This window comes from Aulostomus chinensis, chromosome 3, assembly GCF_037954235.1.
Source record: "Aulostomus chinensis isolate RoL2024-O1b breed Wild chromosome 3, RoL_Achi_v1.0, whole genome shotgun sequence".
NCBI lineage: Eukaryota > Metazoa > Chordata > Actinopteri > Syngnathiformes > Aulostomidae > Aulostomus > Aulostomus chinensis.
The window spans coordinates 16058918-16131006 of record NC_141322.1 but is presented as its reverse complement, the minus strand read 5'-3'; the positions used below and the strand labels follow the sequence as shown (position 1 = coordinate 16131006).

The 72089-nt window shown below is 43.1% G+C and overlaps 4 protein-coding genes across 9 annotated transcripts in view; all 4 read right to left on the bottom strand.

Annotated features, from left to right (window-relative positions):
• mapkapk2a (MAPK activated protein kinase 2a) overlaps window positions 1-8173 on the bottom strand; it is a 21026-nt gene extending 12853 nt beyond the window's left edge. The window contains exon 1 of the mRNA XM_086198965.1: window positions 7398-8173. Coding sequence (XP_086055091.1) covers window positions 7398-7637 — 240 coding nt within the window. The 5' untranslated portion in view covers window positions 7638-8173. The remainder of the gene's footprint in view (window positions 1-7397) is intronic.
• A 16627-nt stretch (window positions 8174-24800) lies between these two features.
• dyrk3 (dual specificity tyrosine phosphorylation regulated kinase 3) lies at window positions 24801-35588 on the bottom strand. Its single transcript, XM_086198964.1, has 6 exons — window positions 34740-35588; window positions 32099-32208; window positions 28480-28685; window positions 28080-28374; window positions 27570-27986; window positions 24801-27478 (listed from the first exon to the last, which is right to left on the bottom strand). Exons 1-6 carry the CDS (start codon window positions 34780-34782, stop codon window positions 26747-26749), a joined length of 1803 nt encoding a protein of 600 aa, XP_086055090.1. The 5' UTR covers window positions 34783-35588; the 3' UTR covers window positions 24801-26746.
• A 723-nt stretch (window positions 35589-36311) lies between these two features.
• rassf5 (Ras association domain family member 5) lies at window positions 36312-67098 on the bottom strand. Of its 2 annotated transcripts, none has more exons than XM_086198962.1 (6): window positions 66173-67098; window positions 50692-50834; window positions 41780-41893; window positions 40006-40339; window positions 39805-39920; window positions 36312-39727 (listed from the first exon to the last, which is right to left on the bottom strand). In XM_086198962.1, the coding sequence occupies exons 1-6, from the start codon at window positions 66981-66983 to the stop codon at window positions 39584-39586; spliced, it is 1662 nt and encodes a 553-aa protein (XP_086055088.1). In that variant the 5' UTR covers window positions 66984-67098; the 3' UTR covers window positions 36312-39583. The 2 variants fall into 2 exon arrangements, with proteins under 2 accessions (XP_086055088.1, XP_086055089.1); XM_086198963.1 differs by having other exon boundaries at window positions 50692-50813.
• Window positions 67099-68148: 1050 nt separating this feature from the next.
• Window positions 68149-72089, bottom strand: part of ikbke (inhibitor of nuclear factor kappa B kinase subunit epsilon) — a 10546-nt gene continuing 6605 nt past the window's right edge. For 3 of the 5 annotated variants that reach the window (XM_086198956.1, XM_086198960.1, XM_086198961.1), the window contains exons 12-21: window positions 71901-72002; window positions 71678-71735; window positions 71039-71151; window positions 70887-70963; window positions 70766-70805; window positions 70580-70681; window positions 69428-69524; window positions 69131-69222; window positions 68986-69057; window positions 68150-68902 (exon numbers count right to left, since the gene is read on the bottom strand). In XM_086198956.1, the coding sequence (XP_086055082.1) occupies window positions 68839-68902; window positions 68986-69057; window positions 69131-69222; window positions 69428-69524; window positions 70580-70681; window positions 70766-70805; window positions 70887-70963; window positions 71039-71151; window positions 71678-71735; window positions 71901-72002 (817 nt within the window). In that variant the 3' untranslated portion in view covers window positions 68150-68838. Of the gene's footprint in view, window positions 68903-68985; window positions 69058-69130; window positions 69223-69427; window positions 69525-70579; window positions 70682-70765; window positions 70806-70886; window positions 70964-71038; window positions 71152-71677; window positions 71736-71900; window positions 72003-72089 lie in introns of all 5 variants that reach the window. The other 2 variants (XM_086198958.1, XM_086198959.1) reach the window with 2 other exon arrangements.

Here is a 72089-nt window from a genome sequence, read left to right as displayed (position 1 = left end):
AGGTGGGATAGGCTGGAGAAGCACCCAGTTTCCATCTGCCACATGTGAGCTAAGGCACAAGCCATGACTGATATGGTGCAAAACAATCACACTCAGACTGATAAGGGAGTAAAATTAAGTGGAGATTACAGGGGGTTAACGTGTCAAACACGACTCAATCATTAAAAGCCTCAAAATTGGACGAAAGGTTAAACAGCAGTCTACCAGAAGAAGTGTCTGTGCATATGTGTTGTTCATCAACTGCTCTTTGAAGAAGCAAACATGTTTGTGTGTCATCAGGACATAATATGCTTAAAGACATCTGCTCGGCCCCACAAGACCAGATATATCAACGCATGAACCGGATTACAAGCACAAGCAACAAACGTTCTTGCTTATTAAAAAAAAAAAAGGTTGGGACAATCCCTCCTTCTCCCAAGAGATGGTAATGGAGCCAGGCAACATGAAACTTGGATGATTATTGACATAGAGAATATTTTCTTTTTCATAACAAGTTTTCTGAAATGTTTTATAAAATGCAGTCCGTCACATTTGCCAGGCTCATACTGTTTACGTTATTGTCAAAGGTTTTTACAGTGGGGATGTTTTATATCTCTTTATAACACTATGAAAAAAAAAAAAACCTGTCAACAATCATAAAAATGTATTTCCACCATTCTTTTCCAGAATAAAATATGCAGCCCGGTTACTGGAGTATGGAGTGACATTTTGCAGTATCCGGCGTGAAAAAAAACATCTTATTGTGTATTTTGAACTTATTTAGCCACAGCTTTAAGGAAGCAATGATGCCCAAACCTTTAAACAGACCCGCTTATGACAGAACCTCTTACCTATCATCCATCTCAGTTAAAAAAGCATGTGACACATTTTTCTATTCCTCCCATCTTGTGTCATTTTCCCAAGTGCCCAGTGGTCGAGGAGGTTACGATTCACAGAACAGTGATTTCAGCCTGAAAGGTTTAATCCCAATCCTCAGGTCCAAAACAACAGCCGCTCACTTGCTGCCTCAGGACCTTCTTTGTTGAAGTTTAATTTGAAAGCGTATTTGTTTGACACGTTTGACAGAAAACAAATGCTTAGCATTGGCAAAATCCCCTTTGGAAAATATTTATCTTAGTGCTGTAAGCTTCTTAGTCATAATATGATATACTGCACTGCAATTTATCTCATCTGTGTGGGGAGCAGTAGCCACACACCCTTTCCTCCATATCTCAACTATACTTCCTTTTCTTTTCTTTTGGAGGATGTTTATCTAGAAGTATGCTGAATCAAAGAGATGGTAAACAGTCCAGAGCTGGTCAATTACATTTGTGGTACAGAGGATATTTTTAATGTGATAAGATACAGTGCAAGTGCAAAACCACTCAACTTTCAGAAACATTGAGAATCGATTCTTTCATGGTCTATTACTGAACAAAACGCTGTCTTACAAAACAAAAACAAAAAAATCACAGTCTCTGTTTACTTGGTCTCATGAGCCGTTCCTGACAAACGGGAAATGAAGCATAGGGGTGAAATTGTGCTGAGTAGCAGTAACAGTAAGGGGAAGGGATTTTTTTCGCCATTCATTCATTTCAAACAGTCTGTGTATAAATATTAGAAACAAGAAGAGTGTTGCTGGGGTTTTTTTACTCAATTTGTCACAGCACAATGAGATATGACTTAAAACATTGATTTATCAAGCAGCATCTATGCCAAGCCGAGTTTTCTGTCTGCTTACATTTATTATCTCTGAGACCAATGTTATGTTGACACAACAGCAATGATTATCACAGCAACAATATTTGTATAGTCTACAAAAACACCGCTAAAAAAACCTTTAAAAACACATATCAACAAACCACAACGCGCGAAGATAAATTAATTTTACACGGATAAGATTAATGCAGAATAAATTGTTCTAAAGTGATTAATCAGTGACTTTAATTAATAATTAAAGTGTGATTAAATGATTATTTAATAATTAACAAATAATTAGCGCAACCAACAATAAACACGATTTTTAGAGATGACCCTCAGAAGGGCAAAGTTAGACCACAGAAAAAAGTCAAGAATGCCAAGAAAGAACCTCTTCCTTCCTCTGTGCCTCCCTCCTATTCCTTCCTCTTGCCATCTCGTGACTGAAATATGGCCCTGCTCTTCCTCTAGCTGTGATCACCTTTAATCAGAGATGCAGACAGTGTGAATCTTGACTTCAGCAGCAGTATGATTTATGAATGGTGGAGTGTCACTGGATTCGAGGCACACCATTTCGGAAAAGTCTTGAGGCTTGTCTTCTACAAGAGGAAATTTCAAATGTCCACACCCAATGATTGAGAAAAAAATAAATCCTTCATTGGAACAACAGTTGCAGTTCCTCTTTTCTCAACCCATCCTTGACAGGTGTATTTGCTGAAACTCTTTCAACTCTTTCTGAATTTCAGGAAATGGAACTTAAACAATTCACAAATGTAGCCAAAATAATTCATACTTCTGACTACAAGTGTGTGACCCCCATATTCCATACGTCTGGGACAGAGCAAGGATTCAGGGTCACTCAAACTCCCTAACAAAGACTTTCTTTTTTATAGCATCTTGTGGGCTATCAGATTAACATGATGCTGAGATAAGCATGTGCATGGTGACAGCACAAAGCCAAAATCAAAAGAGCTCAGATACAACCATTCACCATAGCTACATGTAAACAAAAGGCAGAGCCTCCATCCTCGACACGAATGTGGATAGGGCACATATATTAAAACAAAAAAACAAAACTTTTTTGAAAGTTGTCTATTAATTCATTACTGACCAAGGGTACATTTCCTTCAAGGATGATGAAGTGGAGAAATCTGACTATGGAGCTACTGTCTACATGACAAGACAAAACAACAAGAACTTCCTATCTCGTTGAACAATTGACTAAAATATGAATCAAGTCCATCAAGGCACATAAGAGCTTAAAAAGTGAGTATGAATCCATAATACAATATCAATTGAAAGATCCAGATGAGACCACACTGAAAACAAGTAAAGTGCAAGTAAACCCAGAATCTGTAGAACACGGATAGATAGATAGATAGATACAACCACATTGTGCAGCAGCAAGACACTAATAGAAATAGTTACATCATCTACGATATTATAGGATTCAAGCCCACATCCTATTATGTGACTGACCACATGGTTGATCATCTATTTCTTAAGCTTAGTGACCATTTACTAAAATTTAAACTGAGGTGACATACAACAGGGCTAAATATTTTTATGAAACCTTTCCAACAAACTGACAGCTTTTATTCATGCAGAGTCGTGACATTATGAAAATAACTTCAAGAGTGATTTGAAGCTTTAGTATTTGATAGTGAGGGCAAAAAACACTGTTCAAAGAAAAAGCTGATGTGCATAAGAGTGGCAAGAGCTCATGAATGCCCTTCAGTACAAGCTTTGACATGACTAACTACCTGTAATCAATATTTTGTTTTTGTCCTTCACATAATAAATCAGAGACTCAATGAATAAATTTCAGGAAAATATGCTGATTGCTGGGTCAGAAATAACAAAGAGCAACACAGGGTACTAAAGAGCAGATGAAACAGTCATTCTGGTATCAGACATGAGCCAAGTCAAGACAGGTCGGGGAGACACAGCGGAATGGACAAACAGATTATAGCTTGGAATGCAGGATTTCTACTTACAAGAATGTGTTCTTCAGGTCAAAAATATATTTGAGCAATGTATTTTTTTTTTTAATAACTGGTGGTAGTTTTCACATGAAAGTAAAACAAATATGCTCACTGATGAAACAATGCCACAAAGTAATCCTCCACATATCTGAGTGATCACACTGTGTGATTAAAAACAAAATAATACAGTAAGACAAGGACAACAATGAGGGGATTTGAACCATCATTTTTTTACACTCCCAAAATGTAAACTTTGCCTCATCTATTTTTGGTTCTATGATCTTGAAAAAGAACTGTTATAAGATATCTTCCCTAATATAATTGTGTTAGATATTAAATGTAACTAATTACTCTATGCAGAGCAGCTGTAAAGTTAACAAGAGCAAGGTCAAAATGCACACTCATCAACATAAAAGTGAAACAAATATAAAATACCAGTAAATAATGTCCCTGACTTTGGAACAGAGTGAAGTTTAGAAACAACGAAGGAGACAGAAATCGAAAAGCATCGATCCTCCTCCTGTCAGTCACTCACAGTCTGCAGGTGTCATCTCTCTCTGGAGCTGGGTGATATCTCCCAAAATGTCATGTAGGGATATCCCAATTGATCAGCTACCAATTATTATCTTTTCATTGAAGGTGCGTGATCAGCAGAGCAGAAATGAATGCTTTTAGTCACCATCTAATCCCTGACAGGCCAACTAAACCAGCTGCTACATCAAAGCACAGAAATGACAAGTGACAGCCGAGTGCAGACAGTACTGCCAATAAACAACAGTATTTGTTTTTCTGAAAGTGTCTGTAAAAACGTTTATTAAGGGAAAAATCACAATGCATGGCAGCTACTTCTGTTCTGTTAACTTGATTCCAATTTCATATTTCACAGAGATTTTGATTGTGCAGAAAGTGATAATAAAACCTCCTGGAAAAATAATTTCAATGAAACAGGACTACAATGTTACATAGGGCTTCAATTCAAGCTGCACTTTTTGAAAATTAGAACTACAGAAATGCCTTAGTGATGAAGATTTTCCACATATTTCTGCTTAATTCCCTCACATCATCTCCACGAGTTTATGGAACGCTTATTAGCATTGCTGCTTCTGGCACAAGTATTTAGATCATTGGGGTGGGCTCTAGAAGTCAAAATCAATATTGAGTACTTTATTCACTCTAGTATTCTTATCATACCTTTCAGACCTTCCAACCCTAACTTATTCTATTAATCCCTATTAGTGTCACAATCACAGTGGGGTTGTGTTATTGCATTTCTACTTCTGAGTTGTACTCGAGCTGATGATGAGCTCTAATCAGCTGATTCTCTCTCTGCCTCAACCTTTCTGCTCAGCTGTCCTTCATTTGTGTTTGGTTTCATGTACACAGCAGAAAACCAAGAATCTTGAAAAAATATATCAGTGAAGGCAAAACATGGAGGGAGAAGGGAATAGCTTCTTTTCAGCTGGCTGAAGCACCATCAGAAAACACTTTCATGCTATTTCTTGTTTTACGTCTTACCATTTCATACAGCCAGGGGCAGATTCCAAGTCGCTCTGGTTCACCCAGTTTAAGATTTAATCGCACTGTCTCCAAAAATAGTGGGCAATGAGATGACATGGTGGACTCCTGCCAAATTTCTGAAAGTTCAGTCAATATATGTGATTTTTTTTAAATGACCTATTTTGTGTGATTTAAGGCATTGATGTTACAACTTTGCATGTGTTCCAGAATCCAGTTTGTAGTGCTCATAGAAATTAGACAAATGGTAAGAAAAAAGTCTGTAGCATGAACACAACTTTTTGCTAACAATCCCATAATGCACCACAGTGATTTTTAAATCGATAAAATGGGTGGTAGACGGCGACGCCACGAAAATACATTAACAGCACAAAGTCAATTTTTGGCCTACTACTGTGTCTAGTTAAAATGAGAGAATGATTTCAGAGGCAACACATAACTAAATTATTAAATGATATTATACTTAATGTAAACATCTTCACCCATTTAAAACTTTCTACAGACCGGACAGTGTCTAACACAGCTCAATGTACAGCAGAGTCTTTGATGGGTGCAACGATTTGAAATAGAAAAGAATGTAGCTTAATACTATTAAGACATGGCTTGACAAGATATAAACACGTGGCTTAACAAGATATAAACACATGGCTCAACAACAAATTAACACAGCATGACACCAAACAGTTTTAAGTTAAAGTGTGTGTTGAATTTCTCTTTGAACTGCCACACAGGATGCTTCCAGGTTGTGATTCACTTTGGAAAAGTTGCACAACAGATTTATAGGCAAACGTCACACTTTTACCACAACAGTTATGATGAAAAAAAAACACAATTAAGCTTCAAGCAACACATGACTTCACCGTACCACCTTTAAGCAGACAGCTGTTGTGACATTGTCTTATTAGTCATTGACCCTCCAAAAAATTCTCTCTCATGATAGCTCCCTATACACCAGTTGCACCTCAAGTATTTTACAATTATATCTGACAACATAGTTTTAAATCCATTGCTCAGAAACAATACAATCAACTCATATTTGCTTATCACAGGTTTGTCATATAGTGGTGGCTGATGGATGTGGAAGACATGAAAAAACAGTAGCAGTGTGTAAATGCAGAAAAGAGTTTGGATTGATTGAGAAACTTTGCATGTTAAGGACTACTGCTCAAAACAGTGCTTGTATATTTGTTGAAAAGAAGTCCTCTGTCTTTATCACAGCTGAATTGTGAAACCAACAGTAACAGATCAAGGGATGGGAATTGATACGATTTAATCACTATCAATGTCAATCCATTCCACTTCAGTCAATTCATTGTCCATTCCTGATCAACTTCCAGTGGGGGAAAAATACAGGCTGACACATGTTTACATTGGTATATAGGAGTACGAAAACAGGGTATAAAAACTAAAAAGAAAAGTTATGCTTGTCTCCCAACATGTTGAAATAAATTATTATTTTTCTTTCTTTCCTTTATACAGCATTGAAAAATCATTATATCACTTTCCTGCAAGGCACAGCTGTCAGAAACATGCTGACATTGATGTAGGGAAATGAAGAGCTTAACTGCATAAGTCATATTTAATGGTGTCATTGCTCTAACAATTCTAGCTCTAGATTCTCCCTTCATATCCAGAACTCCATCACATATAGAAATGACAAATCTCAAAAACAGAACAAATAAATCTTTCTGCATTTAAAAACTATTCGGTTCATTCACATCTGAGTAGGGCCAAACCGGAAAGGAAATTTGAAGTCCAAAATAAGCCAAAAATGATGATAACCCACAAATAAAAATGAAACAGATCAGTTTTTAATCACCTCCCATTTCTATTTTTCAACAGGTCCCTTGAGTTTGAAAGTGGCACTTTAAAATTTGAAGTCCACTTTCCTTATTACAGGACAAGTAATGCAAGGAGTAATAAGATATCACATCAGCTGATATCACCCACAATTTATAAATAATGACCAGAAGAAATATTACCAATTATCAATAATGGCCAGCGGCTTAATCGGTCCAGCCCTACATCTCAGACAGCGTGTGTAGCCTGAGATGAAATGGTTTTGATGTCTCTGCATCTGCTGATAGTGGTTACAGATCTACACACTCAAAGCTGAAGGGGATCCACTAGATATCAAGTGTAGTTTCATTTCAGGGACGTTAGTTAAAGATAGAGTACAGCCCCAATTTCTATCCCCTTAAAAAAAAGATTATAACCTACCTTTAGCGCATATTTATCTCCAGTCTTCTTCTGGAAGATTTCGAGCACCTTGCCATTGATGCCTAGTCCCAACACCTGACTGGTCACCTTGTAGTCGTCTGTAATGGCGCTCTTCTTGATCTGTAAGGTGGGTCTGGTGTGGAAGGGGAGAAACTGACCCGTGGGGTTCTGCTGCCCGGCGGTATTCTGCTGCTCTGTCGGGTTAGTAAACAGCGGCTGGTTTTGTGCGTTGGATAGCATGCTGTTGCTGTGGGCTTAGAGATGAACAACAGCCACCTCTAACAATGCTCCTCTGCCAGATCACACTCTTCCTGGGTTAGCTGGGCTAACTGGCCTTTGACAAACTGCTCACAGTGTCGCAACCAGGCCCGGGGAATAACCGACAGAACCGTTAGCCTTCTTCCGACGTTACAGGTTAACAAAGCCACTTGGTTAGCCGATAAAACGCCGAATTAGCTAGCTGTTAGCATGCCAGCTATCCTATTCTTGACCTGTGACTTTCAGCTAACAAGTCAGCTATCGGTTAGCTCCATCTCCGGTGGGGTCCGCTGGCCACCGGTTCCTTACAGAGCGCTTCAGGAACTTCTCTAAAACATACCCTAGAAAGGTTTAAAGTGTGAGTTTTTAAATTACTAACACAAATTCTCTCGACGGACGTCAGAACGGCGACAAAAACATTTAACGAAAGACAAACAACAGGGGAGAACTCCGATGGCAGTAGCACGCCAAACACTTCACTTTCCGACAGACACCCAGCCAGAGCAGGTTTTACTGCTGACGTCATCGTCGGGGTTTTTCGGCGCTTAAAGGAGAAGTGAGACGGTTCAAACGGTTGGATTTACAACACACACACACATACACACTCCTGGGGTCGTGAACACATTTGAATTCTCCTTTAGGCGATCATGTTCCGGTCGGTCCGGTTGTATTGAAGTTTTTGTTTTTCTCCAACGCCTGGAGTGGGTTTCCGTTGGCATTTACATTAACATCGCTCTTCGGGGTTATCAATCCACGGCCACACAACCAACTCGACTGCGTGTTTCTGACTGCAGCCACTGCTATGATAGTTAAAGCGAAAGATTAAAATAGGTAGAGATCTCTGAGCAAACCTAAGGGACACTCCAAGGTTGGGAAGTTGGAGAAGTGTACTTTCACAAAGGTTTTCGCTCTTTCTAAATGTGGCCACAGACATTTCTGTAATTTCTTTTATAAATTTGTTGCTGTTTCGGGGTTTTTACTGATGCACTTTTCCATCAGAAATGATTCCACCCTCTCACCATCGCCTACTTAAAAATTCTGTAAGATGTTATTAATGTAGGTTTTCTGAAAATTGTTGTAACCAACATTAGTGTCTAAAAGCTGTTTATCCGCACTGAAAAATAAAACACTATGGCCTAGTTTCAAAACCATTTCTTTAATTGATTTTTCAAGTTTTAAGTTTGAAAATTGATATTTAAAGAGGTTAAGTACCTTCACAAATGATTTTTAACATCTAACCTCTCCTGTTGAATGTTCAACCTTCATTTTCGTTTGTCTAAGTGTTTAATGTGCAAATATATAAAACTGATATTAAAAGTAATTTAATAAATGTGAAGAGGCTTCTGTTCTATCAAGAGAATGTTTGCCCGACAGAATATAAACAAAACCCAAATTTCTAAGTAAAAAAAAAAAAAAAATACAATTTACAGTTATTTGTATAGCACTTTTAATCCAACACAATAAATCCAATCAGTTACATGTAGAAATTTACCACGTACACTCACACCCACACAAGAAAAGGAGACAAACACAACAAATAGAAAAGAGGAAAAACAGAGATGAGTGGTGGCAAAGAAAAAAGAGACATACTTCGATTTTGAGAGAAATTCCCGAGCTTTTTCAGTTAAACGTAAAATGAGCGAAACATGCTTTTCAGTCTCTTGAATATCTTGATAATAGTAGAGTCAATTTATATATCGTCATAAATGTTATTACTAAATACCAGCAGTTACTCCAAACACAGTGTTGTACCCTTTAATTAGAACATAATCCTTGATATTTCCTGTCCTCAGATGTGTCAGGTTTATAGGGGAATAAGATTTAAATCAATCTGTCGTGTTTCAGGGTTCTGAGCGCTGTGTCTTTCGAGGTGGAGACGGGGGGGGGGGGGTCTACAGCATAAAAACTGACAGAACCAAAGAAATTCATGCTTGCTTTTATTTTCTAACCCAGTCTAAAATTACAAATCATATAAATGCTACTTTTGAAAATTCACAGTGTTTTCATGTTGTTGTTGTTTTCAGGAGCTAAATATGAATACTTTATAAAGTTTTTTTTATACAAATGATAACACCATTGAGAAATTTCAGCTCCTGGCCAATTTCAGTTCAGTTGTTAATATCAGCACACATCATATTTAATACGTCCCAACTCACTATTGTATGGACTGACTCAATGGCTATCATGAAGTAAAAGCAGTACCGGTAATCACCACTAGATGGTAGACCAGTCTAATTTTTAATCAGACTCTTGCCTTGAATGATCAGCAACCCACAACTGAAGAGTTTTAAATCTACGTGGTATGTAAAAGCTACATCATTTATGACGGATCGTTTGATGCTAAACTGCCAGCTAACGCTTCACATGCAATAAAAACCACCGGTGCTACTCAAGAAGCTCTGCAGCCGCAGAAGTCATAACACAAGTTTCTACCTCCATACATTTCACTGTTACATAAGAAAAACAACAACAGATGTCCTTAGACACATTTTTTTGAAAATTTGTGAAATAGTGCATAGTTCTGAACCTAGAGCAACACGCACACACACACACATACACACACGACTATTTGTGAAGTCTGAAATTGGAAACTGTTAGCTGAGCTTTCACAGCTTTGTGCTGATGAATTAACACATGCTACAGAGTAACTTTGCGTAGCTGCAAGCGGGCGTACTTATAGCTGCTCCCCAGACATTCGGGACGCCCTGACCGTCAGTGTGTTCTCCCTAGGGAAAATGTCCTGGCTTCAGCCTTTTATTCAGAGAATGCTCATTTCGCAGGAGCTGTAGATACAACATTCCTGTCTGTAACTGATGGGTCAGCCACCAGCGTCCTACTGTTTGTTCTGGTGAACAAGGATCAGGAATGCTTGGCCCATGCAAAGAGCTGGAGAATTTGGCATGCTGTCTTTTTTCTCCTCTCCTTCCTAGAACATTCCCTCGGCACTCTCTCCTGTTTCACAGCACTCCTTTTAACTTCCTGACAGGAAGGAAATCTCAGGGGCAGGAGGTGCATCTCCCTCCATCTTCCCTCTCCACCCTCTGTTCTTCATTAGTGTGTGAAAGTCAGAGTCCGTTTGGATCAGTTATTTCAGGCTGGCTAGAACCCATCTTTCTCAGAATAATCCTCCATCGCTGCCTGGGGCTGAAACCCTAGCCGGTTCTTGATATAGACCCATGGTCAGCATTGGCTCTGATATAGGATTCTAGCACCTGAACACTTGCAAGCCTCCTGCCCAACATGGGACCTGTTGAACCTGCTCACCCCATGGACACACGCACTCACACACAGACAGACCGACAGACAGACAGAGACACACACACACACACACACAAACACCCGTCTGATCCCCTCTTTTGAGCTCTTACTCTCACTTTTCTCTTTGTGTCCAAGTCTCTCTCTAATTGCTATGTAGAGCACCGAGAACCCATATTTACATGTGATCTCATTTTGCCCGGCTTCATCTTAATCCCTCAGCTACTGAAAAGTATTTGTTTACACATGGCCCGTCTTAACCTTAGGCGAGACTCAGATGAAAGTAGGGCTAGAAGTCAGTCAGTCAGTCTGCCTGTTTATGTGTTGGTTTATTTATGTCGTGATCTGCTGTTGGCCTGGTTCACTTCAATCATGCCAAAAAAAAAAAGAACTGAGGACTGGAGAAGTGGTTTCGATGATCGGGTTTTTTTGGAGACGAATGCACAGATCCTAAGGGCAGCGGCTGACCAAGCTGCATCTCGCTCATCTTTACACACAAAGTCATAACCCCCAACCCCCCACACCCTGCGACAAGTCACAGATGTTATCAGCAGCCAAGGCACTGCAGTCTTGTGAGACTGTGTGAAAACACTTCTAATCTCGGCTCTCCAGACTTGCACCAGTGCCCGCAGGACAGCGATCCTTCTGTGTTTGTATGTCGATATGCTGCTGGAGTCTTTGGAATATATTTTATTAATATATCTCATTTATATTTTAGTAACTTCAGCAGTGGTCAATTCACATTATTCGCATGGAACACCTTCCCACTCGTGCATTCCATGTAAAAGCCTTGACCTTATACTCTCACCTCTTTCCCTCGCTCTCTCTCTCCCACCCACGCAAACACACACACACACAAGTACCTGCACACGCCAAACAAACAAACCTGAAATGACACGCTGCATACACAGGTCACCTTTAACAGAAGAACCATAGAAATCTGCACATGCATCCACACAATGGAGACCATGTATGGTTTGTCATCCATGAAATGAGCGGCCTCCTCTCCAGCCCTGCAGGGAGCATGTGACTGCCACTGGAATCCCCCTCTCATCTATGAACAGAGGCTGGAACACAGAGATGCCTGCAGATGAGAGGATCCTACTGACACAAGTACAAAATACTTCATGATAAGTGAAGTTCATGCGTATTTTCCAAGTATTCTTTAGACTGAGCTTCAATTAACTAGAAGTGCACTTGTAAGAGTACTTCATCTCTTGGGTCTAAATTATCCCACTGTAAATTTATTAAAGAATACTTTTAAGAATACTTTAAGTATAAAAGAAGAAAATGAGTGCACAACAACTACGTTAACATCTTACATTCAAGTACTTAACGAGGGAATTTATAGTTAAGTTGATGTAACCAACAACACTAGACTACTTTTAACCGTACAAAAGTATACTTAAAGAATACTTAAAGTGTAAAAGATATAAACTTTGACTAAATTACTAGTTTCCATGTTAGTTGTTATAATACAAAGGTTACTGCTATTTAGACACTTCTTATCCACCTTTTCAATTATGAAAACACACTTTGATGCGTAATGTAAGTACGCTTGTAGATACTGTTTTTATATCTTCAGGTGTAAGAGTAGTAAAAACAAAAAACAAAAAAAAAAACTTGTCCACATCTGTGATTTATTTTGTTCTGCAAAACTCCATCCATTCATCCATCCATCCATCCATCCATCCATCCACCCATCCATCCATCCATCCATCCATCCATCCATCCATCCATTTTCTTCCGCTTATCCTGTTAAGGGTCGTGAGGGGGCCGGAGCCTATCCCAGCAGCTTTCAGGCGAGAGGCGGAGTCCAGTAAACCATATTTACTGTTTACTTGTAAAATCTGTGAAGGATCAATTAAAAGTATATACAATCGCTATATAATACATAAACTTTCCGTATAAGGTACGAGGTTCTTAAGTATATTTCAATCAAAACACCAAGCACTCGTCAGATTTTTAAGTATGCTTGTATGTATGGATTTTTGAAGGATCTCTGTTCATTTCTTTGAGAGTGAAGTGAAAGTATGATTTTCAGATTAAAAGATTAAGGATTAAGGTAGTCTGTTCTAAACTGACCCAGGTCCTGTGAAACTGAGGATGTTTCCTGTGAGCAAAAGGAGAAATAAAACTATAGATGAATATCAGGATGTGAAAAGAAAAATTAAAACCTTCGTCGAAACTTGAAGCACAGCCACTAAAAGTTTATTACCCAATTCTTTTTCTTTTGAGGTCAGTGGAACAAAAACTTGTTCGCTCATGAGTGAGCAGTTGTCACGTTTTGGTCACACGAACATTCCTGTTGCCCCCCCCCCCCCCCCCCCCATCCACTCACCCACCCATAAACAAGAAGGCATTTTATAATAGGGCACAATTATTTAGCCTACTTCTGTGGCCAGCTCATCTTCTGCCCTACTCAGCTGTAAAGAATGCCCTAATTTCATTTCCATCTTTCCAACAAACAACCACAAACACACACGCACACATTACACAAAATCCCACACACTTGTCTTTTTCATTCACACACTTTGCTCTTGTTTGTTTCTCACATTTGTACACACAGGTCTGATTCTGCTGACCAAAGAGCAGGAGGATGCTCCAGTTCTCCTGCACAGAGACTCTCTGAACTTCTATCAGCAAGTTGGCACGGCTTTCCTCACAGACACAGCAACGTCACACTGCTGTTTGTCTTCATGATTCACTCCGGGCCACTGAACCAGTCCTGGTGGAGAAGGCACGCTCCCTCTGGATACGTCTGTTTAGAAACCAACATCAGTCAGGAGGCCGCTGTGATGGCCTAGAATACCAATGGGTCTTACAAAGTTACACGATGAGCGTGACGCTCATATCTGGGCCTGCGTGGATAACATGCTTTATTCATTTCACCCTCTCATGTTTATTGAAGAGAAATCAATCGCATTTAATGGCATCTTCTCTTTCTCCTCTAGTCCAGCCTGTCATGGCTCATCTCATTAAAATGATTTTCCTTTTTTTCCTTTCCATCCATCCATCCATCCATTTTCTATACTGCTTATCTGTTAAGGGTCGGGGGGGGGGGGGGGGGGGGGCTAGAGCCTATCCAGCACCAGTCCGTCACAGGGTCATCAGGAGCATTTAGGGTTCAGTATCTAGCTCAAGGACACTTGGACATGGTCACCAGGGGAAGTGAGGATCGAACCAGTGACCCTTTGGTTGCTGGACGGCCACTCCACCTCTGAACCATGCCGCCCCCGTCTTTTGTCCTTTTTACCCCCCAAGTGTTAAAACGAAGAAAAAAACATGAACAGTTTACAGTATATTTATGGGGCTGAAAAATATTGGGAACATCCCTTTATACAACTAAGTTAAACAATGCCAGAGATTAAAAGATTCAAAATGAGCATCGAAATTAATCAACAAAAAGAGTCACTAAAAACATTATAATCCCCATGAAGGCGGGTTAGACAGGACTAGTTGATTTTTATTTATTATGGATGACGTTTAAATGGAATGATGAGCGCCCTCAGTGTTCTCCAGGTATTGGTTTCAGCGATCCTTTCTGGTCTTGTCTGTCTCTCTCTCTCTCTCCACAGGGAGGCCCTTGTAATCCAATAATCCATCTTAATCCAAACTGAGATTAAGTGAGGTGAAAGAGCCACTTTGTGCATGCGATTATCCTCGTTTTAAATCACGTACAGTGTATGTTTGGGTTGTAAGCATGCATGCACGTATGTATGTATCCTGTTATTTTTGTGTGCACATGAATGCTTGTGCACGTGTGTGTTTTTTTAAGGGGGGGAGGGAGGAGGTGGTGTTATTGTGCTCCCTCCTAATGAGCAGCTGTTCATGCATCCTCCTCTTGGTTCTTCATCCCTTCCCCTCTGTCCTGTGCATTAGAGGTCAGTGTGGTGCTCTTTAATCCTACCAGTCTGATCCCCATCACGTTTCACCTCCTACTCTACTGCCCCACTGCCCCGACATTTCTACTCATCCGGCTTCACCCCCAGACCCCCTCGGTTTTCTGGCCCGCTGTGACACCTGTAACACAGCCCTACCTGTCATACCTGTGACGCTACATCCTGACAGCCTGTACACTTATTTCACCTCGTCTAATCTCTTGTCATTAGACTGTCAGCTCAGACGGGACACTACCAGGCAACTTAATCATCATGCTGCCGAGGCTCATCAGTCATCACAAAGCTGAGTGAAATCCGCTATGAATTACAATTGGACCGGCGGTCATGTGTTCCTAGAGTCCCATGCAGTTGCAATCCTCCACTCCTCACTATTTTTAAACTGCCCAGCTGGCACTACCACCCCGTCACTCCTCCCCCCGCCACCGCAGATGCACACACCCACATAGATGTGTGTGCATGTGCAGGACTGGTATGATGCGCCTCTGCCTCCACTATGCCCTTGTATGGCTGTATGACCCACAGACCAGCATGCCCTACTGGTGTGGATTTCCATTCCCGGAGCCCACTCCTTAGACATATATTCCCCTCAGTCAATATCATGTCCCATTATGCCCACTAGCTGTCCTACTCATGACATACTGTATATATACTGATTTTCCACATGGATTTCCAGAGCACACACACCTGCTTATCTATGAAGCATGAACTCGGGCCATTTTCATATAAGGGACAGAAATAGAATCATCACGGACCATCAGCATCTACTACCTATACAGTATGTAGACTATAATGCACTGCCTGCCTCACGTTTCCAGTGTACATTTCACCGACTGACAGGATCAGTAACGTTAAGCCCTGAACTCTTGAACTTGAGACTTAATGTATGCAGGGAACATGGGGGATGGACTACCACTGTTCAGTCCAGCAGGCCTCACAGTGATTTGTTGCCTCCGCTGCTGAGGAGGTTCTGTTTTCACTGCGGTTTGTTTGTCTGTCTGTCTTAAAGCAGGCAACGATTCTTCATGAAATTTGGTGGAGGAGTTGGAGCACGGAACACGGACGAGCCCAGACCGAGGAGCAGATCCAGGAATTTGATTCTCTTATCTAACTTTACAGCACATGATTTTCACATGTGACAGCACACATTCCCATATGTTAACACATGTTGCAACATGTGGTAACATGTTTCCCGCATGTGGTCACATGCATCCACATGGAAAACATGGGGAAAATATTTATTTTCTGCCAGGGGAGGGCTTTTTATCAACATTTTCATTAATTTCTTTGGAAATATAAAATAGAACTTTATGAAAAAAAATAGGCACATTTGTACTGATACGTTTTTTTTTTTAACTTTAGGCTATACAGATTATGCAAATAACAACAACAACAACAACAACATCTCCAATTCCTTCTTATATCTTTCGATACATTTCATAATCAAAGAAAAACAAAAAAAAACACAAACTACAGCAACAAAGCAAATATCCAACAATGTATATATATATATATATATATATATATATATATATATATATATATATATATATATATATATATATATGTTTTTTGACATCCATGATGACCATGTATCCATGTAAATAATTAAAAAATGTTTGTGGCGATTTCTATTCATATTTGGGACACACAGTGGATTTGAGTCGGCAATTGACTTTGGCAGAGGTCTGCTCTCTCTCTTGCAGTTTTATAAGTGTCTAAACTGTCTTGACTGGAATCTGCTGCCCAGGAATTTGTGGGAAGCTTAAAAATATAGTGGAACCAAACTAAAATAAAATGTCCCCTTTAAATGCATCTATTATTATTTTAACACTTCCCAAACATCATTCCCTGTAATCCACTCAGCAGTTCTCTGATGCTTTACTAAGTAGCCAGTTTCAACAGCAGTAATCACAACCTAATGTAGCAGAGAGATTCAGCCAACAGTAAAACACGGAACAGAATTCCTGCATTATTGATGGGCTGTGTTCAAACATTTCCTCAATTTATTTGTGGACGTGTGATCTCGCTCCAGAAAGACAAAGCGCGAGACACAGAAAAAATGTGATCATCATTTTGGCTTTCCTCTTCCTCCCCTCAGTAGGTCAGTGTGTTTACTGTCAGAAGCAGACGGAAACTGGCTCCCAGTGTTCCATGCCATGGAAAAAGCTCTTAGGATAACAATTCAACAAGCAGCTGCTACAAAGGAGAGAGAGATGGAGGAGAGAAAGAGGACACATCGGAGAGAATGAGGCCAAAGGGGCAGCGCCCCCCCCCCCAACACACGCACACAAATATAGAAATAAATGCGGTTTGTAGATATCTAGTGTAGCCTGTCCAACAATAGTTGCCATATATAATGTGGCGTTTAACACAAAGAGAATATTTCAATGAGGCTCTTGTCTGTTGCAACAAAGTAAAGCAGTGTATTGTCTGCAAACTGCATTAACTGTAATCAGGCATGAATGTACTGGCTGCAAAAGCACAGACAACCCGTCTACGGCAAACTAGCTTGTTGACCAGCAGCAGCACAAGATGTTACTCACACAGAATTGTTTGCTGACATAACAGCTTTTATTAAATTTCATACTTGGAAAGCAGTTTCAGAAAAAGTACAAATAAGATGGAGCATGTGACAGAAAGTGATGAGTCGCTGTTGACTCTTGAGCATCAGCTGATGCAAATATAGAAGCACAGTCTTTATGCCTTGAGTGGGAGGGGGGCATAAAAGGAGGGGAAGCCTTGGATGAATTTATGGGCCCTTAACTGACAGGGGCCTTCAAAAAATAGCATGTTATTCCAACCTAATTTATGCATTCTGATGAGCTTGCACTCTTCATATACAGTACCGCCATAAACTTACATGGTCAGTTCAAGACATTCAAGACAGTCTTTTTGTTTTTGCTTTACAAATAAAATATTTGATTTTCAGGGGCGGCATGGCTCGGGGGCGGCGTGGCTCGGAGGCAGCATGGCTTGGAGGTAGCATGGCCGTCTAGTTACCAAAGGGTCGCTGGTTCGATCCTCACTTCCCCCGGTGACCGTGTCCAAGTGTCCTTGAGCAAGATACTGAACCCCTAATTGCTCCAGATGGCCTCCTGGCGACCCATCCAGGGTGAACCCCGCCTCTCAACCAATGTCCGCTGGGATAGGCTCCAGACCCATACCCCCCGCCCCCACCCCGTGACCCTTAACGGATAAGCAGTATAGAAAATGGATGGATGGATATTTTATATTGACCTAAACCTATAAAAACCTGAAAGCTGTAATGATTTGAGACAAGAGGGGGAAAAATCCAGTAGAGTTTAGAGTCCAGGTTCACACCAGCAGATGAGTCTCTCCCAAACTACAGAAATTCCCTGCTGAAGATTCTTCTGTCTTCCAGGTGAAACCTGAAACCAACCATAAATATCCCATTTACCCAGCAACAGAAAGGTTGTGACAACAGTGCCCTGACATTAGGACCCTTAATAGACAACAGGAGACTACAGACACATTAAAGATAATCTCCCATTGTGTTAGTGAAATATATACTAGCAGCATAACAGTATAGCAACCCATCCCATCGGTAGGTAGACTGTCGGGTGTCACTCAGTTCATCACATCCAACTTTTAAATGTATGAGAGGCAGAAGTACACAAAAAAGAAGTGTGATAATCAGATGTGTCTTCAAGGAGGGTAATTTGGAGCTGTTCAGTTTAATGACTTCTTATTATGATGATGCACATAAAATATGCTCCCTTTTACCAGAGGTTGAAGCAGAGATGTATAATATAAATGCACATCCAGGTCTGGAAACGGAAGCGTGTTCACTCTCTTTATCTGGCTTTGCAGAATAGGGGTTGGACCATAATGATCCAATGGTGGAGAAAAAAGATATAAATCACCTGTCACATAAACAAGAACTCAGCTATATGGTTATAATAAAAATACTGGAAAAATAAAACAACAGACGTCCATTTTCTTATTTCATTTTGATCATGGATGATTTTTTTAAACAGTTAAAGGCACATAATAATCTTTAACCCATTATATTTTCACTTTCTATGAACAAAACACGAACGGGCAGAAGAAAACTTATATTTCCTGACTTTTTCGAAATTATAATATCGTCACCTTCTTAAAATAATTGCCTGAATCTTTTTTTACCTTCTTTTTTTTTTTTAAACCTAAATCAGCTCCTTATGATGTTTTGTCTGGAAAATTTCTTATTTCAATTTCTTATTTTACACAATTGATGAAGAACAGAGTGTGTGAAATGATCTCTATGGAGCTTTTGAGTCGGGATATCGGAAAATCTTTACACTGATATTCCCTCGGAGCTTATTGTCAATGTTGCTATGCAGACCTGCTACCTTGGCGCTATTAGAAGCCTGGAAAGGCAAAACCGTAAAAACACATAGCTTGCACACACAAACGCACATCTAAGGAAACAGACAGACAAGTGGACAGGGGATGAGTCATCCACTATTCTAGACTCAACTGTGACCCAGCCAGGTCATGTAAACAAGGCATGGAAACTGAAATCCTAAATATGGCGGCTGCATATGTAGGCAGCAGATACAGTAACTGTAGAGAGCAAAGAGAATGAATTAAAGGTCCCCATAAACATGTGCATATGTGCACACCATTTGTAACCTACATCCTATGTGGAATGTAGTTTGGTGGGTTGGGAGGGCAGGAACCCCACCTCTCCCAACGATCTGCATCTGTTCAGCTTGTATGGACTTGTGCATTTACACTTGTGACCGGTGAGAGCTCAGCTGTGAGTGTGTCATTGTGTGCATGAGGCTGCAGTCTGCACTGGTGCATGTGGGGGCAAGTGTCCCTTTGTTTGTGTGTGTATTTGTGTGCTGGTGCAATGATGGGTTGGGGTGGGGGGCAAATGTGGCATTCGCCTTCTGCTTCCATTGCCTGGTTCATACCTCAGCTGTCCCAATGGTCCGAAGCCAGAAAACACACATAGCTCTGGAGTGTGTCTGCACTCTGTGACCCAGGATTGTGTGTGTTTGTAGTGAGTGCAACTGCACTGTCCGTTCCAACGTCGGCGCAAAAAAGGCTTGTGTGAATGGAGGAGAGAAGTACAGAGGAGCCTGCGTTGGTCCGGTGCGGAGTGGTGAGTGACTGATCGAAGCCTCTGTCCAGACAACACGGTATGACAATCACGACAGTCCTCGCCATGACATCAAACAAATCACATGAGCATTATTTTAAAACATACGAACGTGAACAAACAGAACTCTTGGAACAATCATTCAAAACAGCCAACACACCAGATGATCACGGGTCAAGCAGTTCTGCTATCCCAGAGAGGCTCTTTGCAACATGAAGTAAAGTGACACTTAAAAACAGTCACAGTAATGATGAACATTTATGTTCTCAAAGTTTTTGGTTACATTTTAAAGAAGCCTGCAAGATAGCAAAAAAAAAAAAAAAAAAAAGAAGGAAAAATACCAGTACACAGTATAAATACCCTGACTTACATATGGAGGAGGCAGAAAGGATTATTTTCAAAATACTGTATTACAGTTGTACGCCACTGGAGTGTAAACCTGTTACTCTGACCTTTTGACCTTTGACCACCAAACTCTTTTCACCTCATCCTTTGTACCAAATGTGAAGAAAATTCCTCAAGGCATTCCAGAGATATCCCAGTGATAAAATGGGACAAATTTCACGTTCATGTGAAGTCACAGTGACCTTGACCTTTGACCACCAATATCTTGTTAGTTCATCCCGAGTCCCGGTGGATATTTGGGTAAATTAAAAAAAAATAAAATAAAAAAAACAACCCTCAAGACATTCCAAAGCATGAACAAAAAGGAGACAGATAGAATGACAGACAGATCTGAATCAGTTACTACAGTCCGGTTGACATAGAAATAATCGGAGAATCCCCCATGGATGACAGATTATCCCATATACAGCACCTAGCACCTAGCACCTAGCACCTAGCCCCCAGGGCTACCATGTCCTTGAAATGTAACTTCAAGCTAAACTTTAGATCAGACTAGATCTAGATCTAGTCTGAGTTTAAGGCCCTGTGACGTAATGTCTTCTCACATTCCAAGAGGGAATGGAACAGATTTATGTCACATTGTTCAATTCACTGCTGTCTTTCTCCAGGGGAGGTTTCCTGAAGGTCAACTGTACCCAAGTCTGACCTCACAGATGCTGGGAGCTCTTGATCAGTGTTTGACTGCGTGCTGAGGAGCCAGTTTCAAGCACCTGTTGTGAAGCTTCTATATAGAGACTCTGTACAGGAGAAGGTCCCATCGCCAGTTTCCAGCCTCCATGATGCCATATATGACTTTCCTGCATTACGTCAGCTGCTTTTTTTCCCTGCAAAGACTTTTACAACATACACAGTTTTGAAACATCTTTTGTAATGTGATTGACAGTGTGTGTGTGCGTGTGTGTGTTTCCGCAGAATGTCCCACAAACAAATTGGAAGATTTTTGAGAAAATGTCATGAAAAGATGGATGATATGACCAGGAACAAGTTATTGGAGGCAATCTGGATCAAATTGTAGATCCTCCATTAATTAGTTTTTCTAGGTCAGGATATAACTATCGCAGTATTTGTCTGAACGAATTTCAAATTCTTTGGGTTCATATGAAATGGTTTAATCATCTTGGATGATTTTTATCAAGAAAATTTATGTGTGATACAATAATTCTGTTTCTAAATACGTGATCATATTTTGATGAAATCCTTTGAGGCCATATATTCTGATTTCATGCGTTCATGAGGACCTATTTTTGGCACTTTGAGAAGAAATATTACGATCATCCTACAATTATACTATGTTCGTATTTCATGTTGCCGTCATCAAAAGTAAGTTACCTCTTGCTTCTACTTCTCTACATCCATTATTAATAGCTGGGTTGTCATGATGAAGAGACCACAGGAGGCAAAGTGTCGACTGACGGTTTATGTTTTGGAAAATTTGAAATCCATTTTTACCCGATCAGCTGTTCATCATGTTGTTACCTAATTGCTGCTGTCTTTATGCTGGTGTTTCCCCCCTGTAGCAGATGCAGACATCATCAAGATAACAGCAAAACTTTGAGCTGTGGACAGGAAGTTTACAATGCACCTATTAAAACCACTTTGATGCAGGTCGAATCAGCTGTGTGTGTATGTATGTGTGTGTGTGTGTGTGTGTGTGTGTATGTGTGTGTGTGTGTATGTGTGTGTGTATGTGTGTGTGTGTGTGTGTGTGTGTGCGTGCACGCACGCGCCATCATGCTCAGAGCTTCGGTCAGTGTGCCAAAGAGGCAGAGGAGCTTTAGGACATATGGTCAGAAGGTGACTGGGTTGGTAATGGGATTGATCTAATCTGCTTTTACATGAATAAGTAGAGACAGAGAGACAGAATCAATTTAGATGTCAAAAGAAAATAATAGCCCTCATGTTGCTAATTCGATTTTGAGAGGAACCAAAGAAATGGAACAAAAGGACGAGGAGGAGGTAGTTTATAAAGAGAGAACCAGGTGACATCAGCCCACAGATCTAATGTGTTACAGAGCAGATTCCAGTATGCACACAGAGAGAACTCATGTTCGCTTGTTATTCAGTATGGTCTCATTTATAGGAACGTGTTAATAAGGACAACTGACTTGCAATTTACTGCAAATGTTAACCAGGCCCAGACCGGTGGAAGATGCCTATGTGTGACATTACCATGATGTTTCTTTGATTCTCTTGAAGCCAGGTGGCATCAAACACCTGGTTCAGATTTCCTTGTCACCACTCAGCAGCAGGCCCCGCCTCCCCGGTCCTCTGCTCTTGGTAATGTTGTTGGACAGGTTTCTCCTCCTCTTACCTACCTGACTTTTTCCTCCCTCTGGGCACTAGCTTGCTTGTTGTAAACGCTGATGAATCATCCCTGTTATGCACTGGCTACCGTCATTATCACCACGGAGTCATCTTCTAGTTGCGTTCTTTTCTTCAGAGCATTTCTGGTGATGTTCCCACAGCTGCGCATCTGTTCTGTTACCCGTACAGATTAGACATGGGACAGACTGTTATGGAGGACAGGAGGAAAACAGAAGAGCGCTTCGAAAGTACAGACGTCAAACACAGTCCATTTTGATGTTTCCTCGGAAACTGATGAAAATATCCAGACTTAAGAGTCACTACATTAAGAATTTATTTGTAATGAACTTACTGAGTCCAACTCCATCCATCATCATCTTCCGCTTATTCCTACACATTAAGGGTCGCGGGGGGGCTGGGGCCTATCCCAGCGTCAACGGGCGAGAGGCGGGGTTCACCCTGGACAGGTCGCCAGTCCATCACAGGGCCAACACATAGAGACAGACAACCATTCACAGTCACATTCATACCTACAGTCAATTTAGAGTATCAATCAGCCTCGTCCCCAATTGCATGTCTTTGGACTGTGGGAGGAAGCCGGAGTACCAGAGAGAACCCACACAGACACGGGGAGAACATGCAGACTCCACACAGAAAGATCCCGTGCCCGAGCCGGGACTCGAACCCGGAACCTTCTTGCTGTGAGGCCACAGTGCTGACCACTGCACCACCGTGCAGCCCTGAGTCCAACTCATTCCTAAAATTCATACACGATGAAACAGCCATAGTGCCTTGGTCATCATATGCGCCTTTTGATGGTGGGGACATGGACACCTGGAAGGACTCCGCACAGACGAGGATAACATGCAAAATCTGGGACTTCACCCCCTGTTTTTTTTTTGGCTGTGAAGCAGTGGTGCTAAACACTGAATCACTAACACGAGTTCAAATAGAAGTCCAGGAATAGCAGTCGAGGAGCAGTCCAAGTAGCTGATCTGATTCTGCTCCGACTGCACTTCGAGGTTGCCACGGTGACGCTAACTGCTAAGTTTCTAATGAAGAACTGAGCTGAGAAATACCTCCTGAACTCATTAATTAAAGGCAGTTACTGTGTTGCACACTGACATTCATGGTTTGCGGTATGGAAATAGTGAGTTAAAAATATCCTTTTTTTTTTTAGTTTCCCTCCTCTCAGCAGGAGTCTATGGGACAGTTGGAAATCCACCCTGTCACTCGAAGCAAACCGGGTCTTTTGGCTGGTAAAGACCTCTGTTAGAAGACATATTTATCCACGTTCTGGCTAAACGACGTGTGAAGAGAGAAGACTGTGGCTGCAAGTTCAAAAGACATTTTCGACATCAGTTCAACACCTCCCACTCTTGCCTCTGAGAATTCCTAAAAGTCTTCTTTTGCAACTTTAATAAAGCCAAATAATCTTCTGCCCTTTGATTTATGTTCTTGCATAATCCCAACAGACAGATTTATGAAACCAAACATGACATCCATCTTATATTAGTGAGGTGCAGACGAAACTAGTGTTAAAGGAAAAAGATCAAACAGGCCGGTGCAGGAAGTTCACCTCGGTGTCTGGCGGTGACATAACTACAAATCCAACAGGCTCGTTCCACACGTCAGTGCTGCAGCTATAAATGAACTACTGTACCAGGTATTATTGCTTGCTGATTAACGCTATTGTCGTCTACACTGGTATGACAACTCAGGCAACATAATCCCAGCCATCAGAGACGGATTAGACGTGTTATTAGCTAATATACCATAGTGTGACATCCCCGGATGATTGTTACTGGTGTCTTTCTACGGAGTGTCTCGACACATCATGTGATCAGAATGACTGCGTCGCACATTGACACTCTTTGTGGGGTTTAGTCGGTAGGTTTTCATGACTTTCATTGAAGCTCATGATGACGAGGCAGTGTCTGTGTCACGGGCTGGTGACTCATCAGTGCTGCGGCTGAATCCGTAACCTAATCGCCGTCTGAAATCCAATTCACTTTATAGCGGCCATCTGGAGACATACATTGTTTCATAACACACGCCCCAGTGTCAAATGGCAGAAACAACACCGGTTACCGCTGGTTACAAGAGGCCAAGGTCACACGAGAAACCATCATCTGAATTTATTGTCTCATTATCTCAGCAGATCTCTGCAAAATTCAGCGAGGAGTTCTACTATAATGCAAATTCAAATGAAGAGAAACGACCCAAGAGCAGCACGTTTCAGTTCATAATCATTTATTTTCTTTAGAAAAAGAAACTATCACAACTTCATTTGGTTACTGTACAGTTTCTCTTCTCATAGTCACTCGGTCTGATAACAGATTGTGATTTCATGCTGGAACACCAAACCTCCTCCTACTAAACACACACGAGTACAACATGACAGTACACAACTTTCTCTTTTCCCACTTCAGCATTTGACAACCTCTGATATTCTGACGTGAATACCAATAGAAACCACTTCTATAAAATAAAAAAAGGAGACAAGAGTAGAAATCCCTGACAGTTTCACTTAGAAAACAAAAGGGACGAGAGAGAAAAAGAACTCTTTGAGCCGTGTGGTCCATACAACATGCACCTGACTTTTTGTGTTTTGTGTGTGTGTGTATGTGTGCGTGTTTGGACAGCACCATGATTCACTATAAATGTGAGTTTAATAGGTTCCCTGCCCTACATGACACAGTGAGAGTAGGGATGGTGGTGGTGGTGGTGGAGGGGGGGGGGGGGGGTGAGAGAGAATCTAGGTCACATTGTGGAACATGCAGACCCCCTTTGCGGACACACTCTCTCTTGCTCTCAGCGGACTGAACTGCATGCATGTTCATCCGCCGTCGGGACTGGAAGTGGAGCAGAGTGGATAGAAGATTAAGGGATGTATCAAGTATGTCTCCCTGAGAAACTTTTTTCTTTTTTCGGTACCATAAACACCCATCTTTGTCACTGGCCTGTACTGTCAATTCTTCTATACGTCCCCAACAGAAGAAAAAGAAAGATCTTAGCTCATACTGAACATACAGCCCTTCATGTTGCCTCACCATCTTTCTCACCTTGCGCTGGTCTTCCTCACTGCTAGCAGTCACAGCAGCTACTTCTGACTTCCCTGGCATTCACCCCTCCTATATCTTTCTCTCATATACACAGATATGAACAGGACGCGGCAGTCTCACACGAAGCAGTTGGTGGAGTGTGGTGATGACACCTTCGTGAGAAGTGGAGCTACTGCCCCCCCCCCCCACCCCAACCCTCACTCTTTCCCTCACATGGGGGGGGGGGCTATACTGTCTCCATGTGTCCTACAGTAGCACCACGAAGCTAAAGAACACATGCCAATGTCACATATTGAGCTGACATGCAAGCACCGGGAAAAGGAAGAAAAATGAGGGAAGGAGGTCAAGACTTATTGCTAAATTAAAAAAAGAATGCTTTCTTAACTGTTCACTATGTAATGCCAGTCCCTCGTTACTTGTGTGAAAGCCTTTTTGTTGTGTAAATGTCAGTGTGTGTGTGTGTGTGTGCGAGAACTAGAGCATGATTCTTTTACTACGAAATGGCGGCTGAACAGATCTTAGCTAGCTAACCTGATAATCTCTGTAGCCCTTTTCACTCGGGCGAACGCCGCCCCGGGAAGGGGGGGGGGGTGTCCTCTTGAGTGTTAAGAAAGAGTATGAAGTGTGAGGCAAGTGACAGTGCAGGTGTGCTTGAGTGTTTCACTAAAATAAAACACTCACGTGAGAACAAACGCCGGTTCAAAACATTAGCTCGTTGACAAAGCTAGCTGTTCGCTCACACAAGGAGGATTTATAACAAAGCAGTATCTAAAATCAAACCGTGGCTGTTTATAGAAATCCCACAGCCGCTCCAGGAAATTATCTGTATAAAAACTTTAGAGTTTCTCTTGTAATGTCTCTCTCTCTCTCTCTCCAGCTAATATTAAAAACCAGGAACTGGGGTGTCGACACCTCTCAGTAGAAAACAAATAAAAGAACAACCAAACAAAAGTTTTAAAACCTAAACTCCACCTTCTGCTGGACTCTGCCTCCTCCTGAGGAGTGCAGAGGAAGTGGAGCGAGAGAGGAGATTACAGGGACTCTCTCTCTCTATGAGACCAGTTTGGGTAGGACCGTGCGGAGAGGTATGGCCTCCCCTGAATCTCCCATCATGTTGCTCCTCAGTTTGTTGTTGGCAGCTGTAGTGCCCAGGCCCGGCCCCCCTTTGGCCAGGATAGAGGGGAAAGAGGTGCTGTGGTGCTCGGGGAGCCGTTTCACTGTGGCCCCTTGGCTCCTCTCTGCTCCAGGTAGTGGTTTAGGCAGCCGACGATACAGCCAGGGGTGTCTGAGGGCCTGACCAGGGGTTAGGCGAGATGAGGGGTCCCAGTCCAAACACTTCTTTATGAAGTCAGTAAAGGTGGGGTCCTCGCAGCCCTTGAGAGCAGCGCTCCACTCTTTGCTAGCTGGAGGGCCTCTCATCTTGCCGCGTCGGGAACGTGACCCTGTCAGCACAGTGGCCCCCGTGGGTAGAGTATTGGCTCCACAGTAGCGAGGGTGGCCCTTGGAGTTGATGAAGTTTTTTGCCCTTTTGGCTTGTTCCAGAATCTTCTGTGGAGGCATGCCCAGCAGCTCCATGACACAGGCCAGCTGGTCCCCCTCGTCCTCTCCGGGGAACAGAGGGTAGCCAGTCAGCAACTCGGCCAGAATGCAGCCAAAACTCCACATATCGATAGGAAGGCCATAACGCGAGCCGAGGATCACCTCTGGCGCTCGATAGAAACGAGACTGGATGTAGGTGTACACCCTCTGGTGCTCAAAACAGCTGGAGCCAAAGTCAATCACCTGGTGGAGGGACAGAAGAAGCATGTGAGTGAACGAGTGCATCAGATATACAACACCTCACAAACTGGCATAAGAGTGCAGGACGTCCTACCTTGATGCCGCTGCGCCCCTGCTGTTTGAGCAGGATATTCTCAGGCTTGAGGTCACAGTGGATGATTCTGTGCCTGCTCAGGGCCTCGAGGCACTGCAGAATGGAGTGAGCAAACTTGCGGACCAGTGGCAAGCTGAAGCCCTGGAACTTGTTGCGCTTGATGAGCTCGTACAGGTTCATGCTCAGCAGCTCAAAGGTCATGCATATGTGGTTGCGAAAAGTGAAATTCTCTAGCATGTGAACAACATTCATGGTGCCGTTGCGATCCTGTTTGCGCAAGTGCTCCAGGATGCGGATCTCCTCCTGCGCCTGCCGGTGGAAACGCTTCTCGTTGCGGACCATCTTAAGAGCCAGGTGCTGCTGCAGTTTGTGGTCGTACACCTTTGCCACCTGGCCGAAGCTACCTTTACCAATGATCTGAAGAGGCCAAGTGAGGGGGAGAATTAGGTTACCAAAAATTTCACCGCAGTTTTAATGCCACGACTTTGGGCACAAGTAAATGTGACTCACCTTCAGAAACTCATAGCGGTACGCCAGGTGGTCATGGGGGACATGGATGTAACCGCCTTGCTCATCGTCGTAGCCACAATTGTTGTTCCCTCCAGCAACGGCAGGCCTCTTCTTGGCGTTGGGTCCCACAAAGTACACATCTGAGTAGGAGTGGATCTCCGTCTGCTCCAGGGTGGTCAGCTGAGACCGGTACAGTCTCATAGCCTGGTCCGGAGTGAGGGGGCCACACAGCTTCCCACTGTTCCCAGCTCCATGTGTGCCAGAGGATTCAGTGGAGCCTTTACTGGATTCAGTGCTACGGCGGACAAGATGGTGATGAGCAATGCCGTACCATGTGCAAGCCTTTAGCGACGTGATAAATATGTGACAAAAGTTTCTGGCATCTGTGCAGAGTTCTCACCTTTCTCCACTTTGCTCCTTGGACAAGCTGGAGGTTGGGGCAGGCTTGCTGGATGTCTGACCAGTGGTCCCGCCGTTCTGAGTGGTTGCTGTTGTTATGGCGTTGATCTTCCGATTGTTGGTGGAGTCTTCATAGAGGTACTTGACTTTCAGCTGGCCACCTCGCACAGTCACCTGATCCCTCATTACACCCTTGTTACTGACAACCTGTGAGAGGAGGTGGCAGGTAGAGGGGGACAAATGGGAAGAGTATTAGAAAACCCAGTTAGCGCACACTCTGATGTTGCTCCAGTCCAACAAGAGAGCATGAATACTAGACTTTCCTCATATTTTTCTATACTCAGACTGTAGTTTTCTACAGACTGCCAATAAGAATTAATTGTAGTTCAGAAAATTCCTGATCTGAGAGGCTATGTATGTATGTGTGTGTGTGTGTATATATATATATATATAAAAAACATATGCTATGGAGCCTACATGTTACATAGATGTCGCTCGTATCCATATCACGACATCCAGTAGAAAATGTGGCCAAATTTATGTCAACTCTAGAAATTCTAACAGCTCAAGATGGATTGTTCTATCATCATAACTAACATCACCAGCTAAATTCAGAGCCACATGATCTGTTTGTGTACGAGTGAACCAGCAAAACTGGAACCAAATCCAGTCTGGTAAGGAACTGAGCAGCAGCCCAGACGCCAACCACCATAAAAGCTATCCAACAATCCACTCCCTGCTTGCCTATCTGCCGGCAGGTGGGTATCGAGTAAAAAAGGCATGTTTGGCAAAAAAGGTTTTCTGGGGGGGAAAAAAAATAAAGCTTTTCTGGATTTGTAAATTCCAGCAAGAGTCTTGGATACGTCCAGGGCTGCTAATAGTAGCTTAACGTTGTAACTAATAATCCAAAACTGAATTACACAACATTTCACATTTATTTACACCCAAAGAGGCCAAAACAATGTTCGTATCCAACAGTGCAACAGGATTTGCTAGCTAGAAAGCTCTTACGCCTGGCTCTCCTCCTCACTCTCTGGCTCTTACCACCAGAGAGAACCACAAGATTACGGAGCCAAAGGGAAATGACAGTCATTACGGCTCACGAACTCTGTTAATGTGACGCACTTTGACAGACTCAAATGAACTTGAGTTTTCTGTATACTGACAAAGTGGAGAGGTACATTGGCTGTCTGGTGTTCTCTCACATGAGGAATTTGTGTTTGTAAGAGACGTTTAAACCATCTGAGTGAGGAGAAAGACAATTTTCAATGCCGGAAATCTGTGGAGAATTTCAGCTTCAGCCTGTACGCTTAGCAGAGCAGATCTGTGCCAGAAACAAGCCGGCTGATGACGACAACACGACCAGGAAACATACATCTAAGAAACAGGTGATGACATACGTGTGTTGAAAGCTCCTAAAGACAAACAACAAGAAAAAAAGAGACTTGATCTTGCATTCCAGTCATGACAAAAGCCAAACCAGGTGTCCTTGCATCTAACTATACTGGGTAGTCTGAACTAGTTCCAACAGCCTGACAGCTGAGCCAGTCTCATACCACTGCTGTCTGAAAACTGTACTATAAACACAGTCATCGATTGACCCCCTCACACACACACACACACACACACACACACACACACACACACACACTCTCTAATGCTGACATAAAAAAAAAAAAATCAAAACCTTTCTACATGTTGAACAGACTGTGATGGATTATAGATTGACCGGGTCGGGGGTGTGATGTTTTCAAATAACAACAACAACAAAAAAAAACATTGTAAAAAGTGATCAGAATTGGAAGGAGTGCTCTTTAACTGTGGTGGTGCTGAGGGTGGGGAGATCACGGTGTGCAAATATAAATGGTGCAACAGATGGAGAAGAGCTAATCTCTTAGAAACACCTAAGCATGCTTTTCCTCTCTCTTGAGCCCAGACACACAGCATACGTGAAAACCCAGTCACTCACACACACACACACACACACACACACACACTGACAAATCACACTCATTCAAGCTGAGTTACAAAAATCACAAAATTGATGTGGCCTAGAGCAGCGCTGTCCCCTTTCTCGCTCATTATAGTTGTATTATGACCCAGAACTAAAGCACCACTACAATGAATTAGTTTGCCTTTCCTTCATACAAAAGATCAGGAATGACTGATGGCTTTACTAGCTCACCAGAGCATGAGGCACTTCTGAACACAACCGCCCACTCAACTGGAGCGAGCTGCTGTCAGATACATTCAACCGAGGAGGACATTTACCTCCGCGAGTGCTACAGCGAGCGTGATGGAACGGACAAAGGCAGATGAACAGGACAGGAGTAGGAAACTTGGTGGAACCTCTGCGAGAGCCCACTGAGGGAAGATTAAATGACGCAGAAGAGGGGGGACAATGTTGGTGATTTTGTTTGTGGGTCACATTTTCAAGCCCAATAAGTCTTTACATTTTACATGGAAGCAGCCTTTTCTCCTCGACTGGTGTTGAAGGCTGTAGAGAATCAGTGTGTGTGTGTGTGTGTGTGTGTGTGTGCATGTGTTTCAGTCATAAAGGCCATTCAGGGAAACAACCACAGCAGAAAAGTGCTCAACAAGGGCCAAAACTAAAATCTGTTCACTATGACAGAATGAATGCAAACCCCTGCTAGGACATCATTTACCTGACGTATCCTGCTACTACACAGCGACTACAAATGTCATAAAGCAAACAAACAAAAACGAAACTTTCAATATTCAACACCAGATATTTAATACAAACGTGAACTGCGATGTTTGGAGCTCCACTGGGAAACAAAAAGCTATGATTGTGGCAATACTATGTAGTACAACTACAACATACAATACTATTCAAGTCAGAACACTGCATAGTGAAGTTTCTCCTGGGGCGAGGGCTCGCCAATTATTACAGTACAAAAACACACCTTTCATACTTAATTCACTGTTTGGGGTAATGTAGGATTACAGGCTCTGCAGAAAACAAAAACATATCCCCCCGATTGTCCTCAGCTGCTCTGCATAAACTCTCAGGGATCTGCAGGGTTTCCTGAGGACTCTCAGAATAACGTCACAGCCTCTTGGGGGGGGGGGGGGGGCAATTGTTCCTGATGGTCAGATAGCTTTGCTTGTTGAAGATGGCTACTGGGAAACAGCTAGCTTTGCTGGAGGTGCCTGACACAGGACAGAGTGTCTGACTGATATTTTACATAGCTAAAAAAAAATTGACTTTAAACAACAGCAACCTCATCTCAAAAATGGGTCAGGAGGTGAGAGAAGTCATGTATCAGACAGCTACTTGTCTAATACTAATCTATCCTTTACAACAGCGTGGTGAAAGAAAATCTATGTACCCGGAGGCACGGAATCAATAGCAGTCACATGTTCGTGTGATTGACTGGTATAAAAACTTGACAGCATTATGCAAGTTGAAGATAAGAGATAAGCTCCCCCCCCCCCCCCCCCCCCCCAAGGAGTGCAAATGAGATGAACAGGAACAGAGATGGGTGGGGAATGTCTCTCTGAGGAACAGGATGTCTGGAGACAGACAGGAAATAGGGCTTTGCTTGCTTTGTGTCACATACATACATATGTATGTGTGTGTGTGTTTGAATACTTACTGTGTGCTTGGGCATGGGGGGCAGCCCAGATGGACTGTTTGTATCCGTTTCGTCTTTAAGGATGTGGTCTGTCCTCATGTAAGAGTCATACAGACCATCACTGTGGCGTGCTGAGAGGACAGAGAGACACCACTACATTAGTGTGACGATGCAGAACCCTCAAATCTACAAAACAGTCTGAGGATAAAAGCCCGAACAGAGGACACATCCGCAGAATGCAATCTAATCTTGGCCAGGCAGACAGAATCTCTTATTTGTGGAAACCAGTCAAAGTCCCATTGATTCGTTTGTCAATCTATCCTGTATGTCCGACATCTGACTTGACAAAAGCTACTGATGTGTTAAGACCCAGCAGACCCGGGGAGGATGGTCCTCTACAGTGCCAAATCATGCTTGCCCACCTTAACTGTGCAAAGGTCATTAATAACAGATTCAGCCATCGGATCTATTGTGTCCAACACATTGTACCCAAGGCCAGGGCTCCAACCTGACCAGCTTAGACGGGGCTTAGGGTTCCAGATTGCTAGCACTGCAAGTGGTATTATTGGCCTAATGGGGAGAACAGATGCCTCAGTGACGACAGCATCTTTCCGTCTACCCATCTGTCTTTTCAGGCCTTGTCATGACCTGCTCCCAGGGTCTGACGCTAGCCACAAAAAAGCTACACTGTGGCCACCTTATCTTCCATGTAGGTGGCCCCCTTTGCAAACATTACAGCGGCATTCACATCAGGATTCCTTTGCACAATTACCTCCAAAATTGTTCAAAAACTGTCAATAGTGCAGTGTTAGCACAACAAGGGTACCTGTTGATGCCCAAACACCAAGATATCAGAGCGATGGAAGTGCTGGTTAGCAACACTTACTCAATCAGCTAACATGATAACAGAAGAGCCAGAGCCGCAGCCTACAAAATAACAACACTGGTTTGTGTTTGCTTGCCATCAAATCATGGAAACGATATCTTCAGGTAACTTTTTGTAAGACGTAGAGAAGTAGCGGGCCACATCTGTGGCGCGTCAGCTCAACTCCTTACTATTACGTAACCCGATGCACCCCTGGTAATGTAATGAATGTAAAGTTAAGTGATTCTAGATCTTTAATATCACATCTTAACAAAATCCAAATCAGTGTTTAGTCTGGGCTTAGAATTAGGCCAACAAATTAAGAAGCTAGGTGGCCCAGGCTTCAATATAGAAGATCATCTATTCCTGGCTCATCTTAGATGTGCTTAGAAACAGAGCTATTATTTGGGACTGGCGCCTTCATTCAGGGACACTGCACACTCGCCTCAGCGGTATTGATCCAAACACTTCATGTTAAGTGATACACAGAATGAGAGCAGCATTTGGGAGCGATGCAGAACGCTGGTTACTCAAATGACGAACCCCATCAGTCAGCTGTTCACCTCGACAGTTGGTAAGCACACACACACACACGCTTTAGTAAGACCAAGCTGCCCGGATGCACATCGAATCAATTTGTCCCAAATGAGGCTGTAAGGACGAGGCATTTTATTGCCGTTGTGTGTGAATAGCTCATTATCACAAACGCACGAGTGTGACAGGCTCAGTGTTCTGTCTGTCTGGACCCTGAGAGCGTTGTAACCATGTGCAGGTGCGTCACAGCCCATGTCCCTAGTCAACAGAGCAGCTCTGGGACAGATTAGAGCTACTGCCTGGATACAGACGCATTAGACCTGCACAGCACAGCAAACAGGGGCATTAGGGCTCTACACACAATGTTAGACAAGCACCGACCCCAGGAGCCCAGCACCAAATCACCGCGCAGGGGCTCAGCACTTTCTGCACGGGGTGAGAGCAGCCACGGTCCTAACCTCTATGTAACCAAACATCCAGCCAACTATGTATACCTGGCATTCAGCCCTCCACGCTGTCCTCTGCATAGCAAAGGGTAAGGAACAAGGTTCAAACAAACACACATACTGCAGCTCATGTGTCGTAAAACGTGTGTGGTGGTGGCGGTGGTGGTGGTGGGGGGGCCACAAGTTTCAGCGTTCCTCCTCCTCCTCCTCCTGGTACTCTTAAAAATGTATCCTTGCAGGGAAGGAAATCTTAAATGTACACTGCAAGGTACATTTGGGAGGTCCATCAGCGATCGGTAATGAAATGGTGATGATCCAGCTCACATGCAAACCTCTAGAACAAGGAGGGATCCAAACACAGAGGAGGGGAGCATAAAACAATAACATGGTTCAAACTCCAAAACAGCTGTAACAAATCAGCTGTGGCAGATAAGATATGAGAGTCTGATGGAACAATAAACGCTTCCAAGGAAGACACAAACACACGAGCGTGATTCCTGACCTGTTTCCAAAACACAACTTTCATGATGGAGTCAGGAGGGGTGTGAAACGACCCCTGCATTGTGACTTGTGTTACAACCCCTGTCCACACCAGGACACTGCGTGACATTTAAGCCTGGAGCCAAGAAAATAAATCGTCAATCAATCAAAGCCATTTTGAGCCCAAGATATTTCTGTAAATGCCTGAAGTTTCTCGAGGATGAATCAAACACCGTGACGTGACAGGCAGCTTGTATCGCTTTAAGCTCGGCTACACAAACATGTGAAAACAAAACAGCATTTAGAGACATTTTGTTCAATACTGTGTGATAGTTACCTGTTGCTATTGGGCCCTCTGGTTTTCTGCTTATTATCATCATGGCTGCAATCAATGTGTGATGCCAGCATCCGAAAGAAAAAATTCCGGGATAAAAACAGTGAAAAACAAAGATTCTAACTAGTGTCACATCGCCAACGTAGCCACTAGCATTCGAGCAACTTTGCCGTGATCTTAGCTTCCAGTTAGCTTCGATTTAAGGTTTCAAATGCACTAAACTCGACCTATTCTCCCCTTGGGGTTTGATAACTTCCTTCTTGATTGTAATCCTTGTTTTACTGAAATTTGTCTGTTCGGTGTGCTGGCTAACATTAGCCTTGGGAAAACCTGAGCAGGCGGTGGGGGTCGCTTCCCTCAACTAGCTAGCCAGCCAGCTAGCCACCAAACACTGGTCCGCCCGAGAACCGTTCCCTGTGTTAAAGATAGTCCAAATATTACAGCTTGGTGGTCTGACCCGTGTGCCCCTCGCCTTTCTCTGTCGGTACAGTGAGTCGATCGAGAGCACCATTCCCGTGATTATTCCCGGTTAGCTGATTTTGTAGTTAGCAAACAGCGATGCTACCACTCGTTGAACCCCCCGGATTCCCCCCTCCTTCGGGACAGCTTGGCTTGTCTTCAGGGATGGCTAGCCAGAGCGGGCTAGCTAGCTCTTCTCTTGTCCCATGTTAACGGCAGACATCGACCGAGGGATCCCCTTCGTAGAAACCCGTCACCTGTAGTCAGCGCAACAAAGCAGCAGTGTTTAATCCGTCCTCTCTCCTGGAAGAGTATCTTATTCGACGCAGCTGTGTGTTGTTGCTATGGGCGTCTTCGCTAGCCTGGGAGTCAGCAGCAGGCAAACAGAGGGCGGGACCGGGGCGGGGCTAGGCTCAACCCCGGGAGAAGCAGAAGAGCGCCCCGCAGTGTCCAACCGGAGCAACTAGCAGACGGTGGGGATTGGCATGGATGGATAAGTTACTAAACAAATTGAATACATTATAGTTGGATAGCCGAAAAACGTAGAAAAGTTATATTATATATTAGTAAAAGAAAAAAATATTAGCTTTGACTCTTTTTAAGATTAGCTTTTATTTGTATGTGCAGATTAGCTCTTCTTAGTTACTCTCATATTGACTGTTTTGAAGCTGTAAGAATTCCATTTATTCGACAAATTTTAATATTTGCTGTAGTTTTCATGTGACAAATACAGATACAGGGAAAAATTGTCCAGCAGTTACTGCTGATTTCCAACGCCTGTACAGAGAAGCCCCTTCAAAATACAACCAAAGCAAAACAAAACACAAGTGCACATCAAACATGCTCACTAACAACAGACCAAATACACTTGCTGTCTTAAATCTTTACCACTAAAAAACCCTCACTGGTTCTCTATTTTCTGATGGGAAATGTGATCCTTTTTTTCTGTGACAGCGCATGGAATATGCTAATATATTTGCTTGGGGTCTTCCAGAGGCACAGGCAAATCTAAGCTATCAGGGTGATGAATGAAGGACATAATCTGCAGAATAACCGATGGCGAAAATATTTGCGAGGTGGAGCAAAGCGTGACTGCTCCTCAGCACACGGTGCCTTTGGTCATGCACTTAGTATACCCTTTCAAGAAAGCTGAACTGTGGGGTGAAACTGGAGCTCTATGCCAGGCTGAATATAGTTAGGAGGGAGCAGGGTGGAGGACGGGCAGACAGTGAGTTCAGGCCGCCATGAGAAGGGGGACAAGCTAAATTCAGACAGTGATACATGCTGGGCAGAGGGTGATGCTAAACATAGCCCTTTCTCAGAGGTGAGAAGAGGGGGACTGTCTATATTTGCTGCCATAAATAAGCTCACTGATACAGTTTCAGGCAGTCCTCTGGCCATCAGCCCACCCTGAAGGCCAACTCGGCCATGTTGATTATTCTTAGGTGGTGGTGTATAGAGAGAGTAGGGTGACAATAGCTATTAATTTAATCTGCTGATTGCACTTTCATCCTAGAGGGGCTCGAGGTGTAAGTGTAAGGATCGAGAACTTCTCTGAGCTTATATAGTGAATTTATAAGCACTCAAAGAGATGGGGCCAGGTGCAAAACCACCCTGATGTTTCCTTGCAGGGTTTGGGGTGGGGGTGGGTTTGTTTTTTGGCTGTATTTGGTCTAACACCCTGTGACAGACACTGACACCTGTTGTCGTGGTGGTGGTGGTGGTGGGGTAACAACTTAATTTGCCCAACATTTAAATTAAGATTCAGCCCCAAAAAACAACCTTTGCTACTGATGTCTGAGAGTCTCAGCAGAATTTACCCGCATCCCACTGTGACAAATGAATGTTTCAAATTCACACAGAAATACACGCATCTGCATGAGGCTCCCGTACTGTTTGTGTGGTATCGCCACCTGCTGGCGTTTTGTAAGTAATACAAGTTGGTTCAAAGAGGAAAATAAGTTCACTCTGTTAAAGAATGCTCACATCTATATGTCTGCACAGTAACATGAATAAATAAATAATAGCTAAATCCTAGCACCTTTGCGCTAATTCCCATTCTTATTTATTTGGTTGCATCTAATCACACAGAGAATTAAAACCAGTTCACTTTCTCCTTCATTTTGGTAACTCATAAATCATGATAAAACAAAGACACAAGTCCTATAACTCAAAAGTATTGATTTGTAGGGATTTTCTTCTTCAAAGATAATGTCTACTTTGCAACTTTCAGTCAGCCTCTGTATGAAAAATATTTCCGACCCATAGATGAAGTGTGTTGAAGTGTGGAGCTGTCGATCTATTCACAGGGAGCCATGATGTCAACTCTGAAATATGAGACGTCTTCAAATGAAGAGAGTGACATGACCTCAAGCGGTGGTTCATCATAAAGCTGTGTAGGAGCCACTCACACATTAGATGTGTTTCCATAAAGGGATAACCTTTTATTTATTTTGTCAATTTTCATATTCTGTACAGTTCTACTGATATATTTATACACACTTCTTCAAATAAAAGTTGCAAAAAAAGCATTAAGTCTCAACATCCTTGACACGTGGATGGTTTGAACCATGAAATAAAATAAATAACACACACAGGCACGCACGCACACAAACACACACACACACACACACAAGGGGATAGGAATGATGAATGAGTGTTAAGAAGGAAAAAAAAAAAACACCCCAAAAAACGAATTTGTACACATGCATAAGCACTCATACACACACACACACACACACACACACGCACTCCTGTGTGCACAAACATATTGGCTGGGGCACATGACACAAAAGGCACTGCCAGCAGGAACAGCTTAGGCTTTGGGTGGTGACGTAAAAAGCAAGACTGAGAAAAATGTGCTCATGGACAAGTGGCCTCATTTATGGATATTTCTGCAGAAAAAAATTGGGAAAATGTGCGTGAAATGGTTTCGGTCTTCTTGATGATGGCATTTATTCAATGATGCGTGTTTGCCAAATATAATCCAAGCAAATTAATTTGTAATGTTACACGTGCACTCAAATATACTGAATAAGTGAGGTCAAATGAGGGTGCGCTAATGACACACTTGCTGTTAAAACACTATTCACATTATCCTCACTGCCCTACCTAGATGAGCACACACACCAACCCACACACACACCAACCAGAATGATTGATACCAAAAGAATATTTTTTATCATAAAAAGTTAAACCATGTCAAACCTTTTTTCCAGTGTCTACATAATACATATGCATTGCAAACACATCATTAATACATCACAACCATCATAATGAATTTCATATATTTCTTTTCGGTTGTTTTCCGGTGGAGGGTTAGGGAGAAACCGGCGTCCTGCACCTCTATATTGGTTTCATTTTTCACATACATCACCTTTAACTTGATGACTGTCTAATATCAGTTCTCTTTAATAGATCTGTCCTTCTAAGCTTTGGTGTAAAAAAAACCCTCAAATGCAACCTCATAACAGTGTCTTTAAAAAGTCAGGAAATGTGTGGAAGGATTCATACAGGCGGAGTTCTCATGCATGGCCGGTTACTTTAAGAGGGAATGAAATCATAGTTATGTGAAAGAGAGCTGGGGGGGGGGGGGGTGTTGCTGGGTCTGACTCCCTCGTTGCATCGAAGTAGGAATAACAATTAGTGATAAAACAGATGAGTTTTGACAAAGTTGGTATACAATGGAAGAGGATTCTCTTTCCCTTCGTTAGGTTATTTCTTTGTTTCCTGAGAAAAATCAGGGAATGGATAGTGCTGTTTTAGCCTTGCAGTCGTCTTCTGTTCCAACGTCCGACTTCAGATACAGTCTTCTGATGTTGGACAGACCCTAAACCCCTCCCCCACAAATCCACAGCTTATATTCCTGCAATTAAAAAAAACCTTTCTGTACATCAGATGTTTCTATAGGAAATAAGACAAACACTGGTAGTCCTTTCATTCCCAAGGAGATGCTGCAAAAGTAACCATGTGTTCTGTTTCCTGTGTGTGCATGTGTGTGTGGTGGTGGTGGGGGGGGGCTGACAGAGACTCATGCATAAGTAACACTTGCAGTAGCAGCAGCAGCAGTAGCAGAAGAAGAGATAATCATTAAAAACACTGTAGATTCATTTTCAGTCTCAAACCAGAGTTACGGATCATTCGGACACACCTGCTTCTCTCCTCAGGGAGTGGACGTACGCATTTAGGAGTGGTGGGGGTGGGGGTGGGGGTTTGAATGCATCCTGAGAAAGGGTGTGTGTATGTTTGTGTATGTTGAGGGTGGAGACAAGTTCAGCTCCGGCTCCAGTCTATGAATAGATCATAGGTCTTGGGGGGGGGGGGGGGGGGTCAGTGTTCAAAGGGTCTGTGTCTTCCTGGGTTGAGTTTCTAAGGTAACAGGTGAGGGGTCAAGGGTCATGTTTTTGTAGAGCTTGCTGTAGTTTCTTTCTGTACGCAGAGTATTTATTCTCCACTGCTCGTACACGATCTGCCTCCTCCTTTTCCAGGATGACCAGGAAGTTTTGTAGCTCAGGGACAGAGAATGCGTGCCACTGTTGAAGAAACAAGATATCGTTACAAACTTTCTCTAAGAGTCCTTCAAGAACCGTAAGTCGGTGCGCTTCCTCACCTCCACCTCTCCAGTCTCGTTTTCTTTAAGGACAAAGCTGAGCTGCTCTGGGTCAGGGCCTGCGATCAGTCTCAGAAGGAGAGGACGCTCGCACAGAGGAAGCTTCTGGAATAGATCTGACAGAGAGAAATAAAACATGTACTCAGATTTATTGTGCTAAACTGACGTCATCATGTTAATGAGGCGGTGATTAGGCCTCACCTTGTCCATCACGGTGCGTCTGCCTGTATAAAGCGAATTTCTGAGGATTGTCCAGCACCATGAACTTCTTCAGCAGGCCCTGGATGACCTCGCCGGTTGTAGTCCAAGAGCTAATGTGGACCTGCTTCACACAGTCACACGGCAAGTAGAACGATGTTCTTTTCTCACTCTGCCCAAAGTCCGTCCCCTCCTGGGCCTCTGACAGTGCTTGAGTTTGGCTGCCTAATTGCTTGAACACTACCTCAGTGCTGGACACCTCCAGAGAAGGCACCGTGACTGGCCGGCTGAGCCTCAGGTGGACCTTAATGAAGCCTGTGTAGGATCCATCTGAAGCCTGGAACGGAGCAGATAAAACATTCATAAGGAGGGGGAAAGAACTGCGTAGACTCAAGACCAGAGGGTAAAAGTGAAGTGTTTGAAATGTCATAAAGTTGATTTGCTGTCATGATATATAATAAGACTTAAACACATCTTTAAATTAAAAATGATCTTCATCCAGCAGTTTTCTTAGTCCCGACCAACTGGCCGGCGTGATTTCACAACAGAGATGCATTAGCTCCCTTCCTTTGCGTTGTTCCTTCACATCATCAGCCATGACTGAAATAACCACTCTGATCACCATATGATCCCTCATATTAGCAAGAGGAAGTTAAGATATTGAAAGTGATGTAAAAAGTGATTCACTGTTAGCCTGCTAAGCTTCACTGCTGACTTCTGAGACTGTGTCTTCATGACTGCCACCTCCAACTCATATCTGGATTGTCACGATGCCGGAAAAAAATTACATCACGATGGCAACTTGTTTGACGTGTGAATTGATGCTTTGTCAGTTCAGTCTGTGAATTAAACATCAGATCGCTTTTAAAATGATTGTTTTCTGAATGAAGTGTGGATCTGATCGTCTACAGTTCAACACGGTCCGACGGCAGTCTGTGTTAAATCAGTCTGTCTACATTGTCACGGGTTAAATGCAGTGAATTGGAGAGGGTAGATCGGGACTTTCTCTGCTGATGTCATGAGCTGGAAAAAGTCTGGGACTACAGATTTAACACAGAAACTAGAAACAGCCTGAGAGTTTCAACACAAATCTGTCAACTTGTACCCCCGATGTTCTCTAATTACAACAATGACTTGGCAGAGACTGTGCTGATGGACTGGTGGCCTCACTGTAATGACAAGATGTTAGTGCACCCTGCCAAGAAGTAGTCTCACACACATGCCACAACTAGTATTTGGACCGATTAATCTATTGTGACAATGGACCATATTAATTAGCACGTTTCCTTCCTGTGGATTCATATTTAGTTAGAAAGAAGCATCAACTCTCAAATCGAACTTATAGCAAGTTTTAATGTTTGAGGATTTTCTATGTCATCATAGGACCATTCACTGTATCCACAAAAAAAGCATATTCAAAATTTGTGTTTTTCTATTTGATATCACAATTTACGCAGCTTGCAGCTTTTAGCCTAGCATGTAGCTGTTGCTTGTGGCTGTTCGGATTAGCAGTATCTGAATGATTCCACAAGGACAATGAAGCTCCTGTTTGTCAGTTTTGGCCGAACAACATCTAACCATGCATTCTGTAAATGTTGTATATGTGGACACGATAAGAAGAGGATCAAAGGTTATTAGTGAAGTGAAATCTAATTGAAACCATGCTCCATTTATCACTTTGAAACATACTTCTGTATCAGTCCCAACTCCATTCGCTGTCTATTTGAAAAACAATGAGTGGTTTGACATAAAACTGCAGCCATCAATGTTAACTCACCAGACTCATGCCTTTCTTGGAGATTTGAGAGTTATACTCATCTATCCTGGTCCGCACCTCTTCCTCTGAGAGGTCTTTAGTCCCTTGTGACTCCTCCTCCTTTGCCTCCTTCGTCTGGATGTCAGAGACAAAGACAGAGTATTAGTCTTAAGCACATTTACACTTCGCTTGCTTTGCACAAACAGAGCCACTCTCTCACGAACATCCCTTCTGCATTCTATCATTTCTTTTAATTATGACAACCCCTCCTTCTCCTGCCCTCCATTTTTATCAGCCTCAGCAAGAAAAGCTGCAGCTGGGACGGCAGCTGATGGGGACACTTCACTATCCTGGTCGGCAGGGTTGCACCAGCTCTTCTGCTCGGTACGGGTACAGGAATTATTGTGAATGGAGCAAACTACACATTCAGCAACACTGGAGGAAGCAATGAAAGAAGTGGGAGCGGAAGGAGAATCAAGGGGGGGGGTAGGCAGAAAACGAAGCGAGTAAGGGGTAAGGAGTGATGAAAGAGCGGCTGCTGAGCCAGCCTTAGCAACACAGAGTTTGACTAGGTTATTTATAGTACAGTGGGTTGCATCCTCCCTATCTCACAATACAATTTCTTTTCCCTCTCTTGTTCATTGGCAGTTTGTGGGGCAGGGAGAGAGAGAGAGAGCAATAGAGATGAAGAGCAGTAATCATTCCTGAAGGGAAGTCCTCTGGTCGTGTGATGGTGTCACTCTCATTCAATACTACAGCTGTGTGTGTGTGTGTGTGTGTGTGTGCGAGAGAGAGAGAGAGAGAGAGAGAGAGAGAGCAATAGAGATGAAGAGTAGGAATCATTCCTGAAGGAAAGTCCTCTGGTTGTGTGATGGTGTCACTCTCATTCAATACTACAGCTGTGTGTGTGTGTGTGTGTGTGTCTTTTTGTGTGTTTTATATACTTTTGTAAATGTAAGTAATATAATATAGTCTGATATATTTGGCCTGGTATTTCTATTATTTTTCATTTATTTAGTGATGTATTTTTACATCTGGAGGGCCAATTGGATCCTCATGCCGTAACAAATTTGGCCTGTGTGCCCCACGTTGGACAACCCTGCCCCGGACCATCCGCATGGTGAGGTTGTTGTTGATCAGATGAACAGGTGTTAGCTGAGTAACAGATGTTCAAACAGACCAGACACTTCTTGCTGTATAGATAGATGATCTCACTGACATTCTGAAACACCATCTAGGTGTCTGTCACCATCACCGACATCGTCCAATCACAAGGCTTTGTCTGACTACATCTCAGAGTAGCATTAACGTCCCCCTAGTGACTCGGAGACAGAGCGAGTGGCCTTAATTCGTGGCATCCAAGCTCTGGCCCCCAAGTTGCCGCAAAAAATAACTTTTATGAGATTGTCACAACTCGACGTGTGTGACCTCGCTGACAAGCTGCAACATGAAATGCACTGTTACCTTGAATAACATTCAAGACATGATGGATTCTCTCTCTTTGAACGTGGCTGGAAACATTTGGGATCAAATGCACATCTCAGTATATGTTCGATAACTTTAAATCCTGGAGAGGACAGGCCTTGTTTATCATCCAACTGCAGGTGGGCATCTAAGTTGGCTGTTCGAACCGCTTTGTAATGAGTGTATACACACACAAGTATGAGACTTGGACAGTTCTGCCTCTGCTGCTTATGTAACAGAGCAGAACAATCAGGGGTTAAGAAAAGTCAGAGCGTTATGGAGGATTTGACATGTAAATAATTCCAGGCAGACAAAGGCAACCGAAATGAAAAGAACCTTGCAGGAATTCCTGCGTTTGTATGAGTTTCTAAATGTATCAGAGCCAGCGCCTCGCCCCCCTCTCTGCATACCAGTGAGAGTGGTCAGCGAACAATAGAGCTGGACAATAGATGAGTTTCTGTGAGTTCCACAAAGTCCTGGGATGCTGACCTTGCTGGACCAGGTCATGGAGGACCAGCAGGACAAAATCTGTGATTCCAGGAAAATGAGCATGTTTTACAGACCGAAACATTCTGTTAAAAATGTGATGAAAATATGAGATGCAAATCATTCCAAGTAGGGCTGCCTAATTAATCAAAGTTCAATTGAAAATGTAATAGAAATTCTAGATTTGTCAAAGCCTAAATATGTGTCAAAATACTGTTTCAAACTCATTAATGTGGCACCGGATCTCCACATCAAATTCTACAGACTTAAAAAAACATCTATGTAGGATATAGATCTGTGGAAAAATCACACTGTTATGATTTTAATGGCTCTTTTTTTGGTGAAAATTAGAATAACAATGTAATAATTAACAATCCCTTTATTATTGGACCTTAAATCATATTATCATTCAAAATAACTGCAATTATTTCTCAATTGTTCATATTCATATTCACGTCATGAATATTAATTTGCACATTATGCACAATCCTAACCCTGAAAATACAGTTGTCTAAGCAGATGTCTGTCTGAGTCCCTCACATCAAACTCTTGTGTTTTGCTCTCACAGGTTCTCAGAATTCTTGCTCTAACTGTCCATCTTCACTCAATATCTGGAGCAAACATTGCCCCTGGAGACACAGGTGATGCAAAATATGTTGACTGAGTTGACAATGAGTCACGATAATATATTCGACTCTATAATGACATGTTCCCACCAAATGTCCGGTCATGTCCCCAGCAGTGATGACATCACAGGCTGTGTCATCCTGTTGTGATTCAGATGCTGAAGACGTAAGACGGCTTAAATGTGTAAGATATCTAGGACTGTTACGTAAGGGGACACATGTGTATACTGATACATGCAGATCACACCCACGTTAACACAGCAATGCCAACACACACACAGACACACGCACACACAGACACACACACACACACATCTCAGGGCGACATGAGCAAGTGCTGATGTTCTCACTCTGATGAGATCAGACAGGAGAGGTCATATGACTGCTTGAAATGTCGCTATAAAACAGTCAGTATTAACCCAGGCCTCTGTGTGTGTGTGTGTGTGTGTGTGTGTGTGTGTGTCTGTGTGCGTGCGTGTGTCTGTGTGTCTGTGTGCGTGCGTGCACATGTAAGTGGATATCACACAAACTCACTCTTGACTTTGTCAGTCAAACCTGGTTGTGCGAGTGTGATCAGGATCTTCAGGTAACACTAGACTCTGGGATCCCTTACAACAGGCCAGTAAGACTGACGACGTGAGCAGTTATCCAACGATGCAAAGCAAGACACCTACACACACACACACACACACACACACACACACACACACACACACACACAAATACCTTCACTGGGCCAAGTTTCGATTGGAAATCACGATCGAGAACATGATTCTATTGCAACAGCAAACAGGAAACAGAAAAACACACACAGAAACACATATAAACAAGCAATACTGCTCTTGTAAAATAAAACACTGTGATGTAGAAATAGTTGGACTGCTCCTGTACACCCTCTGATCTGATCAGATTGGTTGTGTAATTCTATGTGACCATAGTCTGTAGTAGCTTGTTTGTTTGGCAGTAACAGGAAAGATGGGTTGCTTCATTTTTCCTCATTGTTGTTTATGAAGAAGCAACAACAAACAATGGGCTGAGCAATTGCTTTGAACTGTGTATGGATCGATGACATGTCTCGTGTTACAATATGGTGCGTTCATGGTCCAGTGCAAACTATGGACGGAATCTGGGTCTGCACCATCATTGCAAGCTGTGGATAATGTCTGTATCAGTACCTGATTCAGATACTCTTCATTGCATATCCCATCGCTATTACTTTTAATATAATTGTCCATATCCCAGAAAACAAACACAGCCTATCTTAATGAAAGTAGAGGGTTCATGTGAGGTATCGTTTAAATTTTCAATAGCTTGGTTTCAATGCCAGTTACTGAACAATACTTTATTTGTTACCGTTAATTCATTTTAACAAAATAAAAATGACTTTACATACCACCATGTTGTTGTTCATCCAATTTCATCATTTGTGGTTCATCATACATTTGTTCTGAACTTTACTTGTAATCTAAGAACTGTTCTATGAAAAAGGAAATGTTCATAATCTAACTTCTTTAAAAGAATAGAGGTGTGAGTTGCAAAAAATTACCAGTACAGTATACCAAATTTACAAAACAGAAAATACTTTTACATCCAAGACAGTCACTGTGTCAGATGTGAATGTGCAGGAGGTGATCCCTGCAACGGCCGGCCCACAGATATATGTGAAAAGGAATTTCATAGTCATGATGAACACCAATAGCAGTGTAACTCATTCATTTTTACCGCATCAAAACACAGACCAAAGAGAAATGCACGTAACGGCTGCTCTACAAACACACACACACACACACACACACACACACACACACACACACACACACACACACACACACACACACACGAAAAGACATTAAAGCTGGCTGGCTTATCTGGAGCAAAAGGCTCAGCTCTGGAAATAATTCATAATGAAAGGAGGATCTGAACTCCCCTTTCACTAGTTAGGTGAATGTAAACGTCTCCCAGTGTGTATCAGTGTGGGTCTACCGGAGTCAGTGGAGGCAAGTCACACAGTGACACACTTATTGAATACCTTATATGCTTCTATTTTAAAAGTATTCAGCGGACACCATCTTTGCATATCTCCTTTTCGTATTCAAAGCCAGCGTCTAACAGGGAGCCTGCAGTGCTCCAGCCTGCAAAGCTGTTTTCCCTTCCTGATACATTTTCACCTCCAACTATCTTCCTACGGCTGCCAGAGGCATCAGGCTATATCAGCTGGGAGCCTCTGCACTGGCAGCCCACATGCACCCCCCCCCCCCCACACACACACACACACACACCAAACAGCAACCCTAGCTTCACATGTTGACACACAGCTGGTCAATTATTCAGAGATTCTTCAAATCAGACACCACAGCCTGGACAAGGTCGGCCAGAAAAATGGCTGAGCATGTTTGTACAAATATAAATGTAGTTTCAGAAATTACAACTCTATGTGCTTCAGCTCTATCTGTCATACTCTCACTCTTCTGAGTCTATCCGTTTAGCTACAACTCAATCATTACACAGAACAATTGACAACCCTGGATCTTTCTACAGTAGTTGTTGACACAGATATTTGCACAGTACAGTACACCACAAGCAAATGTCAGGAAGTGTGAGGCTAGTGCTGAAATACATCAGTTGCTATGGTAACTAGAAAAAAAAACGTTTTTTGCTACTGTTAGGCAGTTGCTCTTCATATGTACACATGCTGTTGCAAAAGTATCTGCTTGGTTTCTATGGAAACCTCTCCCACGTCCTGCAGAGATGAAACCCCAGTGGAACCTGACATCATTAACTCTGTTTCTATGTGAAAACACAGCAGATACATGTTGGTCTCATCCTGGCCTTCACCTCCTCATCCTGGGACCGCTATGCTAAATGTATGCTAGCCACTTACATGATGAATGAGTTCCCACAAGGCATCAAGAGAAATGATGTATGACAATAAACCTTTCACACACACACACACACACACACACACACACACACACACACACACACACACACACACACACACACACACCTAGAGACCTACCAAGGCGAACACCACCACTTCCCCTAAACACTTCTGTTTTTCTGTTTTCTGGGTTTTTTTTTTCCCAGCCTAACTTAACACCTAACACCAACTGTCTGAACCATCCGAGTCTGTCACACTTCCACTAACTCATCTGAAGCGGTTCTGTACCTTAGCTGCATGCTTGGGTTTACGGAAGAATGAAGTCTTCGCTGTGAAGAAGGTGAAGTCTTCGCTGTCATCATCCAGGCTGCAGTACCCGCTGCTCATGCTGTTACTGCTGGTCATGGAGGGGGTGAGGACTGTATTGACAGTCATGGAGGGGTCCCGGGATGGTGTCTGCCACAGCACGTCTGACAATCTGAGGAAGTCCGGGTTTATCTTCAACCGCCGGGCTGATGTGACACTCAGCCACAATCAGAGTGTGTCCAAATTTGTTCTACTCATCCAGATAAAGAGAGCGCTCCTCTGATGATGAATCCAGAGTGTTCAAGTCCCACCTGTAAGAGGTGACCTCGGCTCAGATTCTCCACGATGGGTGTCACCAGAGAGGAGACCAGGAAATCTGAGAGCGAACGCAGACGTGTAACTTCCTCCTGAAGTGTGTGTGTGTGTTGTTCTGACGGCGGTGTCACATCATCTATGCACCTAGCTGTTTCCAACTAAACATTGCATACCTGTGCACACACACAGCATGTAACTGTCTCACATACCCCGGCAGATGCTGGTATCATGGAGTCAGCTTACAGTGTGGTTTCAAGTTAACCCTGCTCACCTGAGAGTACCTGTTATACTCCTGGACAAATAAAGGTATGCAATCGATAACGCATCCTGCTTTCTTCCTGCACTGCTGTAGGTTCAGTTCAGCTGCAGCTCAATTACGCTGCCATTTATAAGTGTTAGCATCCACCGTCCCTTGAGTCCAGAGTAAAGAGCGGTGGAGGATCTCTTGGCTGCAGCAACAGACGTTCCGGTGCTACTATTCTCTCCTCTTTGTTGCTTTACTATCAGAGATGCCTCTCTCCTCTCCTCTCCTCTCCTCTCCCCACTCCTCTCCTTTTCTCTCCTCTCCTCTCCTTTCCTGTCCTCTCCTCTCCTTCTGTCTGTCTTCGTACTCACTTTCCTCACTCACTCTCTTGCAGCCTTGCTCAACCATCTGTGGTTTAGTGTGTTATCAGCCTGCAAGCACCCTCCCCCTTTTCCCTCCCTCCCTCTACTCACTCTCTTTCTCTCTTCCTGCAAGCTACTGCGCCCTGCAGAGCATGACCACTTCCTCTTGCAGAATGCGAGAGAAAAAGCGAGAGAGGCGAGGGTAAGTACGAAGGAGAAACGCTGATGTGTGAGTGATGTGATGCCTCACAGCTACTGTTTTACAGCTGCAGAATTGCAGTGACAGGGAGCAGCAGAGACAGGGCAAGATGGCTGTTCTGTAGTGACATCATCATGACTCTCAAAAACATAAGTCCTCATTCTAGACTGGTTGTATTCATATTAGACCAGCACTCTCCACTAGCACTACCACCAGTGTTTGAAGGTGAAGGGGCGAGCTCCTGCTGCTAGATTAACAAATAATGAATGATTGCTCACTATAGATTACAGTGACCCTTAACCTCAAGCGAACCCTCCGGGTGGGCCTCTGACTGCCAGTGACCCTCTTGTCAAAAAGCCACTAATGCCTCTGTCACCACTACGATTGATGACACATACACGCATCTGTCCGCACGTGCTATATCTGTTTGTGTAATTAAATTTGAAAAATCAATTCAGACATGAATATACTGCAGGTAGACTGATTTGTTTCAGGAGGATGGTACGACCGGGTCTTTCTGTCAGGTTAGCGTTAGCTGAAGACTGATTATCTGCAGCGCTGCTCCTCAGTCCCATCAGTTTAATCACTATGGGAGAAGTGAAGGGTTGATGTCACACACATGAATACAGAACGACTGCTGGTCGATGACATCTGCTCCTTGTACTTCATGGGACTGCAGCACATTTTGGTCATAAAGGGGAGCCTTTTCTGCTGATGCACACACAATAAGAGCCCATAAATACAAAGGAAAATACTGCACACACAGACACAAACACTGAGGTGCAAAAAGGACAGGGACAAACAGCAGGAATTAGACTACCCCCTCTCTGTGTGCAGCGCTTCATGAATCAGTGCACATACCTCCAAGGAACTCATCATCAGCGCTTGTTTAATTTTGACTTTCTGCTCATTACCTCCAACTACACACTCATTTAACTTACTAGCAGTGGTCGGTGCTCTCATGTGACTAAATTGTAGATGTCATTATATATCACCAATAGATGTTGAAGGATGTGAGTCAGTCAAATGAACAAGAGACATTTGCTACAATATTCTCTCTTGTCTTCAGTCCTCTACATCAACATATTCCAGGATGACATGATTGTGAGTGGGTTTGTTCACACTCTCTAAAAGTGGAGTACTACCTGGCACGCTACCAGAGGTCTAATTTTGTGTTATCTGCCCACTGGGCTGGAGTAGCTGCCAACATTCTGCTGCAGGTCTGCAGGGTTATTCAGTTCTCTTTCATGCATAATATTTGTGTATGTGTGTGTGCGTGTGTGTGTGTGTGTGTGTGTGTGTGTGTGATATGAACTACATTGCGTGGGTGATTGAGGTTGGGGATGCCAAGAGCAGTATACAGGCATACAATCTCTTCAGCTCCTATGCAAAAGTGCATGTGCGCGCACGCACACGCACACACACACACACACACACACACACACACACACACACGCATTCAAATGAGTGCGGTACTACATCAAGACTGTATTTTACATAATTAGCGTATCACTTGTACTCACAGCTCGTACATCATGATGGCAGGGAGGCATGGTTACAATTAAACAATTAAACACTGAACTTCTAACTGAATTAAAGTGTCTAATTTTGGAGAGTCCTGGCATTTTAACCTGATATCATGTTTTTAAAAAGAACAACCCTAATCAGAACAGAGATTTTAGCCAAATTAGCCCAATTAGCTAGGTTCACTAGCGAAGCTATAAGAGTAAGAGAGCGTGCAGGGAGGGACTTGTATATTCTGTCCCAGGAATATATTAAGCCCCCCCCCCCTTTATTTTCCAAAGAAAATGAATAAGATAAGAATTCATAAGTAGGTTGCAGGCTATGATGGGAAGCAAAGAGAATGGTTACGTAATTGCGTAGGCTGTAGGCTCTACACTCACACACTCACCAACATACACATCAACATGCACACACATCAACACACGCATCTAAGCACACACAGGACTTTCTACTATTTGTAACTATTTCAATATGTGTTTAGTTGAGTTGGAACTCTAAAAATATGTTTGCTATTTGAACTGCTCACTTTGTGTTCAGTTGTGGAGCGGTGGCTTCGGGGAGGTGGAGTATCTTCAGGCTCCTTGTCCCTCTGGTTGCAGTCCAGCTGGACCTGACGCTCACACTCCAGATGACACGTGTAGCTGCAGTCTGATGAAGACAACAACAAAGCTGTAGATGAAACAATATCAAACATGATACTATCAGAGAGTGTGTGTGTTAGTGTAGACATCAGTGTGATAGCCAGAAGAACCTGAGCTGCACACACACACAACAAAAGCTCCTTTTATAAAGGAAACTAGCTCCCTCTAGTGGCTCATGTCATTAGGGCAAAAGCATTTCTTGATGCACCAAGTAACACACATCCACTTATTGCTAGAATTTGGTAAATTAGTTGAGCAGTCACTCAGTATAATGTTGCAACTGAAGGAGATATGTATCCCTGTAAACCTTTTATGTTGCTCTAGTGCAACTGTCGACAACTGGAAAGCACATACCTCAGCCAACCCTGATGATGATTTTTCACAATATGTAACAGACCTGCACCAAAGCAGAGGGGTTTCTTCCATTTCACACGCTTCATTTCTCCAAAAAAGTCCTAGTTTTTGAATTATCAGGCATGTAAAGTGCACTGAAAACACTTCCCCCTTGGCTGAGGTGAAGAGAAATGTCTGTATTGTCTGTGGTTCAGCTAAGAACAAAGTGGAAAAAATACATAATACAATACAGAGAATGCATTATATTAGTGGATGGACACAGTCCCATTACTTCAAATGTCAAGGCCAACAGTCTAGAAGCAAGACGAGCTGCACAAACTCAGTCAGCTCCCTTTTGCTGCTGCTCAGCTAGAAAAGAATAGATTAATGTACTTCCCCTAAAACTTCCCCAAATAGGTCACTGTTCTTGAATTTTTTTGTTGGTGACATATGAAAGTCTCAGCTTGTTTATGTCTCAGCAGACTATACTGGCCGGACACTTTCATCCCAGTGTCTGTGAGATAAGAAAAAGAGGGATTTTTTAAAAGCACACTGAGGGCTGAAGCTGTGAGGAAACACATTCTTTTCTTCCACACACAGTCAGCTGACAACAACGCTCTTCTTTTTATACTTATTATTTGCTGCAGGACATTTGGCTTCCCATCGCACCTTTTTGTTGCTGTAGTGAACGTGGTCTTCGGCTGAATGTGCTCGATAAGCTCAGCTTGTATTCACCAGCATGTCTGCTGGTATTAGTGACTCTGTCTGCACCCCGCATCTCTCAAACTCAACAGCCGCACTGTAACCACGGCAACTAGTTTCTTGATGACCACTGTGAAAAGGGATTAATTTATGTTAAGAGGCTGGTAGAATCTGTTTTCTGTTTTTTGTGTTGTTGTTGTAAATCCTAAAACAATCAACAATAAATGACATTATCATGCACATAAATGCAAAAATATTCAATATATGTTGTTATTGCTGTAGAAAAGGTGATGTTTTGTTGTTCTTTATCTATATCTTCATTTATCACAGTCGGGCTGATTTCCATGAAATGTGACATTTTTCAAACACTTGTGACTATTTTGCGGTAATATTCTACTGGTCTGATGATTGATTCTTGTACCGTCCAATTTTTGATTGAGTTCCGTGTTTGCTTGTTATCTGTCATGTAGGATGAGGAGATATAATTTATGGGAAATAAAAAAATATTTTGAATCAACACCTTACTCATTCTGTGTAATTATAATTATATTCCTTTTCGGGTTGGGGGGCAGCATGGCTCAGAGGTAGAGCGGCCATCTAACAACTGAAGGGTCGCTGGTTTGATCCTCACTTCCTCTGGTGACCATGTTGAAGTGTCCTTGAGCAAGATACTGAACCCCTAATTGCTCCTGATGGCCCTGTGATGGACTGGTGACCCGTCCAGGGTGAACCCCGCCTCTCACCCAATGTCAGTTGTGATAGGCTCCAGGCTGTTTAGCCTGCCTGTGTGTGATGAATCTAGCTTTTTAAACTGGTCTTGTAAATTTGCTTTTATACTATTAATATCGACATCATCAGTAAATATTGGCCAAATTATTCGCAAAAAGATATGTTGGTAACAAAAATCCAATATCATGCATCTGTAATATTTACAGATATACTGTACGTGATGGTTTCAGTCAAAGATTTCCATACAATAATCTTCATACAATAATCTGAACGTTCAGTCCATGACTTATTCGGGGTCACAGAAGACATGAGTGTGTGTGTGTGTGTGTGCGTGTGTGTGTGCGTGTGTGTGTGAGTGTGAGAGAGAGCGAGACAAAGAGGCCGGTGGAATGAAAGTGAGAGGGATGGGCTATATAGGGCCGCTTGACGGCAGGGTTGTGTTGAGCAAAGAGGAGAGTTCAGATAAGCGATATCCTGCTGGTGATAGTCTAGAGGTCACGGCAGAAACACGAAGAGGAAAGGAAGAGAGAAACTCCTTTCCTGCCTCGTTTTCATTTTGGGTCTCATGCTTTGCACATGTTGTCTCATCTCTGTGGAGCTTTCTGGCATCTCTCGGCTAAACGTTCAGCGTTATATTTGAGCGGCAGTCTTGTTTTGGTCACGGAGCTCATGGTGGAGCGATAGCAAACTCTACATGAAGATTTTATCACCAGGCAACATAAAAATGCTAGTCACCTTAAATATTGAACAATTCACAACAAAACCCTCTTCAGGTGTTTGCCCTCCTACTCTCTCATATCCAGTTTAACATGCAGTGGTGGGAGGAAAACCTGACTTCGAAATACAATTCCAAACTGATGTCAAACTCAAAACGAATAGAAGAATCAATTTAATTTCATTAAATTTTGGTGGTGCAGTGGTCAGCACTGTTGCCTCACAGCAGGAAGGTTCTGGGTTTGAGTCCCGGCTCAGGCACAGGATCTTTCTGTGAGTCTCCATGTTCTCCCTGTTCCTGTGTGGGTTCTCTCTGGTACTCCAGCTTCCTCCCACAGTCCAAAGACATCAAGAGAGGACGAGGCTGATTGATACTCTAAATTGACGGTAGCTGATTTGGACGTTTCTTGTCAGTGTTAATTTTAGCAGCTCTTCCGTCTAAGTCTTAGCCTGTCCTTGTTCGTCTTTGCCTGTCCTTGTTCATCTTATGCCACCCATATGCCAGAAGACTTAGAAAAGATTTGGAAAAGACTCGTGGAAAATTCTCATCTCTCACCTGCTCACATCTAAAGATAGGTTTTTAGAGTTTTTAGTTACAAAGCCTGTGAAACTTACAGGGTTAGATTCATTTATTTATATATATATATATATATATATATATATATATATATATATATATATATATATATATATATATATATATTCATTTATATATGTATATAAAATTTTATTTTTTTAGCAATATTTCCCTTCTCCACTCGGTCATGATACGTTGACATCATACAAGCTGGGCTGTTCTGCCCACAGCTCCACCACCCACTCCTCTTTCTGGACGGTCCATATTAATCAGGACGTCGTTCGCCATTGCCGTTCATCCATACCACCAACAAATACCATCTCGGCTGCCAATCTCGCTCTGGTGATTGTTTGTCTCCCAGGTTTCCTGTTTCCGCTTTTGTTAGAGCTCATCTATTGTTTGTTGATTGTGTTGTGGCACCATAAAGACTGACAGACTTACGACAAAATCAAACACGTTTGATTTTGTCGTAAGGTCAGGGACCTATCTAGAACAGCTCAGATTACCACCTTATACTTAATGATCAAGATGACGGGAGCACGCTGTGACTCTGGTAAAACAGCTAAAATTTCCTTCTGACTTTCAGTTTCTAGTCTGTGACTGGGACAATCTTTTGGTATGAGCCCAGCATAGGTCTGTCCTTACTAGTTTTTATCTTATTTAGTTTATTCAGATTCCAGTTGACCAGAAGTCTGAGTGCTTTAGTCTTACCCAAGTCAAAGAAAACCATTCCAATCTCAGTCTAGTTTTAGTACAAGAAATTTGTCCTAGATTTCTTTGTAGTGAGCCTTAATTGTGTCTCTTCAGTTTTTTTTCTTATGGTCGGCTAATTTCAGTTTAGTTTCATTCTTAGTTTCAATCAGAATTTAGACATTGGATTACTGTAATTTCATACCTAACTGTATTCTTATATCAGTCGATCTGATTAGTGTTAATTTAAGTCAACAAAATTAAAAAAGGGAAGCGGACAAACATTTTAGTTTGGTTTTTATCTACAATATTAATTTAACTCTTCTTCGAATCACGCCAGTGATCCACGAGGTTTCTGAAGGACATGCAGGGGTGCTGACACAGGAGCCACCATAGAGACAGAAAGACACGAAGTGAGAAAGAAAGAGAAAGTAAGACAAGAGTCAGCAAATCACATCCTTTTTCTCATGTGACTTCGACAAGTAGCAACAAAACAAGCCCTCTGGACATCAGGTTAATATTTCAGGGGGCTTCCATGTTCTGTGGAAAGTACAGCACCAGACCCATTGAAAGAGGAAGTTGTTGACATTAAATGCTCAGTTGGGATTTTTTGGACATTTTCATTTTTATACAAGGTGGGGTTTTTTGTTGTGTTTTTTTTTTTTAATCTGTAGTCTGCCCCCTTTTATTACAAACTTCAGACACCAAAACTTCAAGAGCTTGTCTCAATGAATTCATGATTTTAAGAGGAGTTAGAGGAGCTGTCAGTCTTGAAAGACCCTTTTATTTAAGTGGTCTTTGATGACACTGGTAAAGTGCAGAGATCTTTTATTCTTGTCAACAGGTCTTTTTGCCGCTTTCATTTCTACCTTTGTGGTGTTTCTGATACGGTTCACCATTTACTTTTCCTTCAGAGTCTGAAAATTTGCCGCTGTCACGTCTTTTTTATGAAAGATATTCAATATCATGGAGGCATTTCCTGCTTCAATAGTGCTATTATTAAATGCAGACAGTCTAATGACAGTGAGCAGATAAATGTGCAGCAGCATGTGGTGAAAAGACTGTAATGAAGTTGAGACACATAAACACTCATCAGCAGAGCCATAATGTCTCCCGTCTGTGTGTGTGTGTGTGTGTGTGCTGTCTCAACAAGAAGAAAAGCTGTGGTGTTGTGTGTGTCGCCATGGTACACTGGCCTCAGTTGCCCCTCCACAGTGGGAGATGCGTGCAAAAACTTTGTCTCTCATCATTCCAGTGTGATGCTTCTAAAGTGCCTCCAGATGGACAGATAGACAGACAGACAGACAGGCGGGATGATGCAGATAGAGAGTGAAGGAGATGGAGGGAAGAACAGCAGCAGCATAAGAGAGGAGATTGGTTGTATGGAGGAATCTATAAGTGGCGGCTGTCTTAACTTCCATTGCTGTGCTTGGGTCGATAATTCCTGCTGCCACGGGAAGACAGGAAGCTTTGATTTCAGCGTGTTAAATGACGGCATTTATCAAGGTGGAGGCTGCTGACTGGAAATCTTCTGCTGTTTTCTTTTCTCTCTCCCAAAATATGTTCTTTTTTATCTCCGCTCCCATCGTTCTTTAGAAATTGAAATATGTTCCCATATCTGCTGCATCTACTGTAATTGGAGATGTTCTTACTGAACCAAGTGTGTGTGAGACAGAAACTGAAAGACAGACGGGGAATGAGGGTGGTTGTTTTTCTGTGAGACATGTTGGATGTAGGACATCATGGGAGATATGATGGCGGATGTGTGTGCGGCACCAGATAGAGAGCAAAAAGAAGGACATATTGTTTGTTTTCCTTCTTGTCTGGGTGAATAGGGAGGGGGGGGGGGTTTAAATACAGCTGTAATGTGGGTGGGGAGGGTGGGGGTTGGCGATGATATTGACACGGTCACTAATGGACCTAAAGGGAGCTCTGGGGGTCTTATGAAGGAATTAAGAGCAGATTTGGCATCTTTAGGGGGCATTAGCCAGTCTGATCCCATCATAGCTCATTTGGAGCAGTTATCCATATTACAGCTGCTTTATGGATCTCACACACACACAAATACACACACACACACACACACACACACACACACACACACACACACAAGTTCCTTTGGCCATTTTTTGGGGTACTTACATAGAGGTTCATTCACTTCCTAAAGCCGTACCACAACTTACCCAAAAAGTGACTTTTGTCCCCAGTTAACTGCTCTGAGGTCTGCTTTGTGTCCTTGTGTATATGGGAGAGATCTGTGTTGGTACAGAGCTTCTACAACAGCAGATGTGAGCTCATCTTCTGGTCACTGGTCCCCCACCACACACACGCGTGCACACACTCGCACACAGCATCAATCACCTAGCGGGCACGACTAAACACACTGACATCTGTGTGTGAACAGTTGTTCCGTATTTGTCACTGAAGTTCTCTGCTGCTGCGTCGTCTTCCTCCCTCTCCGTGCCTCCATCTGTCTCACCACACATGGCCCCCTCAAGACTTCAGCAAACAAACAAGAGGAAAATGTAGCTTCCATTTGTTTACCAAAGGTTTTTTTCCAGCTCAACTGCAAATAAATGCAGCTGAATGCAACTTCTTGTTTCCTGAGAATGTTTCTGAGGACCACGATCCCATCGTTGCTTATTGATTTCATGGTATAGGTTCTGATGGATGCTCCTCTGGGATTATACAAAGCTTTCAAGATGAGTTAGCTCATCGCGAATGCATTGCTTTCAAGTTAACCATTGTCGTTCTGAAATAATATCATGCAACAGTGGAAATACAGTTCTTGGAACTACCCCAAACAAAGAGAGCAGTTAGTATGAAACCGGAGAAGGTCAAAATGCAGGACTGGCCTGTTCAGCTACAGCAATTTCAAAATAGCAGGGCAATGTAGGCCAGATAATATTACTGTTTTTCTTCTGGGGCTTTAACCCACACATTCTCGGTCAGCTGCTCAGGTGTCATCGTGGACACTCACTACACTAACAGTGTGAAAAGGCATTCAATTCCAGCAGTGTGGGCGTGGCCTCCCCTCCTTCATCGTCTCCCACCTAGTTTGAGGAGTTGTGAATCTGGCATGCATGAAGGAGAGCCAGTTTTAAATGTTGACATTTTAACAGTTTGACACATCTTGTTGAGGCGTAGTTCCGAGAAATGTATTTCCACCATTGCATGATATTATTTCAGAACAACAGTGGTTAACTTGAAAGCAACGAGTTCTTGGTTAGTTTTGAGGAAAAAGTACTGCGTGAGAGAAACAGGCCTCAAACTGAAGTTTCTCCCGATTAGGTGACTGAAAACATTATTTTAGTGTCAGAATGTTACAAAGATATTGAGCTTCTTCTTCCAGTTAAACAGAAAGCCAAGTAGCCTGGTCTCAATCTGAATGGGAAACAAATCTTTTAAAAGCTTGCAGAAAAGAAAAAGAAATAAATGGGAAGTAGGTGCATTTCTATCAGTGGGTCAAAGCCGATAAACTAGGCTGGTTTTATCAGGAGATGGCGGTATAGGCAACGTAACATGGCTGTAATAAAATGTAGAAAAAGGAGGTTACAGACCGGAATCAAAACAAGACGTTGCCCTGGTAACGTGCTCATTATGATGTATATTTTTTCATGAATGAGACGCAGGAACAGTCTGGTTTTCTCACCTGTCATATTGATGCCCTAACTCTTTTTCGCACAAGTCAAAAACCACCTTGTGTGAGCATGAAAGTTTTTTTTTTTTTTTTTTTGCAAATTAGACAATTCTCCATCCCCTTTTTTTCAATGTGTTACTTCAAAATGTATATGATAACAGGGAAATAGAAACCAAGCCAGCGCTACAGATACAGGAAATGTTTCTACAAGCTCAGAGACTTAAACGTCTGACTATAACCGTTATCATGTGATCAAAGTCTCAACATTGCTGTGACTGAACCATATGTGTTAATGGCTACACAATATTATAACATCAAGAGGAGCTGCTACTCACTGAGATCTGAGTAAAGGAATAAACAAACATCTCAATGAAAAAACGCCTCCTAAACACATTTGAGTTTGATTTTTCTTAGCAGTTAAGGGAACTGGAGATTCATTTTCCAGACAGTTCACATCATTCAAGACTGCAGCTCATCAAGAAGATGGTGATGACGATGCAGTGGAAGAGGAAGTGAGAATTGCCTGCATTATTATCTGGGTTTCCTTGCAGGGAACGCCATCTAAAAATATCCCTGACCTGTTTGCAGCATGCTTGTGCTGTTGATACCGTTTCTAAAGGTTTTGAGGCTGCAACACAACGTCACTCAGGTGAAGCCCCCCTGACTCATGTTTGATCAGGGTCTTATCAGGCCTACACACACACACACACACACACACACACACACACACACACACACACACACACACACACACACAAAAGATCTGCAGCAACATCTTTTTTGTCATTCATTGCCATTGTCTTGGTTGTGAATGAATCAATAAATCTGCAGCACCCAGCACTTTGCCTCCTGTTTCTTTATGTGGCAGTTACACTTTGTGTTAAAGTTACATGATTATTCATCATTTTCTCCTCTACCAAAATAAACCAAAAATAAAAATGCATTAGTCAGTGCTGCGTTGTGGAAAAAACATAGCAAAAATCAATGCTTGCATCCTCTGGCAGGATCACTCTTATCTCAAATTCCTGCTACAAATAAGAAAGTCAATAAAATAATCCAGTAACTGGATTTTCTAGACGGATTGAAAATGTGTTATTGTATATGCAACAGCAAATAAAAGAGTGTAGCTTTCACTGCTTTCATATGACCTGTTTACTGGACTGTTCTCATGTTTGCACACACAATCTTACACACACACACACACACACACACACACACACACACAGACGCTATGTGCTGCTGCACAAAAGCGAGTGGGATGGATCAGCAGATAGAGAGGCGGGTATATAGACAAACGGGAGCAGGGCTTGAGGGCATTGAAGTTCAAAGATAGACTGATGCACACAATACCCAAATATTTTGGCCCACAGCCGGCCTTTGAGGCCAGCGCTGGCACAAGGCAAAACCGTCTACTCATCATGTCTCCCCTTTGCTCCAAAATACTGATCCCTCTTTACATCAGCACAAATTCAATCCTGTATAATTCACAGTTTTTCCTGCTCCTCTTCGTACCTGAGTTGGGCAGCAGTGACCCGTTGGAGGATGATCGTCGAAGGATCCTCAGGCTGTCGCTCCAGGAGCGAGATTTGGGGAGCCTCTTCAACAGCCGTCCGATCCGCCGTGACACTTGGCCAAAGCAAGCGCTGCCGGCCTCCCCATCCGAATCACCCCTGACCTCCTCCAGACGCAGAGACACCTGGCCCAAAAAGGTCCTGCCCACCCTGACAGCTTCAACATCCCTAGATCCAGCGCCTGCCTCCCCATGCCCTTCCTCCTGCCCTGGGATGCGAGGTGCTATCTGTGCCATGGATGGAGCATGGTGGCACCATCCGGCAGGCACTGTCCTGTGCGCATAACCCTCACTGGCCCTCCTCTCCTGCCCCCATCTGCCCCTGTCCCTCTGAGGACTGCCCCAACGCCAGCCCCCCCAGAGCCCCCCTCTGCCATCCCAGCGCAGCCACTCTGCCACCGGTGCCACGCTCCGAATAAACAGCCCCCTCTCCTCTCGCTCTGCCACCCCTCCACCTGTACGCCTCACACACTCCCTGAAGCTCCCGGCCGGTCTCACTCTCAGGTCTGAGCGCTGGTCCTCACACCTCAGGATGCAGACATGAGCCCCGCTGCTGTCGTTTCTCTCTTATCAATGTACTGACTCCCTCGCTCTGACTCTACTGCAGCACCCACACTCTGCAGTAACACACCGCCAGCTTAAAGAGACAGACACCCCCAAATGCAATCTTAGCTTGGCTGTTCCTGCTTGTTTCTCCTCTCCCTCCAGCAACAGGAGTCTTGTTTCTCTCCCTCTCTCTCTTTTCCACTTCTCTTCACCCTCTTTTTTCTGTCTCTGTGGTGTGAGACCACAAGCCTGGTTGATGTGAAGTGAGTCAGCCCCATTCTGCCTAACCCCACATCACACAGCAGTCAGTGTCGAGGACATGCATCACCTCCAGTGTGTGTCTGTCGTTATTAATAAGTGCCGTGTGAACCACTGGGAGTTCTCCTCTTGTCCTACTTCTAAAACTGAATAGTTTGGAGGAACAAGACGTGCTCATCATCAGTATACCTCACGTGACATAAGCAATGTCTTAAGCAAGGTGATGTCACCTCTGGAGAATGATGTAAGCTTTTTTTTTCTTCTTCTTTTAAATAAAAGTTGCTTCAATTAACATGTGTTTAAGGATGTCTTTGACATGCCCTCACCACCTTTCCTCTGCAGTCCTGCATCACTACCTACCAAGGGCAATCTAAATATAGCCTGTTTAAAGCAGAGCAGCACCATGCAGCTCTTTCTACGAATAATAAAAGACTTATCTGGAAGCCCCATCTTGTCACTCGCTGTCTTTATTAAGCCGTCGGACTGACGCTTTCCATTTGTGACCCAAGAAACAACACATCGTCATAGAAGAGGCATATTCATTTGATTGACATGTGCATTCAGCTTTGCTCAGTACTCTTCAGATTATATTTTCCTCTCAGTTTAAGATGTATGAGGTTAGAGGTTTTTGGCTAAAGTCTAGTAAAAATGATATTTATCTGGCAGAGCAGCAGCAGCAGCAGCAGAAATGGTATGTTGGGACAAGAAGGTTATGAGCCATTTAACACAAGCCTCCTCTTGTGTTTTCTTTTCCCACTGTGAATGGAGCTTTGAGAGGACCGATGTGGAACCGATGAGGAGGTTCACAAGGCCTGTACTGTGTGGACCAGACTCAGAGGTAGACGGAGGAAGAGATGGAGGTAGGGGAAAGGAAAAAAAAAAAGACATCCTCTAGAGAGAGTTAAGGAATGTTTGTAGCATAAAGAATACACCAAAAGGTGCGCTAGGACTCTAAGCGACAACATAGAACAAAAGGTGTGTCGCCAGTAAGTAACGCTTAGATGTGCAGTAAGTAGTGTGTCTGTGTGTGCGTCTCTGCCATGACCCTCACATCTGCTGCCCTGAAACAACAAGGAGTCTCCATCTACATTCTGAGGTGTACGTGAGAACTCAGAAAGTTCCCAGTTCATTGAGCTTTTTCTTGTTGCGAAATCAAGTTTCAGGGATCTGCCGGGCGTTCACCTTGGTGTACAGTGCTTTCACACACACACACACACACACACACACACACACACACACACACACACACACACACACACACACACACACACACACACACACAAAGGCTAATGTGAAAGACATAAAATAACAAGGATGATTTGCAAAGTGAGGCAGACATACAAAATGGCGTTCATTTGCTACGCTTATCTTTCGTGAAAAAAGTAATTCTCATAAATATTTGTTGAATGCAGAATTTACCTTAGGCAACATTCCAATAATCTCTTTGGAGTTTGGTGGAAGTAAGATGCTGATGCTGACAGGTTGGCCTCTAAAATGTGTCATTCCTGCAACGCTCTGTATGATTCATTTTTAAACAGATTGCCTTTATAACTAGATCATTTTAAACTTTTGAACAATTAAATTCATATAATTGGTGTTGATATAGAAGTGGATGACTATGTTGTGTGATAGCTGTGTCATTGTACTGCCCATAATTACCCTGACATGTTAGGTCCTTGTAATGTTAGCTGAGAACCCTATACTTGTGTGATACTAATATTCATAACTTTTTTCCTTTGTTTCCACATCGCTAGCAGGACTCTTAGGTAATGGTCCGTAGTTCTGTCAAGCCAGCTCATGACAGCTGTGTCTTTTATGTCACTGAATCACCAGCATGTTTAATTTGATGAGTCTACCATGATGACATCATGATGACGGAGGACAGAGCACCTGGAACACGGCAGCCAGGACCGTGTCTCTTCTAGTTCTCTGTTCTCTTACTGAGTCACCTGGAATGTTCTCCAGGAATCACGTCTGACAAACGCTGGTAGAGAATCTATGGCTCACCCAGCAGGAACACCAGGGAATTAACCTTTGCAGCGCAAAAACGACAGAATTGATTGAATTGCATATGCCATGAATATTAAATTGGCAACAAGGGCAATTTAAGGTAATTACAAAGTGGTTTGGGTCAAATCCTTCATCCTTGCCATAAATTTGGCCCTTGGCAGAGAGGGTCAGACCTCTGATGACTCTTGATGAATTGAGCATCAGAAAATTTACTGACTTCCGTTTTGATAATCGATGAATTGTTAAGGTCCCCTATCAAGCTAATAAAGTCCCTCTATCCTGGGGCAATTAAGTCTAAATACTGAAAAACAAAGAACACGTTAAATCAGTAACGAAGAGTGGAGGTGCCTGTTAAAATAGTGATTTTATATAAACTTGTTTCAGCGTTTATAACCAGTGTATAAACACCTATCTAAAGCTTTACTACAATGTAGTGAGCAAATACAAGTGAACTATCTAAGGATGTTCTAGGACGGTGATGGCGCTCAGATTTACATACTCTAAAACCATGACAATATTTGCCTAAACCTGCATTACCGAGCGCTATAAATCATCTTGCAGAGTTAATATGGTTTTTATAGATGGTAAATCGTGGTGAGGTGGTGTGGGGTGGGGGGGTCACGGCACTTGTGCCACAACAGCATGGTGCCCTCAAAGCCTTAATTAAATATAAATCTGACAACTGACTCTGTCTGCCTGCCTGTAATCCCAACCTCTCCACCCTACAGACATAATCCCAGTCAGAAGACACCAACACCAGAGATTAGGAAGGCTGCCAGTCTCCTCCCTTCCTCCACCCGACCGTTGTCCCGGCACAGAAAGATGACAAGTCTAATCAGGAGGAATAAGAATGCTAAAAATCCATGGATACACGATAAATCCCAAATCCACTGTATTTATTTTAATAATACATTATGAATATCTCTTATACTATACTCTTATAATATACTCTTTGTTATTGTCGCAGAGAATGTTTTGATTTTGGTGTCTGTGAACAAGATTAGACAGAAACTACCTGGTGTGTGTTATCATTTTCCACAAAATGTCTTGATGTGTGTGTGGGATTTTATACTTTCTGTTCATTTAAAAGTGTTTAATGAGTCGCCAAGAAATTTATGAGCAAAAAGCAGGATTTTAAGGCGTCTACCAGCTAAATCCTTGCCTCTCTTGGTAGAAACTAAGCAGTTAGCATCACCATGGAAACCTCCAAATGCAACTGGATCATCCGAACTGATACAAATCAGATGATTCAACTGCTTCTGTGACGTCTGTGGTGTTTACCAAACACTCAAGTGACATACCTGTCAATCTAACCATTTGTTTGAACTCATATTGCCCTCTAAACAAATGATTTGTTCCCATATTGTGTCAAATAAGGAACTGGAGTCAATGATGGGACCAGTCTACCCTTTATATCAACACATTCTATCTACTGGATGCTGTTTTGCATATGACACCAGAAGGTAAGCGATGGAACGAAGACGCTGAAGGGAAACGAAAGAGTTGATTAGTGTCAGTAAAGCAATCCGAGCACATAGAATGTCACTGTCACGGTCACACATTGGTTATTTTACGCACCATTCGGCAGGGATGCTACCCATGAATATCATCTAGATACATGTAATGTATTTATGCACGTAGCATGTGGCTCGTTGCTTACACTAACCACAAATCAAACTCCCATTTATCTCCCCAAGAGGAACAATAAAGATAATAAAAAGCACAAAGACGGAGGAAAGCCGGCGGTGAGGATAAAGTCAACGCATTTGACAACATCAGAGCAGCAGACAATGAGACTGGGAGCTGTGGCTGGATTGACAGATTCCACTGCAGGAACGAGCCAAGGCCACATAAAAAAACGCTCCCCACAAAACTGCCCCAGCGGTGATGAGACGCATAGCTGCTGCTGCTCTGAGCTGCGTATGCAAAAACGCAAACAGAGAAAGTGGGAGGGGGAAAAAAATTAAAGACAGGCGGAGGGAGCGAAGGATACAACAAGACAAAGAATGTTTATGGTTATGACGAGGCCTCCCGTATCCCTCCCTGTCATTTTCTGGGGTGTACTTGAAGGAGTGCATGTGCGTGTGCGTGTGTGTGTGTGTACACGTGTGTGTGCAGCTTCTATTTTGGCAGATTTGGTTGCGTTTGTAGCCACAAAAAATACCAAGAAAAGCCTAAATCTGTATTCTTAGTCTTAAATGTTCATGTGGTGACCCCCATGACTGCACACACACCTTTGAAGTTTTCCAAAAAAAGGGACAATGCCGTTTACAGTTGAGATTTGCTACTGGAAGTACCAAACTCCAACTAATTAGCCTGAACCATAAATGGAGTAGAAAAGTTCTTAGGTTACAAGGAATCGTGTGTGTGTGTGTGTGTGTGTGTGTGTGTGTGTGTGTGTGTGTGTGTGTGTGTGTGTGTGGTGGGTGGGTGGGTGTGAGCTCCAGTAATCTCTGCTCTCGCTTCATTGAGCTCTTGCTGATAGAACACTAAATCAAGCAGCTCTGCAGTGCCAGACAAACTCTACCTCTTTCTTCACCCTCGCTCTCTTGTTCTTGCACTTCAATCTGGCCTCATCTTTGTCATTCTTCCTCCTTCCCAACTCTCCTCTGACTCCACAAATTTTGGAATCCCTCCCTTTCTAGCTACAAGTCTATCTCTCTGTCTCTGTCTCTCTCTCTCCTTTACTCCCATTTTCCCCTCGGCTTTTCTTCTCTTCTCTCTTAGCTGACCTTCTTTATCACTCCCTTTTTCCCCTTTCTCATTTGCTTTATCTCTCAATCCTCTGCAGTCTCCACATGAGAGAGTGCTGCTGACACAATGCCAACTCAGCAACCACACACACACACACACACACACACTGCGGACATGCATGTGCTGTATACACACAGATACGCATGCGAGCACAAAACCCTCTTGACCCTGAATGTTTCCAGCAAATAGGTGTGTGTGTGTGTGTGTGTGTGTGTGTGTGTGTGTGTGTGTATTCAGGAAAGGCTATTTTGACATTACCAGATCACTTTAGCTTGTCCCAAAATATCAGTGCAGGTGAGTGACATCATCAGAGCCTGATTGATCACGTGACCCTTGAAATGACTGCGTGCAGCTGACTATGCCATTAAAAACACATCTTTTATGAGACTAAATAAACCTTAAAAAACCAAACCTCTGCTCTTGTGGAACTGAGAGTTCTAAAGACATTCTCCAAATGCAACACTCGCTGCAAAATTCCAATATTTTTCATTTCTCTTCACGCACAGGCAGCAAATCACACAGAGAGACAACTCCAGGAGGCAAAGCTGGAAGGACAAGATAATGGGCTTTCCATGAACAGTTTTTGGCAGTGTGTGTGGAGCAAAATCCTTTGTAATGTCCTTCCCTGTCAACCTCGATCTCTCATAGAAGCACATGGGATCAAACACAGAAAAGAAGAGGAACAGTAGTAGCTGGCTACTATTTCTCCCCAATTCCATATCAGAAATTGTAGTAAGGGTGGAAATGCGTGTTTGTATCAATTCTATCACAGGAAACTAATACTTTTAAATGTTTACGCATACTTGAGTGAGAAGGTGGACCATGAATGCATCATGTACTTACTTTGACACTCCAGTGCTTGTGCAGTAATCTGGCGGCTACAGGTATCACACCAGTCCTGCGCGACGGGCTTGGCTTCAAACCGATGTCCCTCTCCCCTCTCGGTCCTCACCCGGGGGTCCACCCCCTGAGGGAAGATGGACCAGGCCTCCCGGCGGTGAGGCTCGCTGCGGGCCAACCTCACCACCCCGGTCCTGCCCTGTGTGAGGCGCTCCAGCTGGAGACCGCCGCTCTCCTCTGGTTCTGACACGGAGGAACAGATGCCCTGATGTCCGCTGAAGGTGTCCCGTCTACCGTGAGGAGCGTCCCGGTGTCGGTGCGCCCCTTTGTATCCATTCGCCATGGATGTGTTTGTCATGACATTGGTGCCCGACCTCATTAGTGAAGCCCCCCTCCGACCACCTGTGCTGCGGTCGGACTCACTCTCAATGTTGCTGTTGTAGTCAGTGCTCATGTACCCGGCTGGTCCTCCTCGAGTCCCGCCTGAAGTGCGCCTGTCGCACTGCGTGCTACCCTCCTGTCTGCTCCGGTCCGGACTACGTGGCGCGGTGGAGGCAGAGGGAGCTCCGCATCCTTCCCCGGGCATTCCGCCTTTAACCGCCGCTTCTCCCGCAGACAAGGGATGCGGTCCTGTGTCCTCTTGTGCGGCGAGCGACCCGTTCTCGCTGCCTGAGCTCCTCCTGAACATCATCTTCTCCCAGGAAGATTTCCTCGGCAGGGTGATTTTCTTCCTGCCGCCGACCGGCTTAAACACTCTGAGTAGCGGTTCCGAGTCCAGCCCCGGGTGCTGCTCCACCACACTCGCAGTCGCCATTGTCTTGTCCCTCCTGTAGTGCGCGTGTGTTTGTCTATTTTTGAGTGTGTGTGTTGAGTGTGTTTGCCTTCGTGTCCTGAATGTAAACTCAACTCACGCCCGCGACAAGCGTGTAGTAGTGACGTAAGCGAAGTGACAGTTTAAAAAGCCTCGAGCGCGCTCCCCGTTTAAAGCTACAGGAGCGCGCGCTAATCCCCAACTCCTCGGTTTGCTTTGACTGGAACTTTTAACTTTCTGGTAACTGGTTAGTGACTGATCCCTGCCCGGGGGCTTCATACCGCAGAGGCTACACATGAACAAACATCACATTCTTGCACGGTAACAGGCTGAACTCGGGGAAATGCACTGTACATCAGGAAACTATTGAAGGACCATGGATATACTGTTTATGATCATGGGCTAAAACAGTGAATATTCTCAACTTATGAAGACAAAATGTCGCATTTGTTTGTGTGGGCTAACCAAAGGAAAGTTATCAAATTTTCCACTTTGCCAAGAGCACGTCACATGAGCTGCACAAAACCACAGTAGCAGACACCGCCCCCCCAGAGCAGACGAAGGGCCAGGACACCCACTCCACTCGCCTACACAACACTTTCAATTTGCTCTAGCCTGCGACGTCACACCAGCCCTGTCTGTTCAAACCCTCACCTTCTAACAGCAGTTAGATTAACAGCTGAGTGGGTAATTCTGGTTTTTACTGGTAACCTTGGTGGATTCTCACAGAGGAGTCACTCTCAAAGGCGTGTTGCTACTGTACAGGAGGGGACTAGAAATATTTTACCTCATGAATGAACTGTTATTCCCCAAGACAAAAACAAAACAAAACGAGAGTTTTAAAAGAGAAGTGGGGGGGGGGGGGGCACATCAAAATATTCAACAACTTTCAGTAAACTTGTGGCCTAAATGCAAAACTTGGACAAACTTAAAAACACTGCGGGCTGTCCCCTACTTGGTGAGTCACCGTTTAAGGTCATGTCAGTGACACTGCCGTTGTGGTTGACTTTAAAACGACAGGCTGTGGTGACTGCAGAGCTCTGATTGTTTCGTCTCTCAAATGTTGAAACCTCTGATTGAATACAGAAAAATGACTCATCGCTGCAGTTAAACATCAACAGGAACAAAAGTGCTTGATTTAATCACTCCTGATGCTGGACCTACTACAGTATATACTATATAGTAGATTATAATAGATGACATTAGGTCATGACAGACAGATGATCAACTGTTAAAAATTAACAACAGACTGACTCAGTGAGGCACTGTTTGTATTTGACTACATCTTTTACTAGAGGTTCCCCGGACTGCAACGCTTCATCAACAATGATGAATAAAAACCACTAGACATTCATTTTGCATTATTCAGACAGAACAGTGACAGCACAGAGTGGCCGTCTAGCAACTGAAGGGTCGTTGGTTCGATCCTCACTTCCCCCGCTGACCATGTAGAAGTGTCTTTGAGCAAGATACTGAACCCCTAATTGCTCCTGACGGCCCCGCGACAGACTGGTGACCCGTCCAGGGTGAACCCCGCCTCTCACCCAATGTCAGCTGGGATAGGCTCCACCCCCTCCACCGCAAGCCTTAACAGAAAACGGATGAATGGATGGAACGGTGACAGCAAGGGCAATAATGAGGTTTGTATTGAACTGCTGTACACACTTAAAATCAAACTCTGCCTTTCATTTCGATTGAGAGTTGCTGGTATTGATTTTCGTCTCCTTTTGATACAACAGACTATCCTTGAAGGACAATCCAGCAGAGCCTCCTCAACTGTCCCTGAGAGGTAATAAAATCATACAATAAAATGTTATGTAACTTCGTCAGTTGAACTGCGGAGATGCTGCAGTTTGTGTCACGCCGTCGAAGGTCTGGTCAGGCTGGGCTGCAGAGCGCCTGCAGGGGTCATCGCTCCGAGACTACAGGAGAATAATTACACGGATCAGTTCACCTCTGTTGTTTAGGTGGTGGTGGGATGTTAGAAGCTGGTCGGTTAACAGACCTCTCTATGATGTTGTTGTTACACTGTAGCTCAGTGACTAGAATTTCCATTTCCTCCTTTAGGTGGTGCATTCTAGAAGAGAGAAAGGTGTGTTAGCAGGGCAGCGGTCTTTATCTTGCATGCATGTATGCAAACACACACACACCTGGAGACCATCTGGTCCTTGTCTCTGGGTGTGATTCCCAGTGGTTGTCCTGCTCTCTGGGACTGCAGAGTGACCAGGATTCTGTCGAGGGTCTGAGATGGACAGGAGACGATTTACATCATAGCGTCAGTACGTGAGAGACTAACAAGACACTCCCACAGTTTTCTCACGAAAACAGCAGAGACATTTGTTTTCACTGCATTAATGGAGGTTTTAAGTGTGTCTGTATATTGAGGATCTTTGCTGCATTGACTCAGCCCACGTTTTTGTAGCAGTGATAAAAAGTGAAGTGCTGACTTTATTCTGGTGCTGCTCGTTCATCTCCAGGTCTGCCAGCAAGCCTGTAGAGAAAGAGCTGAAGTCCTGCAGTCGGTGCTGCATCTCCTGTAAAACACTGCAAATACAGCAGAGACACATTTCAGCTTCTGGATGAGAAACAATCCTAGAGGGAAACTGAGCTGCAGCACAGGACTAATATTAGTCTAAATAATAAAGGGCCCAAAACAGAATAAATGTGGACAATCCCAGAGGAGAGTTAGTCTCTGGAACAAAGTTATGTGCAACAATAAAGGAATTAGAACACCGACAGCACAACTGGCAAAGTGGTAAGTGGCTGAATGATCGAGCACAGGCAACTGTTGAAAATGATAGTCAAATAATCATATCTACCCACAGGCAGGAGGACTACAGCCCTAATAAGAACACAGTTCAACAGAGAAAATAGTTGATTTGAAGACTTCGGGATGCAAAAGAAAAATTTAAATCAGCCAAAAAAAAAGTGCTTCCAGATCACTTGTTATGTTATTAAAAGTTGTATAATGTATTAAAGAGTTTTGAGCTATTGTGGAATTCTATTCTGACAAAGTGAAACTCAACTAATGTTTTTTTTTTTTTTTTCTTAATCACAAACCTCTCAGTTATTAAAACCCGACCAGCCTGTGAAACAGGTTGTACATGCAGGTCAATATGTGGTAAATTTAAAATAGGGAATTGCAATTAATTGAAATGATAAACTCAAAAGACATATAAAGTCAACATCCATTTTTCCTTCTACACACATATGATTAAAAAAAAAAAAAGTAATTGCATTTCTTTACAACGTGGAATTTTTGCTTGTATGAATGTATTTCGTGTAATGTGTTTATCCCTCGGTATTCGACTTGTTGATCTCATCAGTGCCAGTGATCCAATAGTCTGGTCTGAATGGAGAGACAGACAGGAATAAGAATGTGATATCAGTGAGTGAAGATGACCAGCAGGGTTACTGATGCCGACTAAAGCCTGAATCTTTTTGAGGAGGACTGCTGAGCAGCAGTGTCCTCCTGTCCTTAATAATCTTCCTCGTGTAAGCTTCATCATCCGTGCGAATGGCCGTCAAGCCAAACAAAGAAGTATTTGAAGTTTGGTCCAAGCTTGACACTAATTCTGCCGTCCCGAACCTTCCCTGACCTGTTCCACGCTCTTGTCGAGACCAAGAGCTCCTTGTATCTCTGCACACAGTCTTCCCTGAAGAGAGATTTCACTCGCTTAATGTCTGCCAGCAGGTGGATTCTGGGAAAGAGGAGTGACAAGCAGATTACAGGAGGGCTGAGCTGGGTTAGCAGGACAGCAGCAGCTCTCTGGCCACATACTTACTTCGAAAACTTATGGATTTGCTCATCGTTGTAGGCCAGCTCTGTTGTGACAGTGGTAAATAAGTTAATGAATATTTCCAAGCACACACAGAGAGCTGATTATATCAGAGAAGCCCACGTACTGCCAGTGAGTCTGTCTTCACGGTAATGCTGATGGATTTCCATTATCTTCTGGAGGAGCGTCTGCATTTTCTGACAGCTGAAGACGGGAGATGAAAGTTCAAACATCACACACCCACGAGCCCACCCTTAACTTCTGCTTCCCCTGGAGTACCTTTTGTCACTAGCCAGGGTCTCAGCTAGCTTGGCCTGCTCTATCTGCAAGCGCTCCAGCCGGTTCTGAAACTCTTGGATCCCAGCAGCGTATATCGGCAGGTGCTCATTGACCTGCACAGACACAAGTTGCAATTTAACAACACAACAAACACAGAAGAATATGATCAATGGAGTTAAAAGAATTAAGTTAGACAAAATGTAAGAACAAAAAAATAAATAAATAAAAAATACTAGTAATACAGTACTAAAATACAAAGCACATAAAACACCCAAAGGCTATTAGGAATTATTATGTAAGTGCGCCATTTTGGATTTAAATGTCTATTTCCCACGCATCATGAGATGTTTGATGTCTGACATTCTACGACAGTACCTGCTGCTCAAATAACAATATCCTATGTGTGTAATACTGCGTTGTATTTTCATAGGGGCTCAAAGAAGACAGATTATGAAAGAATAATCCTACATATTGCAGCAGGTGCTAACCTTTCTTAGCCTACCGGTAAGTCAAACCCTAACAACACTGAATCCTACACATGTTGCTGGCCCTCAATGCAACCTCTCTTTACACCTAAACATCCACGCAGCCCCATCGCCTCCACAACAACCACAACAGTCACACTGGTTTCCTACTTACCAGCTGCAATCTGTGGCCGTTTTCAGCTGAACCTGAGTTTTCAGAAGCACAAGGACCTCTGGAAACACGAAGATACAGAAATAGATATCATTATGACAGGACCAGAGCTGACAGAGAGAGAGAGACATTTGTTATTTGTCACATAAAGGAAGCTAATTAATCACAGAATGCACAGTGTGGGTGTTCTCATTTCATTCAGAGAGTTTTTACTAGACAGACTCACAGTGTACAGATCCTGTGCTCTAAACTGAGGCAGGACTGTAGTCTGACAGTGATCATGGCGATACTCTGCAGGGCTTCGCCACACTCCCTCCGCAACCTCATCCTGAAAGACAATAAAAATGTGACCCCCTCCTTTGATGCCGCATTCCTGTTGTGATGTGGCTGCCGGAGCTCATCCCCACCCCTCTAG

What these genes read in the sequence shown, in the direction of transcription:
- rassf5 (XM_086198962.1), bottom strand. Translation starts at nt 66,983, where the DNA reads ATGGCGACTGCGAGTGTGGTGGAGCAGCACCCGGGGCTGGACTCGGAA. An exon ending in GACGCACCGTGATGGACAAG is followed by an intron (nt 39,921 to 40,005) that starts GTGAGGCCTAAT and finishes TCTCTCTGTCAG; the next exon opens with ATCTATTCCAGAAGCTTCCT. An exon ending in ACGAGACTGGAGAGGTGGAG is followed by an intron (nt 39,728 to 39,804) that starts GTGAGGAAGCGC and finishes TTTCTTCAACAG; the next exon opens with TGGCACGCATTCTCTGTCCC.
- dyrk3 (XM_086198964.1), bottom strand. Translation starts at nt 34,782, where the DNA reads ATGATGATAATAAGCAGAAAACCAGAGGGCCCAATAGCAACAG. An exon ending in AGAGGGCCCAATAGCAACAG is followed by an intron (nt 32,209 to 34,739) that starts GTAACTATCACA and finishes CTGTCCTCTCAG; the next exon opens with CACGCCACAGTGATGGTCTG. An exon ending in AGGGGCGCAGCGGCATCAAG is followed by an intron (nt 27,479 to 27,569) that starts GTAGGACGTCCT and finishes TCCCTCCACCAG; the next exon opens with GTGATTGACTTTGGCTCCAG.